The following is a 72,089-nucleotide window of genomic DNA, read 5'->3' on the forward strand; positions in this document are numbered from 1 at the left end:
AAATATGAATTATAGTGACCAAACGTACTTGACCTGCAATAGGGGAATGCAGCTTCTTTTCATTTTACATTCATTCTTTTTTTCAAACTAGACATATTAAGCAAGAATTTCATAGATTTCAATACATTTTTGCTATTAAAAATATTTTACTTAATGAAGAGCATAGTATATCTTTAATATAACTATAATTCTATGATTTGAAAGAATGTTGTCAAAAATGCTCATTAAATTAATTATTATTTCCTTTACTTTGTTTACCTTTATAATTTTAAACGTCCATTTTCACAATACCATTTATATGCCAATAAGATGTTCAGTTACATTGATACATATGCGTATCAGCTTCACTTGTGTATTTGTTTTATGTGGTCATTTCCTTGTTCAATGTTCTATTTTCAAAGATGCTAACAATTTTTTGTTTCCCTATTAGTTATATTGGAAATATACTCAATTGTCGGGATAATGTTAATTATTCTATAAACATCTTTTCAGTTAGACATTCCAGAATACATTAGAAAAATAGTCATTTTTTGAAATTATCTATAAGTATATCACAAATCATTATTATACAGTTGATGGTATTGGTTAATAACTTTTTTTAACCTTCCCTTTTTAATCCTATTTGGTTTGAGGATTCTTTGATAATGTGATAATTTTATGCTGATATGACAATCATTTTAATTTCGAAATTAACAAATAAGCCATACAAACACGAACATTGCAAAAGTTGTAGCACACTTTTTTTATTTTGTTGATTTAAAGAACGTCTTTGTAAAATTTATTGTATTATCTAAAGATATAATACTTATACATGCTTTGAATTTGTGTTATGTTGTACACTGTAATTGTATCTTACATGCCTTATAATAAATGTTACTATTAAACATGCATACATGTTTTTGTATGTGACTTAATCTTATGTAGTGAAACATGTGACAAGCTAGTTGTAATCTTAGCAATAAGCTGTTAATATATAGTAACATGTTAAATCACCATAGGTCTATATTGTCGGTCTTTAGTTTCGAAATTTTCGAAAGGCTGAGCGATTATGTCGAAATACAGTAATGTTTCATATCTTAAAAGACCTTAATTTTTTCGATCTGTTGTCGTCAACATGACCCAGAATAAATCATTATATGAATTTAAGTCCTTACATAAGCTCTGTATGGCTTTAGATAAAGTTATTAAATAAATAAATTGTAATAGCTGCACATAATATTTCCCGATACTAGTTGGGCACACGTTTCACGCATAGATATTCAATTTTGCCAGGGAAGGGAAACGATTCGTACACTTGCAGAGTTCTCTCCCTAAATACATTTCTGATTATTATGCACACTGATTTTGTTATCTAAATATTAGTATGAATGCTATCATATATTATTCTTATGTGATTGTCATTCCTCAGGCAGAGAACTTCTTAGTTCGAAATATATATGTATAAATTAGGGATGGCAACGAGTAACCGGTTAACCGAGTACTCGATCGAACGTCCGAATATCGGTTAACAAAATTGATATTCGATTACTCGGAAAAAATGTATAATTTCTATTTTATTTGCTATTTAGACAGTTTGGTGTATCCAATTAGTTCAGAAATTCAGAGATGTGCATATACCTTCATAAATACCTGTTAAATGCAATCACAACTTCCTTGCATAGGTGCGAAAATGATACTATAAATTTAATGAGGCGATCAACAGTTTGACACGCGCACATGTGTCGCTTACGTCATCCGGCCTCTTATGATATTTAGTAACCTTTAATTTTGTAACACAGCGCAGTTTGTACCCGAATCTTGTTTAAACGTAACATTTTTGAAAACAACAAAGGGCCGTATTGCTATTATGATATAATAATTAAAGTAGTATTTAGATCATTGGAAATCGTCCGAGTAACCGAGTACTCGATCGGAAAAATGACCGAGTACTCGAGTATTGATTTTGGTATTCGTTGCCATCCCTAGTATAAATGTATGTACTTCTAGGTTATGAAATCCTGTGTCTCACTTTGCACTGTAAATCGACTATGAATTTGTTGTTACTATTTTATTGTTGAATAAAAGTTATGTTATGTCCAGTTATATTATGTTATGTTATGTATAACTGAGATAAAAATGAAAACATTTCCTCAATGCCGTGTCCTAGAGCATTCCAGTCTCCCCTATTTTTTATTGTTTTTGATAAGAGTTAAGTATGTAAAAAGAATCCTTTAATCCGAGTGATTACCTATTATTATTTATTTTCAATAATTAAACGTTTTCTTTTACCGAAATAAACACTTTATATTTACTTTACGCCACTTTACGCTTCTTTACTCCACTTTACGCCCCTTTACGCCACTTTACGTATTTTAGGCACACCGCAACTTACGACAGTCTGGAGAATTCTGGAAATCCAAATTCTATATTTAGAATATTATTCGAAAAACTCGGCGGCTGATAAAATCGGTCATATAATATGAGTTTTCTGTTTGTATTTCAAAAAGGTTCTATTTTCAAATTGTTGCATGCTTCGCATATTTTGTACATGTATGAAAACGTTACATGATTTACGATCCAGGTGTGGAAAGGTAATGTTTGTTCGCAAACAGGACGTTTCGGCCCCAAACCAAATCGGCCCCAATAGAAAAATCGGCCCCTGGACGTTTCGGCCCTTTTCCGCGAGACGTTTCGGCCCTACTATATAGTACAGACAATTAATTAGATTAATTAACAACAATTGATTTAATTACAATTAAACAATTATAGCTATTTATTATGAGATATACATAAACATTGAAGTTAACATTAAATGCAACAAGTATCTAATCGTTGATGGTTTTGGTAAAGATTTAATCTTTTACGTAAAATATATAAGACGTATCGTAAATCTTTCAAGGTACTTGGAAATTGGCGTTCCACGTCATGAAAATTGTCATTCATGATTATTATAACTATGAAATTTTAATATACCGGTTTAAAACACAGTACTTATTTCTGGGGCCGATTTGGTAAAGGGCCGAAACGTCTGGGGCCGAAACGTCTTGGGTAATTTGGGGCCGATAGGTCTTGGGGCCGAAACGTCTCGAAATCGTTTGTTCTCAGTCATGTCAGTTCGGCCCAAAGTCGTTTCGAAACACTTGTCAAAAATGGTAATTTTCATCTTTAAAAAGACAGTTTGAGGTGCTTAATTAAACTTTGATGATTAAGCTTGCCTTACATACAGTATGCATTATGCCAAAAAAAAAACTTTATAGTCTTTTTTTCATCGCCTCAGTCTTGTTTAAAATCTGGTAGTTTTTAGTAAAATTTCCAAATTATTTGCTTATTCGTACTGTACTGTACTGTACATATATATTGATCTGTTTTTTTGTTAACTTCTTCCTTGCCATACTTAATTACCTAATGAAAATGGAATGTTGAAAAAATAAAGCACTGACGTCACTAACAAATTAAAGCCCAATTTTTCAAATGCCCTAGAGTTCTACTTATATCTTTTTGTTACTGCCAGTGTGTTTCTTGCGCTAAGTTAATAGGGCATGTTTTAGCGTTTTCTTGCCCCCACTATAAGGGGGGGGGGCTTAAGATTTACCCTTATTCGTCCGTCCATCCATCCGTCTGTCTGTTCTCATTTTGTGTTGGACGTAGCTCAAAGTCTAGTCTCAATATTTCAACTACAAGTCCGACCGATTTTATAATCTGATTTTTCATAGATGTCTGTCTTTCTCGAAGGGCGACCATCATCTATATAATGAAAAGCCCTAAAGCGCACAATTTGTTGGGCTACTCAAAATCTATTTGAGCTAGTCATGAAAGTGGTTTTGTTTAACAGTTAACTACACATGTACCGGTTTCGGCAAACTTTTCTTATATAATAAAACCGGTTGTGGTTTTGGCAAACTTAATTTATAGTGTTAAAAATATCTATTGTGTACTGTCAAGTCAATTATAGTAGATGTTAATTTGTGCTTTTTCGCGCATTTTCATCTTATATCTTTTAACTGTACTGGTCGGGGACCATCAACCAGACACTTTTTAAACATTTTTCCATACAGATCTCATAATTTTTAAGCTATAGATCTGAAAATTTGACACAGTATAGCTAGGTTTTTCTCCTAACTAACAAACTAGTTTATTTACTTCTGTTTATGTTGGCACTTATATCTGAGGCCCATCAAGGAGGGTATCAAAATAACCTAAATTGTCCACAGTACAGTACCATCAAGTGTCTGGACAGATTTGGATATGATGCTGATTTAATTCAGAAAAAAAGCTTAGGTGACAGCTAGACCGAATTTTCCAAATTTTCAACGTCAACGTTCTTGACATTTAAATATTACCATTTACGACAGTTGAAATAAATTTGATTACTTAAAAATAGAAGAATCATGAATTTATTGTTGGTATAAAAGCGACTGATATATTGACAACCACAGAACAAAGAAAAAACCTTAATCAGGCATTTTCTGGGCTGTCCAGGTTTGGTGGTTGTCTGGTTTTGGTGGTCCCCAACCCGTATGTAAAATATCTACAGTAGGCCTACAAATTGTACAATATATTTCATATTCATTAATGATATTTTCGTCATAATGTTGTTAAAACAGCATATTGATGGTAAGACACATTATATATCAATGAACCAAGTACAATGACTTATTACTATATAACATCGACGAAACCACTTTTGCACGTCTTCATATATTATAAGTTCGCCAAACTGATAGTTCGCCGAAACAACCATAATTCATCATGAATACGGAACCCTGAATTAGTTCAGAAGTATGGTCTCCCACACAGGGACTCGGCACAGTGTTGGGATAGTGTAAAAAATAATTATAGAAAAAAATATACCGTATATATACACCCCTGATGAAGGCATAATAAGCTGAAAGTACTTGGGTATTTATACTTAAGCATATGAACGTTTATTTTCTCCAAATATTGTTATTCTGTCTACGTTCTTGTATCCTTCTTGGGATCCAGTGTTTTTGAAAGGTATTTTGTAGATGTAAATATTTTCACAAACCTAATATTATATATACAGTATATTTTTTTCTAGAATTACTCTTCACACTATAGTCCCTTTGGTCTCCCCGGCCACACCAAAATACAAATACCGGTAGTCTTTATAGATCATTTTGAAATGTCCAAAGAATAGCAGTCTGCTGAATCAAGATGGATTATGGTCAGACTTCTAGTGTCACTTTCTACAAGATTGCTATTCCCATATACTATGTGACACCCCTCTCCTGTACATCATGCCATATGACCATCCCCTATGCTATACATTGTAGGTTATTCACAGCCTATAATTACTATTTTATTATAATTCTCAATCTTTCCTAGAACTGTAAAAGTTATAATAACAGCATACAGTAATAACCCTCAATTAAGACCACCATCGGGACTGGACCAAAGTGGTCTTAATTGTGGGGTGGTCTTAATTGTGGATATTCTTATCATTGCTTACACACGATATGATATGGCCTATTTTAGTCATTTTGTATGAACAAACAATATGTATCATAACCTGCAAATACAATATAAAAGTATATATTTTATAATTTTACATCTGATGGGAAGAAAACATATTTCTGAAGAAATTTAATATCAAATTTTCTTTGTTCTGATTTCAATAATAATTATTGTATGAGGTACATAATTCACATATCATATCAGACTTTATTTCTTCACAAAACAAATTTGCATAAAGCAACATTAAACTACTATGAAATTAACATTCTCACCTTTTTTCATTAAATATCCCATAAATAACAGCTTTTGACACCTTGTGTAAGCAAGTGTCATGCCTAAGAGCAATCAAGCAGATAATAACAACATAAAAACACATTTAAGATCTAGGAAGGTGTTGATTTTAATATCAGTGGTCTCAATAGTGAGGTCAAATAAAGAACAAAATAAGGAATTGGGACTGAATTTGGTGGTCTTAAATGTGGATAAGTGAGGTGGTCTTAATTCTGGATCATGTAACCATTGACATAAAGAACAGAAAATTCCCTTCTTTTAAAAACTGGTCTTAAAAGCGGGGTGGTCTTAAATCCGAGGTGGTCTTTAGTAGGGATTCTACTGTATATTAAATATTTGGGTCAAGAACTTAGAAGTAGGTATCTGGGCTGCATTACGAAGGCTACATTACACTTACAGCAAAAGCAGAATTAGTGTATACTTCAAAACAGATAATTATTTATTATTTTATCTCAAAATGTTTGGGAGACATATTGTTTTTACCTTCGCTGTCTGTCTGTTCGCATAAAGCTTATCTGGCCTTCACAGGTCAAACTACTGGTGGGATTTCAATCAAACTTTACAGGAATGATCAGTACCATCTGTAGTTGTGCACATCACCGGCACATTTCGCTTCACTGTACAAAATAGCTGCCAGAGCAAGAAATAGAAAAATCTTGTTCGGCCTTCACAGGTAAAACTAGTGGTGGGGTTTCAACCAAACTTTACAGGAGTGATCAGTATCATCCCTAGTTGTGCACATTACCAGCACGTTCCTCTTCGCTGCACAAAATGGCCGTCAGGGCAAGGAATAGGAAAGTCTTGTCAGGCCTTACAGGTCAAACTACTGGTGGTATTCAAATCAAACTTTACTGGAGTGATCAGTACCATCCCAAGTTGTGCACATCACTGGCACAATTAGCTTGGCTACACAAAATGGCCACCAGAGCTAAAAATAGAAAAATCTTGTCCGGCTTCACAGGTCAAACTACTGGTGGGATTTCAGGAGTGATCAGTATCATCCCTAGTTGTGCACATTACTGGCATGTTCTGCTTAGCTGCACAAAATGGCTACCAGAGCTGTAAATAGAAAAATCTTGTCAGGCCTTCACAGGTCAAGCTACTGGTAGGATTTCAATCAAACTTTACAGGCGTGATAATTATCATCCCTAGTTGCGCACATCACAAGCATGTTTCGCTTCGCTGCACAAAATTGCAGCCAGAGCTAAAAATACAAAAATCTTGTCTTGCCTTCACAGGCCAAACTACTGGTAGGATTTCAACCAAACTTTACAGGAGTGAACAGTACCATCCCAAGTTGTGCACATCTCTGGCATGTTTCGCCTTGCAGGGCGTCCATGGCTGAGTGGTAAAGGTGATTGACTTCAAACCACTTGCCTCTCACCACTGTTGGTTCAAATCCCAACAAGGACTTTGGATTCTTTCATGTGAGGAAGCTACCCAGTTAGCTTACGAAATGCGGTGGTTCTACTCAGGTGTCTGTTTGTGCTTGAAAAATGCACAGAAGGGCACCTGAGGTCCTCCTCCACCAATAAACCTATACTGTGTTGATGTGACATAAAACCCAAAGCAACACAAAAAACAAAGTTTCGCCTTGCTGCACAAAATGGATGCCAGAGCTAAAATTAGAAAATTCTTGTCTGGCCTTCACACTCTGGTCAAACTACTGGTGGGATTCAATCAAACTTTACAGATGTGATGAATATCATCCCTAGTTTTGCACATCACGGGGATGTTCCGCTTCACTGCACAGAATAGACGCCAGAGCTAAAAATAGAAAAATATTGTCTGGCCTTCACAGGTCAAACTACTGGTTGGATTTCAACCAAACTTTAGTGATCAGTACCATCCCAAGTTGTGCATATCGCTGGCAAATTTCGCTTCGCTGCTCAAAAATTGTCGCCAGAGCTGAAATTAGAAAAATCTTGTTCAGCTTTCACAGGTCAAACTACTGGTGGGATTTCAACTAAACTTTACAGGAGTGATTAGTACCATATCTTGTTGTGCACATTGCTTGCACCTTCCGCTGCTTTGCACAGAATAGCTGCCAGAGCTTAATATAGAAAAATCTTGTCCAGCCTTTACAGATCAAACTACTGGTGTGATTTCAACAAACTTTACAGGCTCGAGTGACCATACAAAGTTTTAGGGGACATATGTTTTAGTGCCAAAAGCCCTTCTAGTTTATATGGTGTTTAGACACTCAAATTGAATTTAAACAGAAACTTCATGCAAATTAAGAATAAGTACATGTAATTGCAGTGGTTTTTTTCACCAAAATATTTGGCGAAATTCTCCCCATTCCCCACTCAAAATAGTATGTTTTTTCCCCCCTCAAAGCTGAAATTTCCCCCAATAATATGGCAGCCCAAATCTGCCTGCAATGAATAACATTTTTTTGCAGCTAACTGCCAACAAATGCTTTATTTTATGCTGTAAGACTTACTGTTAAGCAAGGTTTTTCATATAGGTAAGGGGAGCTACTCCTGGTATCCCAACAAGTTTATCATGTGACACATCAATATTTTAGATCCGTATAAAAATCCCCCTCCTATCGCATTTTTCCCCCTCAAATGGGCACTGACCCCCTTCCCCCAAAAGTGAAAAAAAACACTGAATTGTAAAAATTAATTTTTTGTCTAAATTAATAAAGATTCCTTTGGTGCTATAAAGAATAAATAACAGTATGAATCTCAGGACGAGCAATCATGGTGTTCTTGGTTTTAAATCACAAACTAGCAGAACTAGCACTGTCAACTTAAAGTGTTTGTGGGTTTGTTGCTTTAATTCATATTAAAGAATTACATGTATTTCAATTATATCAGTGTTGAATACATTTTTTATATATTTTTTATCGTTATTCTATTTCAGAAAAATGAAAACATACCATATTACTGGTCTTGCTATTAGAGGGTATTTTGAAACTGGTAAATGGTGGAAACCAAAAAAGAATGAAGTTCTAAAGTGCATTTTTGTTGAGGGGAAAGTTGCTGTGATGAAAGGAAAAGTAAACTGTGGCTCTGTGCCCAAAGAAATACAGGAAGTGTCAAGGAAATTCATCATGGCTGGGGGCAATATAGAAGCTAAAGTTATAGATAAAAATCCAAGGTATAGAAATAAAGGGGAAGAAATACCGTGCATATATATTTGGTGGTCTGATCTGAACAGTAAACAAATAAAGGATGCAGTGAAGGCAGCAAGGGAAGGTATTTCTTTAAACAAAAACAAAATTTGAAACAAATTACTGTATTATTTGTTAAAAGAATGCAAAATTACAAATATTTTACAGCATGTATCCAACATTCTGTAATAGATCACTCACTAGAAAAGTTTAAATCATTGTAGATTCTTTAAACTATAATAAAATTTCTAAAATGCTTGGCAATGAATTGTAAAAATTTGACATGAACAATTTAGAACATACAGGTAGAAAAAAAGTAAATGATTAATTCTAAAAAGTGCATTGATGAATTGATCATGTCTGGTAGACAGTTCTGTCGTTCTTGGATGGAGTTTTAAATGACTCAACAGAAATGTATTGGACATAATGATGACATATTGATGCAAAAATCAGATCTCCAACATATAGTTCAATGTCACTGTTGAACTTAACATGTATTAATTGTATTTTACTATGTCTCGATGCATAGTCTAATGGTGAAGCTGTCTTTGATTCATATCAACAATATATAGATATTGGATAGCAGATATCAACAATACACCAATATACTAATAATTACCTATAATAAGTTGTCTGTCATTTACTTTCATACCTTTTTAAATAATTTCAGTGAAATACATGTTCTGTTCAGTGTTTTTTTTATAAATGCCATTTGCATGATTTTTTTTCTGACCCTTTTCTTGCCCTCATTCCTATAAAATATTTATGTTAGATATAGACACATGCTTCTTTGGGTGAATCTTCATAATTATGCCCCCGTGCTAAGAAGAGATACAGTAAAAATTGTTAGAATCAGTTGTTAGAAGTTTTTAAATATTGATCTTATTAACAAATTATTTTTATGCTCCCCGAAAAAAATTTGGGGGAGCATATATTCGCCGCCTTGTCCGTCCGTCCGTCTTTCCGCACTCACAGGAGAGTAATTATGTGGCTAGAGGGACAATAGGTAACTGTTCTTTCTCTTTGATGTCATTCATTCCGTAATGCTTTTATGTGGCTATTTTCTTTTGTGTGGCTAAAAAGAACAATAGAGAGAACAATAGAGTAGCCACATAATTACTGTCCTGTGAGAACGTCCGTCCGTCCATCCGCTTTTTTTGTCCGGGACATAACTTTGAAACAACAAGAGGCATCAACATGAAACTTTGTAGATAGATAGATCTCATTGAGTAGGTGTGCAGTGCACAAGAACTGTTACTCTGTCTTGCCTAATTTTGGAGTTATTGCCTTTGTTCATTTTGACATTTTGAACTTTGTCCAGGACATAACTCTAAAACTATAAACTATAATATGAAACTTTTTAGGTAGATAGATCTCATTTAGTAGGTGTGCAGTGCACAAGAACAGTAACTCTGCATTGCCTAATACTTTAATTCTTGCCCTTTGTTTATTTTTACTTTTTGACTTTTGTCCGGGACTTTACTCTAAAACTATTAGAGATATCAACATGAAACCTTGTAGGTTGATAGATCTCATTGGATAGAACTGCAATACTAAAGAACCTAAACACAGCCTTGTCCAATTTTGGAGTTATTGCCCTTTGTTCATTTTTATACTTTGAATTTTACCTGGGACATAACTCTGAAACTATAAGAGATATCATCATGAAACTTTATAGATAGATAGAAGTGCAGTGCAAAAAAAAACAACATAACTCTGCCTTGCCTAATTTTTTAGTTTTTGCCCTTTGTTCATTTTTTTTATACTTTCCTGTGTCCAAAACCTTCTCGGGGAGGATCACCCGGTTCAACCGGTTCTTGTTATGTTTTAGCTGTGGCCGAAGCAAGAAAAGAGCAGGGTGATAATGGAATTAAGTTTGAACAGCAAAAAATACCACCAAAAGAAAAGGTAAAAGTTGTTAGTGCTAGTTTCAACAATTTTCTGTATGTTTTATTAACATTTACATGTCTACAGGCATTTTCACAGTGTCACCACTGGTCAGATTATCAGACCGATTCCCTATGGCAAATATGCTTATTTTTTTCCCCTGATTTATGACCAAAAAATTCCCAATTGAACTGAAATGAACACATTTGATGATGTTCATTCCAGATTCTATCAGATGTTTCCTCACATATTGTTGTCAAATATTATCATTGTATTTGTTACATTCCAGTTGTTTGGTATTGTAAGAATAAACAATATCATAAATTCTAAATGCTATGTCAAAAGAGCCTGAAAGGAGGTTTTAAATGGTACCAAATATTTTCCCAATTAAAACAATGTGCATATCGTCAGCATTTTCCAGTTCAATGAGTTTTGTCCGAGTTATGGCCTTTTAATAATTTTTAATTTTAAAGTTTGTCAGGACTACTCCTCTAATACCGTTAATGCAATTGCAATTAATCTTTACAGGATTGATAAGTAGGTCAAGTTCTTGTGCACAATACACAAGTTTTTCGCTTAAATGATTTTCAGCTGAGTTATTGCCCTTGAATAAAAATGTGTTTTGCCCTGTTAATGATTTTTGGGTCTCATGCTACACAGTAGCTTCAACATTTGATTGGCTATCCTGAGGCAACACATGTCATCTTTGTCAATGAATGTTTAACTCTTTCAGCCTGGAACATCTAGCCAAAGCATGACGGATAATGGTACAAGTGGACCTGCAAAAAGCAGTAAGAAACAGAAGGAAAAGGTAAGGTTTCACAACCTTCTTTGACAAAGATGTTGATAAAGTTCTAAAAGTTCAAATATGAAGATGTAAATTGGGTATTTAAAGCTTTTTAGCTCACCTGTCACAATTTGACATGGTGAGCTTTTGTGATCGCTTTTGTCTTGCCGACTGTAAACTTTTACTTAAAACAACATCTCCTCATAAACCACTGAGCCAATTTCATCCAATGTTCACAGGAATGTTCCTTTGGTAGTCAACTTTAAAAATTGTTCAAAGAATTTAATTCCAAGCAGAATTCTGGTTGCCATGTCAACCAAAAGAAAAAACTTAAATATCTTCTCTTAGAAAACTGAAAGAGCTAGAGCTTAAATATTTGGCATGAAATATCATCCAGTCAGTGTCTACCAAGTTTGTTCAAATAAATGCCCTGGGGTCAAAATTGGTCTGCCCCAGGGGGTCATTGATTTTCTTAATATGTATGTATTAAAAACTCATGTTTTTACACATGCACTATTTTAGATACAAATATGAACTTTGTGATATAAGTTTAACATTAAATTTTAGATTTTATAGGATAAGATTGGTTTAAAATTACATTTAAATTTTCTAAATTAGATGTGAACGTTTGATTTTTGCAGCCTGGTACATCTAGCAAAAAGATGAGTGATAGTGATACAAGTGGACCTGCGAAAAGCGGCAAACAGAATGAAAAGGTAAAGTTTTATTACCTCCTTTTTAGCTCGACTATTCGCAGAATAATCGAGCTAATGCAGTCACCCATTTGACGGCGTCGCGTCCCTGTGGTTAAGTTTTTGTATGTAAGCTGGTATCTCCATAACTACTGAAGGGAATGGATTGAAACTTCACACACTTGTTCTCTGTGATTATCTAAGATGATTGGCACAAGTCCCATAACTCTGGTTTGCTTTTTTTCATAATTATGCCCCTTTTTCGACTTAGAAATTCTTGGTTAAGTTTTTGTATGTAAGCTGGTATCTCCATAACTACTGAAGGGAATTGATTGAAACTTCACACACTTGTTATCTGTGATTAAATAACATGATTGGCACAAGTCCCATAACTCTGATTTGCTTTTTTGCATAATTATGCCCCTTTTTCCACTTAGAAATTCTTGGTTAAGTTTTTGCGTGCAAGCTGGTATCTCCATAACTACTGAAGGGAATGGATTTGAACTTCACACACTTGTTCTCTGTGATTATCTAAGATGATTGGCACAAGTCCCATAACTGTGATTTGCTTTGTTGCATAATTATGCCCCTTTTTAGACATAAAAATTCTTGGTTAAATTTGTGCATGCCAGCTGGTATCTCCATAACTACTGAAGGGAATTGATTGAAACTTCACACACTTGGTCTCTGTGATTATCTAAGATGATTGGTACAAGTCCTATAACTCTGATTTGCTTTTTTGCATAATTATGCCCCTTTTTCGACTCATGAATTCTTGGTTAAGTTTTTGCATGTAAGCTGGTACCTCCATAACTACTGAAGGGAATGTATTGAAACTTGAAGAGTTTGTACCTTTTCGGACAATTTTATGTATTCATATAGGTAAGCATTATTATACTCAATGAAACACCCTTGTGACAAATTTTCGAATAGTCGAGCGTTACTGTCCTCCGACAGTTCTTGTTAATTCTTTAAAACTTTTTTATGCCCTAAGGTATATAGAAATTAAAATGTTCTACCTGTGGCTTCATTATTTACAAATAATCAAAGTACATGATATTGCTAAGATATATAACTGCGCCATTATTTCCCTTTTCATCACTTTGAAAATAGGACCGTGGTATGGTTATTATATTCCAGCAAGTTAGATAAATCTTAAATTTCTCTGAAGAACTTGACCAATGCCTCAAACACTTGGTGGGAACTGAGTTATTACCCTTGAATAAAAATGTGTTTTGCTCTGTTAATGATTTTTGGGTCTCCTGCTACACAGTAGCTGCAACATTCGATTGGCTATCATGAGGCGACACATGTCATCTTTGTCAATGAATGTTTAACTCTTTCAGCCTGGAACATCTAGCCAAAGCATGACTGATAATGGTACAAGTGGACCTACGAAAAGCAGTAAGAAACAGAAGGAAAAGGTAAGGTTTCACAACCTTCTTTGACAAAGATGTTGATAAAGTTCTAAAAGTTCAAATATGAAGATGTAAATTGGGTATTTAAAGCTTTTTAGCTCACCTGTCACAAATTGACATGGTGACCTTTTGTGATTGCTTTTCGTCCTGCGTCCGGCCGACTGTAAACTTTTACTTTAAACAACATCTCCTCATAAACCGCTTAGGCAATTCATCCAATGTTAACAGGAATGTTCCTTTGGTAGTAAACTTTAAAAATTGTTTAAAGAATTTAATTTCAAGCAGAGCTCTTGAAAAAACTTAAATATCTTCTTTTAGAAAACTGAAAGAGCTAGAGCTTGAATATTTTGCATGAAATATCATCCAGTCAGTGTCTACCAAGTTTGTTCAAATAAATGCCCTGGGGTCAAAATCGGTCCACCCCAGGGGGTCACTGATTTTCTTTATATGTATGTTTTAAAAACTAATGTTTTTACACATGCACTATTTCAGATACAAATATGAACTTTGTGATATAAGTTTTACATTTAGATTTTATAGGAAAATATTGGTTTAAAATTACATTTAGATTTTCTTAATGAGATGTGAACGTTTGATTCTTGCAGCCTGGTACATCTAGCCAAAAGGTGAGTGATAGTGATACAAGTGGACCTGCGAAAAGGGGCAAACAGAATGAAAAGGTAAAGTTTTATTACCTCCTTTATAATTCTTTAAAACTTTTTTATGCCCTAAGGTATATAGAAATTAAACTGTTCTACCTGTGGCTTCATTATTTACAAATGATCAAAGTACATGATATTGCTAAGATATATAACTGCGCAATTATTTTCCTTTTCATCACTTTGAAAATAGGACTGTGGTATGGTTATTATATTCCAGCAAGTTAGATAAATCTTAAATTTCTCTGAAGAACTTGACCAATGCCTTAAATACTTGGTGGAAACATATCTTGGGTGGTCATTTTTATACGCCCATTTGAAAAACGCCCCCTCCCCCCCCCCCCCCTTGCGGGAGGCGGTGTCTAATTTTTGTCTGGGCATATCTCCTTTATGAATGCAGTAATTGAAATGAACCTTCATAGAAATGTTCACTACTATAAGAAGCATACAGGGATTTCAATATAACTTGGTACAAATGTTCATTATTGTGAGGCAGAATGTTGCGTTCAAAATTTAGGTCCATATAGCCAAGGTCAAGGTTACACATAGGAGTCAAAGTTCAGATAAAAATATAAAATTGTGTATTAGGACCATTTAGTCATCATTTATTTAAGGATTGAAACACAAATGGTCATATCATGCCTACTGGTGTGGAACTTGTGCTTTAGGTTAATATGCAATGTCAAAGTCACTAAAGATGATAAAGGTCACTAAAGACGACAAAATATACAGATTTTGTCCAGAGCATATCTCCTACACATATGGTGAGATTCTAATGAAACTTCATAGAAATCTTCACCACTATAAGAAGTAGTGTCACATGCATGAACCTTGTTTCTAGATTAAAGGTTAAGGTCACACTTAGAGGTCATTGAAAAATGCTTGTTCATTGCCGAACTTCTACATTCATCTTGGGATTTTAATGTAACTTGGCACAAATGTTCACCATTGTGAGGCTATTGGAGCACATAATCCATGTCCCTGCCACCAAAGCCAAGGTCACATTGAGAGGTCAAAGTTTGTGTATGTGGACCATTTAGTCATCATTTATTGATGAATTGTAACACAAATGATAACAATCATGACTTTTAGTGTGACAGACACATGTAATTTAGGTTAATATTTTGCAAGGTCATGGTCACTAGAGATGATAAAATATCCAGATATTTTCCAGATATTGCCCAGATCACATCTCCTATATGCATTATCTATAATGCCCACATATTTGTCAAAAGCTTTTGTGACGTGGGTATTTTGCTACAATGTTGCCCTTGTTTCTGGTGGAGTTTAGGGCAGGGCACCTCCACATTGTATAGTGGACCACTGCATTGTACAGTGGACCACTACATTGCTCAGTGGACCTCTCTTCATTATGCAGTGGACCTCTTCACAAGTTATACAGCTATAGATGTTATACAGCTATAGATAATTGACTGCCCAAGGACATGACTTACTTTGTATCTTGTGTAAAACTCTAATGTGAGATCTGAGAAATTTTGGAAAGCTTAGGAAAATTACTGTAAAAAACTTTTTCAGATACATTCATGTATTATGTTTATGCACATTGTATTTTATAGTGGAATTCTTTAAAAGTTTTAAGAACGATTCTGCGTTGGTCAAAAATTGACAAAACCCATTTACCTTCTTCTGCATTTAACAATTCTGACTATTTCTTAATGAATCTCAGGTGAGCTATTTAGGGGCATTAAGGCCCTCTTGTATACATAAAATTTAACAGTTAAGCCAGCAATAATTATTAAAAAAAATACTATTTTCACACAACATTAGGTTGAAGGTTCACGTAAAAGACAGTCTAATGAATTTGGAAAAGATTCACCCAATGGAAAAGTTGCACGAATGGAAGATGTGACCCAACCCAAATCAAAATCAGACACCATGCTAAAGAACAAAAAAGATAAAGAATTGCCACAAGCAACAGTTTCTGATAGTAAGGTACATGTATATGAGATATATTAATTAATGCAATTATGTCACTGCAAGTGCAACAAATTTGAGTGTTCCACAAACAACCATGCTTGTAATACCTGTCTTTGGAAATTAGAGAAACATATTTCTGAAGTCTATTCCAAGCACTTGATCAGCTAAATTTGCTGAATATTGGCTGCAGTTACCAAACTGCTGGTAAGATTTTGACAAAAATTTCACAGGATTGATCAGTACTTACCTTAGTTGTCCATTTTGCCGGCACATTTTCTATCCGGCATAAAATGGCTGCCTTAGCTAAAATAAGAAAAACCGTCCATCTTTCACAATTTAAACTGCTGGTGAAATTTCAACTACAGAAGTGATCAGTACTAACCCTAGTTGTTCACATTGCCTATAAATTCTGCTTCACTAAAAAATGGCCTTATAACTTAATGACTATTACCTGTCACCATATGATTTTTAAGTCATTTTGTCTAATGTCAAGAACACACCTTGCTTTGGTTATAAAAAGAACTTGTATAAATTTGTTGCAGAAGTTAGTCATGAGTAACTTGATAACCTCTATTGATTTTGAGGTCTGTTAATTAAAGGGTATCAGTCATCAAGACCCTAAATTGTGGGTCTAAACTTCTCTATTTAAAGATAAGCCAAAATATTTCAAGAAAAATAAACTTGAGAAAAATGGATTCAGGTTTTAAGAAAAGTAAAAAGGTTTATGATTCAAATAATAATAAGTTACATGTTATATGCAATTAAAGACTGATTTTATAGTATTTTCACCATATTTCTACTGCAATACTAAAGTCTCATTAAGGCATGCTGTGTTAATAGTAAGACATGTTTCTTTCATGGTCAAGACCACAATTTTGATAATTTGTTCATTTTGTAAATCAACAAAAGCATGACAGATATGATACCTTTGGTAAATATTTAAATTTTTAATACACTGATACAGATGATTAGCTGTACACATAAAATCTCTTTACAGAGAGTAGTGCAAGATATGACAGATCAACTGCAGAAGGGAGAAGGTATCATAAATATTTATTTATTTTTATGTTCCCACATAAAAAGTGGGATCAAACTATGATGTGTTCAGTATAACTCATACATACATCACCTTTTTGTCCAAACAACAACTTGAAAAGGAATGAGACATGGTTTAATATACGCACTGAAAAAATTTGGGAGTATACTGTTATGCACCTGGATGTCTGCTAGCAAGTTTTGTGTCTGGTCTGTATCTTTTTAACCTGTTGAAGGAAATTGAAATAACTTGGTAGAAATGTTAACCATAATGAGACAATATGCAGAGCATAGGTTTGACCTTCCTCAGGACAAGGTCATGGTCACACTTAGTCATTTCTGTGTCGCCTCTACGGAGTAGTGGCAACATATAGGGATCACTTCTCCGTCGTCTGTCTGTCGGTCTGTCTGTCTGTCCGCCCTACCGAATAGGGATAGTCGGCCATCTAACTGTAAACAGAACAAAGGAGAACAATAGAGTTCATTCCGTGACGATAGAATAAGGGGCCATTGGCCCTCTATTAAACAATAGAAAATAACAAAAGAAATGAACTTGTCCGGACTACTCCTCATAAACTACTGGTGCAATTTCATCCAAACTTTACAGGAATGATCAGTACCAAGTCTAGTTGTGCATATTGTCAGCATTTTCCGATTCAATGATTTTTGTCAGAGTTATGGCCCTTTAATAATTTTTATTTTTAAAGTTTGTCCAGACTACTTCTCTTATACCACTAATGCAATTTCAATGAAACTTTACAGGATTGATCTCTAGCTCAAGTCCTTGCGCATATTGCACGGGTTTTCCGGTTGAATGATTTTTGGCCGAGTTATGGCCCTTTGATAAAAAGGTGTTTTTTTCTGTGTTGCCAGATACACAAAAGCTTGTCCGGAATACTCCTCATAAACTACTGGTGCAATTTCATCCAAACTTTACAGGAATGATCAGTACCAAGTGTAGTTGTGCATATTGTCAGCATTTTCCGGTTCAATGATTTTTGTCAGAGTTATGGACCTTTAATAATTTTTATTTTTAAAGTTTGTCTGGACTACTTCTCTTTTACCACTTATGCAATTTCAATGAAACTTGACAGGATTAATATGTAGCTCAAGTCCTTGCGCATATTGCACGGGTTTTCCGGTTGAATGATTTTTAGCCGGGTTATGGCACTTTGATAAAAAGGTGTTTTTGTGTCGCCTCTACGGAGTAGTGGCGACATATAGGGATCACTTCTCCGTCGTCTGTCTGTCCGTCTGTCTGTCCGTCCGTCCGTCACAAAACTTGTCCGGACTACTGCTCATAAACTACAGGTGCAATTTCATCCAAATTTTACAGGAATGATCAGTACCAAGTCTAGTTGTGCATATTGTCAGCATTTTCCGGTTCAGTGATTTTTGTCAGAGTTATGGCCCTTTAATAATTTTTATTTTTAAAGTTTGTCCGGACTACTTCTCTTATACCACTAATGCAATTTCAATGAAACTTTACAGGATTGATCTGTAGCTCAAGTCCTTGCGCATATTGCACGGGTTTTCCGGTTGAATGATTTTTGGCCGAGTTATGGCCCTTTGACAAAAAGGTCTTTTTTTCTGTGTGTTGCCAGATACGCAAAAGCTTGTCCGGACTACTCCTCATAAACTACTTGTGCAATTTTATCCAAACTTTACAGGAATGATCAGTACCAAGTCTAGTTGTGCACTGTCCGTCTGTCTGTCTGTCTGTCACAAAATTTGTCCCAACATGAAATTGGCCATCATGAGGCGACACATGTGATTACTGATCGCTCTTGTTTCTGTTAGTTGCCAGATACACAAAACTTGTCCGGACTACTCCTCATAAACTACTGGTGCAATTTTATCCAAACTTTACAGGAATGATCAGTACCAAATCTAGTTGTGCACTGTCCATCTGTCTGTGGGTCTGTCACAACATGAAATTGGCCATCATGAGGCGACACATGTGATCACTGATCGCTCTTGTTTTTATCATTTTCAAAATTTTGTGTCCACTCTTTAAGATATGAAACTTTTGGCTGAAATATTATAATACCCCCACCACAAAATGTGATTCGCTTTGTCCCGTTGGTCGGTCGGTCCGTCCTTCAGTCCGTCTCCATAATCGTGTCCGCTCTAATGGTAGGATTTTCTTCAAACTTGGCTCAAATATTCACCTCAACAAGGGGATTTGCAGAACTAATGTTGCCAATGTGTCAGCTCAAGGTCAAGGTTACAATTGAAGTTCAAATATCAATCAATCAAATATTAGACAGTATGTTGTGTCCGCTCTGTAAGTCCTACACTAATTGAAAGATTTTCTTCAATCTTGGCTCAAATGTTAACCTCAACAAGGTAATGTGCAGAACCCATGTTACCCTTTTGCCGGCTTAAGGTCAAGGTCACACTTGAAGGTCAAACATTGACTTTGAAAATATTCTTAAATTTTAACATGTATTTGAATATTTCTGAAAATAGAAATTGTATTTGCTTGAAACTTAAAATATATATGAAGTGTCACAATTAAGATATGCAGGTCAAGTTTCATAACTCTGTATTGCATTTTGACAAAGTTATGCCCCTTTTTAGCTCGACTATTCGAAGAATATGAGAGCTATTGTAGTCGCGTCGGCTTCAGCGTCCGTGTCGGCGTTGGTTAAATATTTTGGAAATTCAAATATCTCAATTGTTGCTTGATATATTCAATTGAAACTTACAATACTTATTTATAGTAACAATGTTCATCAGATTGACAAGTTGGATAACTCTGCCTACAATATTGACAGAATTATGCCCCTTTTTAATTTAGAAACTTTGGTTAAAGTTTTTTGTAAAGTCCAGTATCTCAATTATTGCTAGAGATATTCAATTGAAACTTACAATATTTATTATGCCCCCATTTTGAAGAAAAGGGGGTATATTGCTTTGCACTTGTCGGTCCGTCGGTCTGTCGGTCCGTCGGTCCGTAGACCAAATGGTTTCCGAGTGATAACTAAAGAACCCTTAGGCCTAGGAACTTCAAACTTGGTATGGTGATTGGTCATGACCAGTAGATGACCCCTATTGATTTTGGGGTCAAGGGGTCAAAGGTCAAGGTCACATTGACCTTGTAAGCAAAAACGGTTTCCGATCAATAACTAAAGAACCTTAAGGCCTAGGAACTTCAAACTTGGTATGGTGATTGGTCATGATCAGTAGATGACCCCTTTTGATTTTGGGGTCAAGGGGTCAAAGGTCAAGGTCACATTGACCTTGTAAGCAAAAACGGTTTCCGATCAATAACTAAAGAACCTTAAGGCCTAGGAACTTCAAACTTGGTATGGTGATTGGTCATGATCAGTAGATGACCCCTATTGATTTTGGGGTCAAGGGATCAAAGGTCAAGGTCACATTGTACTTGTAGGTAAAAACGGTTTCCGATCAATAACGAAAGAACCCTTAGGCCTAGGGACTTCAAACTTGATATGGTGATTGGTCATGATCAGTAGATGACCCCTATTGATTTTGGGGTCAAGGGGTCGAAGGTCAAGGTCACATTGACCTCTTAGGTAAAAACGGTTTCCGATCAATAACTATAGAACCCTTAGGCCTAGGAACTTCAAACTTGGTATGGTGATTGGTCATGACCAGCAGATGACCCCTATTGATTTTGGGGTTAAGGGGTCAAAGGGCAAGGTCACATTGACCTTGTAGGTAAAAATGCTTTCCGATCAATAACTTAAGAACCCTTAGGCCTAGGAACTTCAAACTTGGTATGGTGATTGGTCATGACCAGCAGATGACCTATTGATTTTGGGGTCAAGGGGTCAAAGGTCAAGGTCACATTGACCTTGTAGGTAAAAACGGTTTCCGATCAATTAACTAAAAACGCTTAGGCCTAGGAACTTCAAACTTTGTATGATGATTGGTCGTGACCAGCAGATGACCCCTATTGAGTTTTGGGTCAAGGGGTCAAAGGTCAAGGTCACATTGACCTTGTAAGTAAAAACGGTTTCTGATCAATAACTTAAGAACGCTTAGGCCTAGGAACTTCAAACTTGGTATGGTGATTTGTCATGACCAGCAGATTACCCCTATTGATTTTGGGATCAAGGGGTCAAAGGTCAAGGTCACATTGACCTTGTAGGTAAAAACGGTTTCTGATCAATTAACTAAAAACGCTTAGGCCTAGGAACTTCAAACTTTGTATGATGATTGGTCGTGACCAGCAGATGACCCCTATTGAGTTTTGGGTCAAGGGGTCAAAGGTCAAGGTCATGACCAGTAGATACTTGATAACCCTTATTAATTGTTTGATCACTGGGTCAGAAGTCATGCATAATAACCTTATCACATGACTAATTGGCTGCTGATAGGGGGCATACATGTTTTACAAACATATCTTGTTTAAAGTAACAATGTACATCAGATTGACAAGTTGGATAACTCTGCCTATAATATTTACAGAATTATGCCCCTTTATAACTTAGAAATTTTGGTTAAAGTTTTTTTGTAAAGTCAAATATCTCAATTATTGCTTGAGATATTCAATTGAAATTTACAATACTTTTTTATATTAACAATGTACATCAGTTTGCAAAATTGCATAACTCTGCCTGCAATATTTGCAGAAGTATTTGCCAATTTGAAACTTAGAATTTTTGGTTAAAGGTCTTCAAAGATATTTACTTGAAACTTTACACATGTACTTAGGGTCATAATTGGAGGGTCATAATTGTATGTCACTGACCAAGTTCCATAACTCTACTCGCATTTAGGCTGATTCATCTCCCATTTTCTACCTAGTCTCTTGGTTAATGTTTACATGCAAGTTTTACATATCTCAATAACTATTAAAGATATTTATTTAAAACTTCACATATGCATTTAGAATCATAATTGTAGGTCACTGACTAAGATCCATAATTCTTTCTTGCATTTAGGCTGATTTTTCTCCCCTTTTTCAACTTAGAAATTCATGGTAAGTTTTGCTTGTAAGCTGTTATCTCCATAACTACTGAAGAGTTTGTGCCTTTTTTGGGACATTTGTATGCATTCATAATAATAAAGCAGTGATTTACTTGATAAAACATCTTAATAACAAGCCTTTGTAGCTTTTCGGTCAATTTTATGTATTCGTAGGTAATTAGCATTATTATACTCCATAAAACACCCTTGTGACAATTTTTGAATAGTCGAGCCAATACTGTCCTCCGACAGTTCTTGTTAAGTCTTCAAATTTACATACAATCAAATATTAGACAATATGTCGTTTCCGCTCTATAAATCCTATACTAATGGAAGAATTTTCTTCAAACTTTACTCAAATGTTCACCTCAACAAGGTTATGTGCAGAACCTATGTTACCTTTGTGTCGGCTTAAGGTCAAGGTCTCACTTGAAGGTCAAAAATTGACTTACAAAATTTTCCGAAATTTTTATGTACTTGAATATTTCTAAAACTAGAACAGATAATCATTTGAAACTTCAAATATATACGAAGTGTCGCAAGTAAGATATGCAGGTCAAGTTTCATAACTAAAAAAAGTGGGGGGGGGGATAAGTCCATTTTTATGTCTTTAAATTTATTTACTATAATATTTCTTAAACCAGAACAGATGTTTACTTGAAACTTAAAATTTATATGAATGGGTACCAGCAAGCTCAGATGATTCCATTGATTAATGACACAAGTTATGCCCCTTTTAGGCTTAGAAAATGTTCTGATATATTAATTTAATACTTAAATGTTCCTGAAACTATAACAGATATTCACTTGAAACTATATAATATATGAAGGGTCACAAGTAAGCTGAGTTTGCAAAGTTTTTCCACTTTTAATTACATTTTGACATAATTATGCTATTTTCTTAACTTCACTGCTTTTGTTTGTTTTAGTACATCGGAAAAATGAAAGGTTATTTGTAACTGTTTCGAACATGATTTGACAATATATATTTATAATATTACCCGTTAAATTTGTCTTTTTTTTCACCAGAGATAATTTCTTTTTATGTGTATGTATTTGTGCCACTAAAGTTATTCCCTTAACCACCTTTCCAAGTCGTCTTCTGTCAAGGACATTGGTTGGGGTATGAATCGCATTCAGCGATAGTTCTAGTTTGTAATTGTTTTCTTTTTCAGGTGATATAAGCTATGAAAAAGGAGACATGAACGGTGACTTGCACAGCAAAAAATCATTTGGACAATTGATAGACGTACATGGACATGTCGAAACTGTACTAGATATAAGGACCAAGTTGGAGGCTTCAAAGTCTGTATGTAAAATAGTCCAGGGTAATTATACGGCCACAGGGTTCCGTGTTGGATCTAGATATATCATGACGGCTGCTCATGTAACAAAGACATTTCAGCAAGGTAGGTTTTATCTGAAAATTAGCTGTCATATGATATATGCGATGTCACTAATTTGATTAATGTCATGCAATTTCATGTATTGATAATGCCAAATAAGCATGTATTACTATATTATATGAATAACTATGTCAGTGCCTCCAGTTCTTTGATTTTTGTAGCATAATCATGGAAAATTGACATTGTTGTCACAATGGAGTTCTTAGGTCAAAATGAGATGATGGTGCAATTTTGCCTGTCCATGATCAAGTAGAAATACACCATAGCTTAAAATGTAAAAGCAGTGAACTTATAAGCAATATATGATGTCAATTTCAAACTCCAAAATAATGTCCATTTTAGCTATGCAAAATTCACAAATACGAGTCCAAAATATTTATGAATGACCTAATTTCAGTAGCAGGTTGTAAGTATGTCTCCAAAATTTTTTGGGAGACATATTGTTTTTTGCCTTAGCAGTCTGTCCATCCATCCGAATTAAGCTTCAACCAAACTTTACAGGATTGATCAGTACCATCCCTAGTTGTGCACATCACCGGCACATTCCGCTTCGCTGCACAAAATGGCCGCCATAGCTAAAAATAAAAAAAATCTTTTCCGGCCTTCACAGGTCAAGCTACTGGTGGGATTTCAACCAAACTTTTCAGTAGTGATCTGTACCATCCCTAGTTATGCACATTAACGTTCTGCTTCGCTGCACAAAATGGCCTCCAGAGCTAAGGATAGAAAAATCTTGTCCAGCCTTCACAGCTCAAACTACTGGGATTTCAACCAAACTTTACAGGAGTAATCAGTACCATCCTTAGTTGTGCACATCACAGGCACATTCCGCTTTGCTGCACAATGTGGCAGCAATAGCTAAAAATAGAAAATTTGAAAATTCTTGTCCGGCCTTCACAGTTGAAATAACGGGAGGGATTTCAGCCAAACTTTACAGGAGTGATAAGAACCATTCCTAGTTGTGCACATCACCAGCATGTTCCGCTTTGCTGCACAAAATGGCCGTCAGAGCTAAAAATAGAAAAATCTCCGGCCTTCACAGTTCAAACCACTGGTGGGATTTCAACCAAACTTTACAGGTGTGATCAGTACCATCCCTTGTTGTGCAGACTACTTGCATGTTCCGCTTCGCTGCACAAAATGGCTGTCAGAGCAATAAATAGAAAAATCATGCCCAGCTTTCACAGGTCAAGCTATTGGTGGGTTTTTAACCAATCTTTACAGTAGTGATCAGTACCATCCCTAGTTGTGCTCATTAACGGCACGTTCCGCTTCGTTGCACAAAATAGCTAAAAATAGAAAAATCTTTTCCGGCCTTCAAAAGTTAAACTACTGGTCGGATTTCAACCAAACATTTCAGGAGTGATCAGTACCATCCCTAGTTGTGCATATTACCGGCATGTTCTGTTTTGCTGCACAAAATGGCAGCCAAAGCTAAAATAGAAAAATCTTGTCCGACCTTCACAGGTCAAACTACCAGTGGGATTTCAACCAAACTTTACAGGAGTGATCAATACCATCCCTAGTTGTGCAGAATACTGGCATGTTCCGCTTCGCTGCACAAAATGGCCGTCAGAGCAATAAATAGAAAAATCTTGCCCAGCTTTCACAGGTCAAGCTACTGGTGGGATTTCAATGAAACTTCACATGAGTGATTATACATAGTTTTGGGAGACATATGTTTTTGTGACTAAAACCCTTCTTGTTTTCATGTATTTTAAACATGTGAATATTTGGTGTACTTTCAGGACTGAAGTTCGAAATACAAACTTATGCAGTTTTCAACTACATAAAAGATGGTATTTTGGAAGAGGAAAACAAATTCTTTTTTAAAGAAGTGGTATATACAGATCCAGAATTGGACATTTCTGTAATAGAACTGATAGAAAGCTCACACCCATTTCCACCTCCTTTTACAGCATTTGATCAGCCTTCCCTAGATAGTTGTTTCCATTTGATAGGTCATTCTCAAGGAAGTGTTATGTCAATAAATCCAGTGACAAAAATCATTAACATTAACAATCCAGGAGTAAGAGATCAGCTAGAACAACTGCAAAAATTAAGCTATGAATATACAGGAAAAAGCTATGACGATCTGCCACATAACACATTGTATAATCCACATCGGTTTTTATTTCAATGTAAGTTTACCCAAGGTGGAAGTGGGTCACCAGGGGTAGTTCTTATTGATGAAAAAGTGATTGTAACAACAGTTTTGTTGTACGGCTACCCAGACTGGTGCTATAATCAATCCATGGAAAGTTATAAAATGAACTGGCCACTGGACTACTGTATAGAACAAGGAGTAAATATGATGTCTGTACGTAAGAAAATGCTGCAAACAAATCTAGCCTTGTGTATCAATATATTTGGGCAGACCGTACAGCAGTAAAGGAGAATATTACTCCTTACATTAAAGCTGCATTTAATAAATTACATAAAAACAGAAGAAATATTGACATTTCATTAAAAAATTGGGTTTCATATGGACTCAAGATCTTATTATTTCCAGACAACCAAAATGAGTTTTATAATCATAAAAATCTGCAAGCTCATAGTGGCGAAATCAGAAGTTCAATTTCTGTTTACATGAGAAACTCCACCTTCGGATAATCCTTACATCAATATTAAATCAACAGACATGGCTACAAGTAGTAGTTCTAATTTAACAGTATATTTCCGCATTGTAATGGACGTTTTCATTCAAATTTGATCTTTTTTATAAGATAATTACTTTTTTTCTGAACGCCACCAGGCGTAATGCACCGTGATACTAAAACGGTTAAAATGTGTTTGCACAAGAAAATCTCATATTTGTTGTGTTCCGAATAGCAACTATAACACTGTGACATAGAGCATACACAAGCTGATTATAGTCTTCATTTGCATGTTAAAATTCATATACTAACTTTAGTGTTACCGTGGGTTTTTATGTTAAGAACAATATTTGATGAGATTTACAACAATACTATTAAAAAGGTAAATGAAACTGTAGAATGCTTGGTTTTTAGGCTGACAGCAAAATAATATGTTTGCATATTTATTAATTGCAGCTTTAATGTAATACTTTTAAGTATAGGTTAAAGTTTATTAGTACGTATTTACAAAATTAAATTGGTCAGGTGTGGCATGGCTGCACTACCAATTAAATTTTGTAAATACGACTAATAAATTTTAACCTGCTTAGTGTTTTAAATTATTTTATAAACAGTATGTTAACAAGACGAATTCACAGTTTGCCGATTTACCAAAGTAAAAGTGTTATGATTAATTTGAAATTCTGCAATCCTATTGGACAAAAAATAATTTCAAACACTAAGAGTTATAAAGCTAAATGTTATGCTGCAAAAATCATTGTTTGGATTTTTAACAAAGAATACTTCCAAAATGCTTGTATGAAGTAAATTTGGTGGTAAATTGACTTAAAGGGAATAACACATACATCAAAATATTTATCATATGTAGTGACAACCTTAATATTAAATTTCTACACTTTGAAAATTTACTAGTGTGGAGCCTGGACACATTAAAAAGCTCAAGTATAACATCTTAAGAATTGTATTAGATATGAACCATTATGAAATGCATGAATCTTTTATTAAAGTATTTCTTTGTTAATTGCTTAAAGCTGTTACTTTAGACTTGAAATAAATGTGAAATTTTACGTTTAGGATATAAGAATATTAACGAGATGCTTAAATGTTTACATAAGTATTGCAATAACAGTATTAATGTTTAAATGTGTTCAGAAGTAAATCCAGTGATATGAAGTTTGATCTCCCACTTCTCCAACCAAACTTAAATATTCTTTCGGATAAGACCTTAAAAAAACGATGTCATATTATTTTTTTATTGTCTAACAAAGATTGATTGCATAATTTAAAAGAAATAACGTTTATATTTTGCTTTGTTAACATTTTCATATGATTTGTGTTTCTGCAATTATAAATTAAGCAATGAAAATACCATGCATTTTGTTAACATTTGACTATGATATGATTTTGGAATGTGCCTTGCATTTGATATACATGTATTTGAATGATTATATTTTGTATAATGATGAATTTTGTACAAGTCAGAATAAAGTTTCTGTTCTGTTTTAGTGCCCCCACTATAGGGGGAGGGGGGCATTTAGATTTACCCTTGTCTGTCCGTCCATCCGTTCCCTTTTTGTGTCGCACATTATGACATAGCTCAAAAAGTAATTGACCTAGAGTCATGAAACCTTACAGGAATGTTGATAGCATGAGAAGTTGTGCACCTGGGTATTTTCATGTGGATATATTTAGTATTTTTAGAGTTATTGCCCTTGACTTAGTAAAATTTTCCAATTTTCAACTTGTGTGGCATGTCACTCAGAAAATATTTGACCTAGAGTCATGAAACCTTACAGGAATGTTGATCAGCTTGTGTAGTTGTGCTCCTGGGTATTTTTGTGTGGATATATTTAGTATTTTTAGAGTTATTGCCCTTGAATTAGTAAAAATTTCCAATTTTCAACTTGTGTCGCACATAACTAAAAAGGTATTTGACCTAGAGTCATGAAATCTTACAAGAATGTTGCTCAGCATGTGTAGTTGTGCACCTGGGTATTTTCGTGGGATAGTTATTGCCCTTGACTTAGTAAAAATTTTCAACTTGTGTCACATGTAACTGAAAAAATATTTGACCTAGAGTCATGAAACCTTACAGGAATGTTGATCAGCATGTGTAGTTGTGCTCTTGGGTTTTTTCATGTGGATATATTTAGTATTTTTAGAGTTATCACCCTTGAATTAGTTAAAATTTAGACTTGTGTCGCAAGTTACTAAAAAATTATTTGACCTATAGTCATGAAACCTTACAGGAATGTTGCTCAGCATGTGTAGTTGTGCACCTGGGTATTTTCGTGTGGATATTTTTAGTATTTTTAGAGTTATTGCCCTTGACTTAGTAAAAATTTACAATATTTAACTTGTGTTGCACGTAACTCAAAAAGTTTATGACCCATTGGCCTGAAAGTTTACAAGAATGTTGGTCAGCATGTGTACTTATACACCTTGGGGTTTTCTTGTTGCTTTATTCAGTATTTGTAGTATTTGCCCTTTACTTAATAAAAGATTTTTAGTTTTCAACTTGGGCACATGTACTATGTAGCCAAAAAAAATATTTGACCTAGAGACATAAGATTGACAAATCGGTGGAGTGTGGGAGCACCCGTGTCCTATGGACATATTTCTAGTTTTTTATGGGATGAAATAATTTTTTAATTACGGTGCTACAATTTCTATAGTGAGTCGCCTGAATGATTTCCATTGGGGACTATAATAAATTAAAGTTGTGTATTTACATGTACAAGTATGTGAAATTTTACAGATAAACATTTATAACCTTATTTTTATTGCTATATGTTTTTATTATGATTTTGTTGTGAATTTTGAAGACATTTATGTTCAGTTTGTTTAAATATATCAACATTTTATGTTTAGTTCTTTTATGTTTAAAATGCACCATCCTGGTGGGGTTTTTTGAACTCCTGTTTATCAACCAGAAAATAGTGTTAAATAGGATGTTCATACTAATTCATTTAAGAAATATTTCATGAGAATATTCAAATTATACATTTTTATTATATTTTTTTTTATCAATATTTTGTAATACTTTTGGAAAACATGTCCATTGTAGACCAATCCACTTTATTTGCATTTTACATAATTATGACCTTTCATTGCCTAAGTAAATGTCTTGAAATTCATATTTACTTAAACAGGTAAATATTAACACAAATTGTAAGCTAAGTTTCTCAATTATTAATTACATTTTGACATAGTTATGCCCCTTCTTAATATTTTGTAGGCTTTTTGTCTCAACTTGTTTTTGTAAAAAGTTTTATAATCAAATTTTGATGTCTTTCAAATTGTCATCTTTATAAGGTTAAATGTATATACTAAGTATAATTGTGTTCAAATTGTGTTCAAGGACCAGTTTATATATGCATGTATAGAAAATTAAAACCTCTTATCAGATTTGCAGTGATATTGCAGCAATTTGAAAATGAATCAATAAAATTGTATACTAAGTATCTTGGTTTGCTTTATTATATAATATTATTTAACCTTGAGATATTTTATATAACATTTATTACGAGAGCATATTTCTACTAAGTAGTGGCATAAGATTTGATCCTTGGAATGCTTTTCAAAATAATTATGTATACAACCTGCATGCAGAGATATTACTATTTTATGGCATATTGTTACTAGTATTCTTTGTTGGGGTCGCAGGTGAAGGTTTTCCAATGTCTATGGACTTTCTTCGTACATCCATCTTTCTGGCATAATATATACATGTATATATATATCCCAAATATAATTGAGATAAAAAAAAAAAGATCAATCATCTATGAAGCAGACTTAAAGTACACTTCTATGGTTTTATAAAAAATATTGCCATATAAATAAGTGCTACATATATATGTGTATAAACGGGGGGGGGGACTTTTTGGCCAGAATTGGTAAATGATTAATTTAAACTACTTATTACAAAGAAATTTTAAATGCACGTGTTTGAACTATACATGTATATGCAATCAAACATTAATTATAACATTATATATATTTGAAAATTAAAAAAAAAAAAATAGATGTTATGTTGTATGGATGATAACAAGATTCAAACTATTCTACTAGTTATTCTGACTATTTAATACATGTTGTTAAGACCAGAGTTCAGGGCTCAAAATACAGTCGGTTACAGTGATCTCCCCTGATTACATTGCAAATAGGGTAAGGGTTCAAAGGGGGATGACTGTTTCTCTAAAAATAGTGTCGGTAAGAATACACATTTAATAGAAGTTGAATATCTTTCTTTATTAAATAGCAATGACAAAAAGTTATAATTGTTTTTACAAGATATGCGTCTTCGTGCTTAAGTAGATGTTATTGCATGAAGAAAGATGCATTGGCCTTTTATTATTGCATAAAAACTGCGCACTACATGCTTTAAAGATCCTGTAACACAATTTTTTTATGATTTTAAATCATAAATATGATGCTCAAATTTAGATTTATCAATATTTTAGGTTTCAAAAAGCATTATTTATAAAGATATCACCGAATTTAACATTTCATGTAAATAAAGGGAGGTAATAAAATATTTATTTTCTATAAAGTTTAAGTCAAATTTTACAATAAGAAATGAATGCACATATTTTAATGATTACATATAATATGCACAAATATTTGCAGTACATATTTTACATATTCTTCGATGTTTGAAAATTGTTTTATTTTGCATAATTATGTACATACAGTATATATATAATTTCACTTAGTGTGATTATGATTACTTGTGCTGGGTCTCTGTGGCCGAGTGGTTAAGGTCGCTGACTTAAGATCACAGGTCCCTCACCGCTGTAGGTTCGATCCTCACTCGGGTCAAAATCTTTCATGTGAGGAAGCCATACTGCTGGCTTACGGAAGGTCGGTGGTTCTACCCAGGTGCCCGCTCGTGCCTAAATTAAGGCCCGGAGGGGCACCTGGGGTCTTCCTCCACCAATAAAGATGGAAAAAAATCTCGGCGGGACGCTCTAGGATGGCCCGACTTGTGTGTACGGTCGCCCATGTGGGCTTTCCGGCGGCGACCTTAAATAAACGCATTAAAAAAAATTATGATCACTAAGATCAAAACATACAGGATATTCAACAGATAGATTATGTACGTTGTCCATGCACCGTTGTTGAACTGTTTTAATATGCGTGAATCCGGGCCCAGTATGGAAACAGCTTAATTCGATGGCGGCCCGGTAGCTTTATTATCAAAACATAAATCGTCAAATGACGTTTCACTGGCACATGGCAAGTATCGAACAAGCAGTGGATTTTTTGTATACAAATGACGATGGACGTATAGACCTTTTTACAATACCATACCGATGTTGCATTTCGCGCATGCGCATTCTGCGTAGGGCAAAAGCGCAGTAAAATTGAGAACAGTGTATGATACTTTTATGCTTTAATAGTCGTGATTCTATGTTATGTCATCCAGAAAACAGTAATTTTGGAATGACTTAAAGCGGTAAGTACTTAAAACGTTAATTGATATTTATAACAGATATAATAAATATGCGGGACTAATAATCCAATGGTCAAAAGGCGCACACAAAAGTCGTGTGTTTAAGGTATCATTAGATTATTTAAATTTAAACAGCAGCGTGTTAAAGATTAAATTTCATTACCCCTGTATTGCATAATATTACACAATGTGTATTGTACACTTCCTTTTGGATTGGCCAGGCGGTAAGTGTCAAACAGATTGACACGCGGCACTGTTGTTTGTTTCCAGCTATAATATCATTCAACCGGGACGTTTCAGTACCATGACATAGTTAATCACGTACAGGTATGAAAATCGTAATTTAAGTAACATTTTTATATATACCGATCTCATCAATGTTTATTGATTTTGAGAAGTGGCAATTAGTGTGACTTGCATTAAAAATATTAACAGGTGTTACGAGGAACCGGATAAAATGTGTGTTATTTCACTTTCCTTTTAGATTTTGAAAAAAAATTAACTATTTAAAATATATTTATGTGACATAAAAATTATCTGCTTTGCATCATAGTCAAATAAAGGATAAAATCAGGTAAACTGATCTCTGAAAATGCATTATCACCGTGTCTGTTCTGACTTTTTTCAGAATAATAATTAACCTCGATTTCATGTGTTATAAAATTTATTTTATCTTTTTTATGAACTATTTGAACAACAATTTAGTTGACTCCAATTTGATCAATAGATATAATTCCACATTTTCTTAAAAAAAATCTCAATGTCAGGTCCCTGACCGTAAGGGGGAATTCTTAAACAATTTGCTTTTCCATGCCTTTGTATCGCAATCTTGGCCACAAAGCTGTAAAGGAATCTTTTCTATTTTTGTTAAAAGCTAATTTACATAATTTTTTACTTTAAACTAATTCGGAATTTTCTATGAACTTCTTCTATATTTCTATGTTATGCATTTTTTGCCCTACGCAGATTGCGCATGCGCGGGAAAATACTACTTCCGATCGATTTTTCATAGCAACGGACCGCGTCGTAAAAAGGTATATACGTTGTTTTTATGTTATATTTATGTTTATGCAAGAATAGTGCTAATGCACCTTTTTACGTGATTAACATCTGCAAAAGCCCATTTACCCTCTATTGATATAATTTTTTCGGATTTCTTTGTTTTGCACGTGTTCAATAACAGTCTGTATTGGCACTTCGGTAAGTAGGAAATGAGTGCGGATACGAGATTTTTCGTAATATTCCTCGAACTATTTTTCAATAAGTTTCAATTCATCTAAGTTAGCGGCATATGCAATTCAATCGTAGTTATTGCCTGTTCAAGTGCTTATGTTTACCACAGATTTATATTAATAATAACCGTGTGTTTACTTAGATTTTCATCCTCTTTTATTGCAGTTCCAGAAGAAATCGGTAAAGGTCCTTATGAAATGAGTTTATGCATATCTGTATTGAAAGATGGAAGTGTTCCCGATAGATCTGTAAGAGTCCATATTGTCGGCAATTATGCCCACATGTAAAACCTCTTTAGTTAAAAGGCTCGTAAAAGCAAAGACAAAAGGTACAAAAAGTACAGATGGGATTGATATACTAAGGCTGCGTTCAGCGGATTTACTTCTACAAACAAGAGAGCCTGAAATATAATCTGAGTCGGGAGATAAAAGCGCAACGTTCAGTGTGGAAAGTATGTTTGATGGTGGGGACACGTCAATCAACTATGATCTATGCGATTTCGGCGGACAGTACGTCTTTTATGCGACACATGCACTCTCTCACAGTAACAGGGCAATTTATGTTTTAGTAATAGACTTGACAAAGAAATTCGATACAATCGTACGAGATACAAGTCACCCTAACGAAACGGGTAACAGAAACGTAGAATATTTTATAAAATTTTGGATGAATTCTATTCATTCGTTCGCTGGATCATAAGAGGGATTTGAGCCACCAGTAATTCTAGTCGGCACACATATTGATAAAGTTCGAGGATTCAGAAGAAGATCTAAACTCAGACGCGCTGAAATATACTTTGAAGATGTGAGGCGTCTATTTGATGGAACGCAAATTTTAAATCATTTTCACAAAAAAGACTTTGCTGTTAATAATCGCAAACGACATGATATTGTCATAGATGTACTACGAGAAGAGATAATGGACATTGGACGTCCAAAGACAAGAACCGTTGAAATACCAACACGATGGGTAGATTTAGATCATAAATTGAAATATGTTACACAAAAAGTGATAACAATTGGAAAAATACAAACATTAGTATCGGAGAATGCTTTTCAAACGATGTCTGTAGGGGAACTAAAACTTTTCCTGCAATACCAGCATGCTAAAGGGACCCTTTTTTATTTTGATAGAGATCCAATTGCAGAGTACGTCGTGTTAGATCCGCAATATCTGATTGATGCATTTAAATGTATCATTACTTCTGAAAGATTCTGCCGAAAGAAACCTACAATCAGACCTCTTTGGAAAAAACTAATTTCTACAGGAAGGCTTGGCATGGAATTGATTGTCAACGTTTGGGGAGGAAATGAAGGATTCATTGATGACAAAGACATTCTTTTAGAATACCTGAAGAGTCATCATATAATTTCAGAAGCAAAACAATATAATGAAGATATTGATAAAGCTCGCGGTCTTGGTTGGTTTGTCGTGCCAAGTCTTCTGAAGGTTCATCGTACACAGTCCGAGTTGAATGATTATTTAACGGACAAAGTACCTGTACACGTCAGATTTGTGCTTGGTTTTGAATTCTCGTCTGTTGTGCAGTTGTTGTTCCACCGGCTTGTAGCTGCAGCGCTTGGGCGATGGTCTATCGCTAATTTTTTAAAGGGGGATCTTATGATGTACGAAAACCTCATTATCTTCAGATTAAACATTAACCACCTTGGCATAATAGAAATAAACGACAACTTGATAGAACTTACGGCATTCAACTTGTGCCCGGACAGGAAGATAGAAGCACATATAGTTGATAGTTTTAGAAGATTCGTAGAAAATGTTATTTCGCGAGAATTTGTTGCTTTGCAGGTCAGTGACGAACAGAAACGGACAATGTATACATCTTACTACAGGTGTAAGCATGCATGCCACTCACTGAATGGAAGCAAGCATCTCCAGAATATATCTCATCTGACCAAGAATACAATATACCCATGTCCGGACTCACTGGCCCATGAGATAGATACGTCAACTGCTAGATCCGAGTGGTTTCAAGAAGATAAAATATCAGGTTGTAACTCAAACAAGGTGTTAACAGATAAAGAGCTGAGTCGAATTGCACAAGCAATAGGGATGAACTGGCAATTCCTGGGGTTAGAACTGGGACTGACAAGTGTTCAAATAGACCATATAACCGAAGACAATGCACACAGTGTTGCGATGCGCATTTATAAGATGTTATTGCAGTGGAAAAGTTGCGATACAATCAACGCTACTATGAATAACTTTGTAAAGGTTTTGCAAACATGTTCTAACGTGAATGTGGAATGGGATGAAATCAGAAATATCGTGGATGATTTGAATATGGAGATAGAATGACATTAGTATGAAGTTAGAGTAACATTAACATATAATTTATATCTCCGGAAGTAAAAACTTTGTGTATTTTCTTCAGATGCAATACTCAGTATTGACTCATTTAAGAATTATAACATAATCGATGGCGGATCATTCATAGAAGTATTACTTACCAGTATATCTAATTAATGCTCACAGTAATTGTTACACATATACAGTTATTTATTGATGTATGGGTGTAACATTGCCCTCTTTGTTGTACATGTATATAAGTATATTTTTTCTTACAATGGCCTTGTAAATTACTGAAAGCTAAAGAAACTTTTTTTGATAATCTACAGAGATCGTAAGTTAATTTAGATATGAACCATAAATTGGTGTCACATATGTAAATGATTTAAGAGTTTCTTTTGATTTAGATATGAATCATAAAATGGTGTCACATATGTAAGTGATTTAAGAATTTCTTTTACAATTTTTGCAAAGCAACTGCCTTCGGGAGGTAAAGAGTTTGACTTATGAGTAGGTGCTCTAGAGAGGTTAAAGAAGCTTCAATGAAGTCAAAAAAGCATAAAACCTAAAACGTTGAAATTCTTACATAGATCAAGTTAAGATCTTAGAATGGGAAAATCTGCATCTGAATATTCATGAATTTTGTGCAATTCTTAGCCCGATTTCAGTTAAAAGCGTTGCAAGACTTTTCATTTTTGGGTCTTTTTGCTAAAGATATATGTTTATTCTGATAAAACGGGGTTAGGGACTAATCTGAAAAATTACATACAAGTTATTGGTCCTGATCTACATCAAATAGTAAAAAATATATCTTGGAAAATTATTTCCAGTCTCTTCTTATCAAAACCTCGGTGATTTCCCTTTAAATTCAGTGTTAAATCATAGTTTTGGAAAATTTGATTCTGTTGTTAAAAAAGTTATTGTTCAAGAAGGGGTTCGCTTCACTTTTTTGTATATATCAACTATGTTTGACCAGCTTCTTACGAATATAAATTGTATGTCAAAAAGTAATAAATAAATAAAATAATCAATTATTCTCCTGAAAATGATTCGTTTTAATTAAATACTTCTGTAAAAGCAAGTAATTCTGATGAATCATCAAGGTAAATGAATCCATAAATGAAATAATAAGCCTTTGAAAATACGACAACAAAAACTACAATTCAAATAGCTTAGATATTTGGCATGTAGCATTTCTCACAAAACTGCAATCCCTAGAGCTTAGTTATTTTGCCTTGTTGACCTCTTTAAAATTGATATATAAATCATGACCCTGGAGTTAATAGTTGCACAAATCCCGGGGGTATAAATCATGACCCTGGGGGTTAATAGTTGCCCAATCCCGGGGTCACAATAAAGGAAAACTTCTTTAAGTCTTATCGTATGAAACTAAAATACCCAGGCATGTAGCATTTTCTTATAGGCCTTCACAAAACTGTCCTTGGATTGATGAGTGATCCGCCGCAGATGTCACATAAAGTTATGTAGACTTATATAGAAAAAAAAACATTTAAGTCTTATATGTGTGAAACTACAATGACCAAGAGCTAAGATATTTAGCATTGCCTTGCTTTCTTTACGTACTGTGCTTAGAGGAGGGTACTCGTGCATTAAAAAATTGCAAGAGAGGGTACATGCCATTTAAAAGATCAATAGCAAAGAGGTAGCCCGTGCCGCTGCAAAACCGAAAGTAATAGGGTGTTTTTATGATTTCACAACTATTTTTGACTAATAACTGCCATTGTTCCGAAGATGATACATAAATGAACATATGTTATATGTATGATGCATATATAATCAATCCAATAGTTTCATTTAAGCCTGAAAAATATGTCGAGGCAGTGAGTGATGCAAGAAATGTCGACTTTATGTCGACTTTATGTAGCTTATTGTTGCGGTTGCAATAATTGAAAAATGGACACACTACAAAAAAAGCACATAGATAAAACATTCTTTTGCACATGACATATCTCCTTTCATCAGCTGGAGGAACATTAGCTGGATTGATAATCCATCGAACTTGGTTTGTTTTCAGCAAAGAATAGCCTATGCATGTGCAAAAAGGGTACCGTTTGAGTATATTTCGCAAAGATGGTATACCAATATGGATATACACTGTGCTTGAGGAGCTCGGGCAAAACTGATTACTAATCATGCCCCGGGTGTAAATATTGGCCCGCTACGTTGTTGCCTGATTTAATTACACTTATACAGGAAAATAAATTTAATTCTTCTTGAGTGAAAACTTAACCCAGTGCTTAGATATTCGGCGTGTAGTATCAGTTTGTAGATTTCTAAAAGTTGCGTTAATCATGACCTTCAGGTCAAAATTGGCATTGACTCGGGAGTCACTTGCTTTATGCAGACAAAGGTATAGGAAAAAAATATTTCATCTATTTTTTGGAAAACCCAACCCCTGGCCCCCTATATTGAGCATATACCATTTTCTAGTTTGATCTCTGTAAAATTCTAAAAAAATGCCTCTTTGGGTAAAAATGCCCAAACCCTTTGGGGATCTATTGTATCATTTTTTGAATCAGTTTTATTACAAAAATTTTCCCAAAAATTCTTTTGGGTCTTTTTCCCAAATTTTAAAGGTAATTTTTTTATTACTTTATCAAATTTACATTCAGGCGTATATTGCCCTCTTGTTTCGTTTTGTCGCGCTCTTTCTTTTTCGTTTTGTCGTATAGTCATGTGTGCGCCCTTCAACCGCGACAGCACAAAATAAAGAAAAAAATCAGAGCGCTGATACTGATACGATATTTTTCATGCGACGAAACGATTAAAAAAATCATTTTGTTAACCCATATTCTTAGATTTGGCGTTTTTAATCTACAGCCGCATGTGCGTCCCACCACTGCAACATAAAATTAAGAAAAACACAACAATACTTTTATTCTAGATTTGATGAGCAACTCTATAGGAGGTTTAAAAAATTGAAAGCATATTGGTTTCGCAAAAGAAAAATAAATAAATGTAAATTTTAAATGAGCCGTGTCACGACAAAACCAACATAATGGGTTTGCGACCAGCATGGATCCAGACCAGCCTGCGCATCCGCGCAGTCTGATCAGGATCCATGCTGTTCGCTTACTAACCCTCTTACAAGTGGAGAAACTGATAGCGAACAGCATGGATCCTGATCAGACTGCGCGGATGCGCAGGCTGGTCTGGATCCATGCTGGTCGCAAAAGCACTATGTTGGTTTTGTCATGACACGGCTCAAATGTACTTTCGCGCATACCCCCAACGACTGCTTTATCATTGTTTGTATTTTGATTTTAATCGTTCTTAAAAATTATATGATTAAAATTGCCTGACTACAGAACTAACATCGGAACATGTGCATATTTAATATACTCGTAAATTAACGATTTTCTTTTGAAAATATGTCATCGAGCTGCATGTTGGTGACCGATATGTAACCTTTCTATCAAAGAGCTAAAATAACTTTTTAAGTGATTTTTAAATTTATTTAAAAATATAATACCAGCGTTGCGATGGATTCCCATGAAAAAAAAAAGCCCTAGCCCAAAAAATTTGTAAGGGCATTTTTTCAAAAAAAGCTTTTCCGCACATAAAATGTTATTTAAACCAGAAATGATTTTTTAATTTTTCCCCTTTTGCTTTAAAGGGCATTTTCAAAATTAAATACTCGATATTTTTTGGCATGCTAACACTAAGTATTTGCTGCTGCTATCACAGAACATGCTCGGAACATCTGTCCAGATATTTAACCCGCTTTTCGCGTGGTCCTTCAGTCGAGGTATAAAAAGGCGGGAAAACCCGCAGCGTCGCAACATTGCCAAAGATAATGACGTTGAAACAGTGTATAAAATTCGGTGTAAAATTGTTGCTTTATTGTGCCGTATGCGCCAGTGCTTTGCAAATAAGCTCTACGTGGATAGCAGACGATAATTTTAAGGATTTGGTAACTGACAGGTGCATTTCGGATACTTTCTATGGCATCTCGTTAATAAACTGTGCAAACAGATGTTTTAGTAACGACCGTTGTTTATCGTTCTTTTACATTAAACACTCTTCAAGTTGTAACCACCATACTACAAAATTTGGAAACGATTCAGCGTCGAATGCAACGTTGTTCATGAAGCACATTGGTTCAACCTATTTCTACAGTAGCGAAAAAATGGCACAGAACATAAGTACGGCATGTGCAGCATCAAAGTGCGCTGAGTTTACGTTCCTGCCGTCTGTGAATGCGTATTTCAAACTCGCATCAATAAGTACGAACGACAGACACAATGCATCGGAACAGTGTATCGACAGCGGTGGCAGTTTAGCTTCGCCAAAAGATGAAAGAACAATCGAGGCCATTGAACGGATGATTCATGTGGACATGGGCGGGATAGCACTTTCTAAAGGATTCTGGTTATCTGCAGTATACAACCAAGATGTGGGTAACTTCGTTTGGTCTGATGACAATTCGACGGTGTTATCCAACCTGTGGCATCCTGGAAAACCGGAATATTTCAAGCGGACTGGAATAAATACGGAATGTGTCGTTCTGGTGCCGCTATATAAGTTTAAACTGGCGGATTACCACTGTAATAGCAGCGGGGACTCAATTATTCCGCTATGTGAATGCCATTAAGACTGTATTCTGATATTCAATTTTACATTTGTTGGCTCTACAAACACCATTTATAAAGAAGAAGAAATTCAGTAACCCCGCTCTTTAATCTTAAGTAAAATCACGATTCCATGCCAACAATTTAACTTAAAATAAAGAAATATTTGATTGGACGATTTAAGTACACTGTATAAGGATGTTTGAGTGCTGCATAATTTGTTGAATCTCCCGTGTCAAAGATTTAAGTTATAATAAGTTTCCTTTTGCACGTTCAATAATTCGACATCTTTCAGTGGTTGAATTACCAAAACTTGTGTCAAAGATTATAGCTTTAGAGATTCCATTATTTCGAGTGTAAGTTAATCATTCTTTGATACTATGCCAAGATTTTAACTTGAAGATTACCATAATTAAAGACTTTAATAATTATTTACTTTGTAATTAATTCGAAACTGTGCAGTATGGTGGCTGATATTGTGTCATGTTTATTTTTGCTCTGCGGGGCGTCTGTCGAAAATACGACAGTATGACCACTTTGTCGTACTTTCGCTCTACAGGACCTCTACGGAGCCTGATGGTCAGCTCAATATGAATCAGCTTTTCATAATTTTTATTCATTCTAGATAGTATAAGACGTATATCTTTTAAATATTGGAATATTTAACCATTCTTTTTTTTATAATTTATTTTTATTTGCCTCACGCCAACTTTGCATTTTGCGCATATTTTTCATATCTTGACTAATTCGTCGGGTAAAACTGTTTAAATCACTTAAAACTTTAAAAACAATCGTCGACTTGACCCTAATTCGAACCCCGAACCACTTATCACTGGACAATGGAGCTTCCAATATACTCGTTAGTAAAAGGTAGAAGCAAACCAAATGCTTCAAAATTAAAAAAAAAAAGAAATCAATTAAGGTTTGCAAACCTTAAAAATATATGTACAAATATAGATAAAATAATAATGATAGTAATAAACGGGAACAAATACTGTTTTGTTTTGTTGCACTGATGTTTATGAATTCAAGAGGACTGAGAAGAAATGGTTTAAACGAGTTTGAAAATCAGATTATCTCCCTTAGATAGGTCGACCGCCGAAATTTTACCAAAATTGTGTTCAATAAGACTAGCAGTACAGTTAATGAACGTTGTACTGTCTTGAAAATGAAAACTGGAGTTCAATATATAAAAAAGAGAACACAAACCAAAAAAATAAAAACATCACACCCCTTCCCCCCGCCCCCGCCAAAAAAAACAAAAAAAACAAAAAAAAAACAAAAAAAAAACAATAAATAACGCATACACACAGTTCAAGCGTTCCATATGTTTTAAACATATATATCTCCTAATAAAATTGTTTCACGATATATTTGTACACTCAGAATAATATTTCGCCCAGGAAACAGTTGAACGATTCTGAACTATTATGGAAGAACGATCGTGGTATATTTGCATATTTTGCTTAAGTAGGATAACCTATTCATTGGAAAGGAATAAAATGCTTTTGATTAAATAGGCATTATAGATCTAGATATTCAGATTTATATAAAACAAATACATTGTACAAACCAACGTAGGACGATTTTTAGTCGTTCGCGTTTTCTTGTTATTCGTAAATATTTTATACTACATTTTATACCATCTTTGAAATGTATCATATAGACTGCGGTAAATTAATAATTTATGAATTATATAAAAATGCCTTTCTTTTATAATAAAAAAGATTGATTTATTTGTCATAAAATTATTGGCATGTTCAATGGCTAAATGTAACCAAATCTAAGCCTATATTTCTAGAAACGGGGTTCGCCAAGGTTATATAGGAAACGGTCATTTGTACGTGAACATATAGTCTGAAAAGTCCTATGGATTTACAGGGCGAATTTTTATTGTGATTATAATTAAATTTATAAATGTGGCAATTGTGTGTATAAAGATGACATATAAACGTCACAAATGTCCAACGTCACGAATGTCCAATAAAACCTCTCCGCCTCCCCGAAACATAAGACTCACAATTTAATTATGAGCTCCCAAGGTTCATGAAATTCCTTCAGTTAGTAAACAGTAAATAAATAGCTACGAAATATATAAATCTACAATTTTAAAAAAGTACATTTTAATCTATATTTCCAAAATTATCCCGCCAAAAATACGGTTTGTCACTTCTGGAAATTGTCAGACTGCAATTGTAGTTGAATTTAGAATGACATGACAGGTATCAACAACAGTATATGTTTGCTTTGTTTATTTATGTTTGCTTTGTTTATTTATTTTATTTTATTTTTTCCCCGCCAATTTTAATACAGGTTTTTGGTCATATCTTGGTTGTTGTCAATCCTCCTAGCCGGTTTTACTAGATAACCAACCAGTACTAACGGACTCCTCCGCAAGTGACCGACGACCGGCATGCTTTCACAATCAGTTGAATGGCAAGTTTCATACTCTTAGATAAATGAATAAATAAAAGCAATTTCGGGCGCATAGGAATATTGATGAATTACTGTAAATAAATCTCGTTGTTATATAAGATAACAAAACAATCTATAAAAGTTGAACAATAAAAGTAAAAGCTAATAAAGTTTATGTCAATACGATTTGCTAATTTACCTGTTGAACAATCAATAACAAGTACTTTAATATTGTAAACGTGTTAATTATGATAAATATGTACAAATGCGACGGTTGATATAATGCTAATATCCGGTATTGAACTTTAAACGTACTTTCATCACGCCGCTTAATATTATGCTAATAAAGCAACATATGCCACCAGATTCATGATAAATTTCATGAAAATTTTGAAAGTATATTTAAAAGTGCCATTATTGGAAAGTGAACAAAGAAAGGTATACAATAACACATTGCAAACGACACTTTCAATCCATGTCCATTTAAAATAATTTTCAAAATATGCAAAAATAGCCCTTGCTGCGTTAGTCACGCAGTAGGAATGTGCTGATAAATACTGTAAAATCAGTCATTCATTGCATATAGTATGTAATCATTACTGGCATTGTGAATAGTTTTGCTTTTTCTTGACTCGTTAGTACATCTTTTCTCAAAGTTGATTTTCTTGAAAAATTTTGGCTCATCTGGAGGCATGCAGCTTTAAACATTTTTTCTGGTTGGTATAACAAAGTTTAATTGCCTGGATTCGATTTTTGTTGTACTGGATAATGAAAACGTCAGGAAATTTCAATTGTGACGCACAAGGGCATTGGTTTGGGTACAGTATCTCGAAACTACGGTGGTACATAGGTGACATGTGTGTGTGTTTTTTTTTATTTATCTCGTGCGCACGAGATACTACGTCGTAGCCACGAGTAACTAAGCCATGTGCACGAGATAATTAACTCGACGTGCTTGCGCGTTTGTGCAAGAATATTTTGCAATAATTAATTGGTAGACTTTTGATTATATTTTTACACCTTTCTTTGAAACATAATTTAAAGTAGAAAAAAAACACAACCTTGCATCTTATAATTACTTTAGTAATTAAACTATCCCACGATATTTTATGAATTACCATTTCCCTTCTTATTGGCAGAGTAATTTTGCATTACCCGAAATGCGTATGCAGTCGAACAAGTTTTATCTGATTGTTTCTCATGAATAGCAAATCCTACTTACACAAAATATGCAAATGTCAAACATTTACATTACATCCGTCCTTCTCCCAAATGTATAATAACTTTCGCAAAACAATCTTGTAAATAATTGCCTGTGTACAAGTAACATACCTTTATTCACATAGGACCTATCTTATCTTCGTCTTCCATTTTGGCTATTTGCAATATCACCATTATTAGTTTGAGAAACACATTCAGTCCTCATTCATTTGAACATTATACAGGAAAGCGCTATTTATACCATATAAAATGACTTCTTTCCTAATAACAAATAAAATGTGTACCTCAAATAAACAGCTTCACAATTATTAAATTGTACACTATTATTTTCATATCTAGTCTGATATTAGTAATAACTTCTGATATATAAAGTATAATATGTAATAACATACTTTTCAAATGATTATAACATTGTAGTTTATCTGAGACTTATTGACATTATGTAATGGTAAGATATTAATAAGAAAAAAATCAAAGTACAGAAGTACAGATGGGCTGACCATATGTCACTATGTTTTACATACCGCACAAATATCTAGTAAAAATGCATTACAGACATTTCGTAAACTGGCAGTCTTGTAATGCCATAATTTGCACATATTCTATACTCAGTCTTTTAAAAAATAACTCTAAGTTTGTTGAATCCTATTTATAATGTGTGGTCTTAATATTAATGTATCCTGGCTAATGTAATTATACCTATTTAGAATTCAGTTTGTTAGAGAAACACAAAACATTTCAATGATCATCTTTACTATTTAGATAACAATAACCATGTTTTAAGATGCATTTTTTTCTGGAAATATAATTTACCATTATGCATTTGAATATTGTATTTAAATTAAGATCGAATCTAAATAATGTCACAAGGCCTACAACATATTTTACGAAGTGTGCCTATTCCATTTTTTTTTCGAATGTTTGCATACAGAAAACTGAGCTTTTTTAAAAAATGCATGTACAGTCTAAACTGACAAAATTAAAAGAAATTACAAGGGATGTTTTACGCAAGCGTAAAATGGCTGCACCAAAGCTATGCACTCCACACCTTGAGAAGGGCCGAATAAAATGTAAATCGTGCTTCTTATTCAAAATCATATAAGACTCGGCTGCCACATGACATAATTAAGTCATTTAAATGAACATGCTCATGCCAACTTTACAAAATTTTCATTGCCTTCAATATCTAAAAGGTAGTACAGACTGTAGATAACCATGTGGTAGCATTGTATTAAAATATTCTAATGAAGTGAATGAAACAAAAATTGACAGGTATACATTTTACGTATTTCATCATTAAATTCTATGCCTATACAGATAGTATAATCTTTCAATACGTCACTGAAGGCTTATTTAAATTATCGATTCCACGTGACCGAAACAGGAAACTGACATTATTTACATATATCCGATTTTATAAGCTCATATTTACATAAACATGAATTTTAATTAACTTTAATTGCAGTCAATGACAAATCATGATTAGGCGGATCTTCCATGTGACGTCGTTCGCCGTGTTCAAAACTTTTTCAAAAATATCATTCGTGCAAGTTTATGTGATAAGGAATAAAATGATTTAACAATAAGTCGCCGTTTTCATCTCGAGATATAGTTTTATTAAAAATCTGAAACGTATACGTACAAAGAAAGCATTCTCCAACAACATTCGGGCATATTAAACACAACACTCGTGATATGTTGAGTGAAGTAAAATATATATGCCCTCTAAGATCATTGATTTTAACAATTTTATCCCGTCCATAGGTCCTTAATTATTTTAGTTAAAGTCATTGAATAAAAATTATTACGCCATGTTTCGCCGTTATGATGAGTAAATTGATATAAAAGTCAAAGCTGAAATGTATTTGCAAAATACTTTTGGATATGACAAGAATAGTTCCAGTTTTTTACCCTTTTTATTTGCTTATATGGTTTGCCTCCCCTGGTCGTAATAGTAAAGGCCTTTTTTCTTCCAAGATGATCATCTGTTGATTTATTTTCAAATTATATATATTTTCAAAAATTGCCCTCAAAAATGGCGACTATGTTTGTCAAATGAGTTAGAAATGTTAAAAACTGTGAACATAAGCTGGCAAGGGCGATCTAAGTATGTGAAATGAACTAAATTCATTGTATCTGATGGGATTCGAACCCTTTTGAAGTTAAAGGAAAACGCCCACTCAGCCACAGATTTCTTTTTCCAGGACAGTTTGTTATCACGATGAGATGACTTTGTCTGAAACTTGTCAGTTTGTTTCCGTACAGTATTGTTTTAGTCAAATCAATATACGTGTAATTATGAATATTTGATTTGGAATAACACCCGTTTGTATCAAATTCACCATGTTTAGTAAAGTAAAGGAATAAACTTAACAAACAGAAAGCTAGAAGTTTGATTTATATATACATAAAGGTAGATAATCAATGAAGAGACCTCGGGTGTAATTTTCTGTATAATTACATGTATTGGCGTCTTGCTGAGGCCATGGTAAAATTTGCACATTACATCACATACACAAGCATGTCAATGTATGTGCGAGGCTCTTGTATTTCTAAAGGTCATTGTTTAAAGCAGCAAGCATCCAGATTCATGCTAATTTTCATGAAAATTTTGAAAATGTATTTAAAAGTTAAATATTGTGAAGTGAACAAAGAAAGTTATTTACACATTGCAAACGGCACTTACAATACACATAAATAACCAAAAAAAAAATATTTATTCACACTTTTATACTTAATTTTTCAATTATATATGTACTAATAATTGATTCACGTATGCATGTATTGTTAGTGAAAGTTTATTGGGGGTATAAAGATATAAATCTCTAAATTATGTCGATTTGCAAACGACAATAGTAATATAAATATCACGAAATCGAATACTTGAAAATGGACAATGCAGAATTTTCCCCGAAAAGGGATTTCATATGATTGTTGTCTGAAAGCCTTTTTACGAGACCAAATAGTACATCATCTATGTAAATATAACTTGTATTGTATTTCGCTCATATTCTTTTGTGTTCTATTGTCTCTCTAATCAAAATTCAAATATCGTCAACCAGGCAATATGTTTAGTAATAAAAGAGTTGTTTACAGCATTACCGCAATTATTAGTTCTATTGATGGGGCCCGCTGAAAAGCAATATTTGCATACAGAAGACTTCGAACTTACGCTGGAGCTACTCTATTGGAAAAATCGGACGCATTCTTTTAGAATATATTCTGAATAAAACGCCGACTGTTATACGATGCATCTGAATAGAAGTCTTCGATTATTGGATCATTTTCTTTCTCACCGGTATAAAAGAGCAGCAGTAAATGAAATCAGACCATCGATATTGTTGAGCTAGTTGACGAAATTTCACCACAACAGGTAAGTTGCTAATTTGTTTATTGGCTACTTTTGGTTTTATCTCTTTTTCCGTTTTATTATTTTATGGAAGTCTTGAACAAAAAAGTGTTGTTTTTTTTACTTATAAGCGTGTTACAATTTTGTTATTTGAATTTTAGTAAGTACTAAACAGAGAGTATTATTACTTAGTTATTAACAACAGTGAAATATCATCGTGTTTTAAATTCCTTCATTGATTCCTAACGTTGTTTTTTTTCTTAAGGTTTATCCAGAAGCTTCATTAAAAGAGATCAAATAGCTTTTATTCTGTGCTTTTTGTTCTGATTAATAATTGATGACCTTTCTAAACAGATAAGCACTTTCAAGAGAGAAATATATGTGTTCTACTATGCTATATGCGAGATAGAATTAAGTCAATATACAAATGAACAAATCTGTGTTATTTAAGAACTATATTAATAATGTTAAAACTATTTATCGTTCTAATTATTATAAATATCCATGACATTTTGATAAAAATAACAATCGTTATTATAATGTCTTCTTTCCTCATTTTACAGATGGCGATTGTTGAGAGCTGTGGAACCTAACAGTTGCTATTTTGTTACTCTAAGCAGGACATTCTAATATTGGCAAGAACTTGGTGAAACATTCAAGATGGAGTTTAGGTGTAAAGGCTGGTTGTGCTCCATACCTATTATGTTGGCAGAGCTAATATTCTTCGTATACAAGACCGGAGAGTCTATGCTAGACGCCACCATCAGACCGTACATTATCCGTGTCGTCTGTCATTCAAGATTCCCGACGAACGACTCATTGTGTCGGAATTTAGATGCATTTCCGGTCCTTGAGGATGAGATCCAATCAGAAGCGGGCAATTATCTCATTTATTATCGGATGTTGGTCAACTTTCCCGCCATATTTTTGGGACTCTTTTGTGGCGCGTGGAGTGACAAATATGGACGAAAGATTCCGATGATGTTGCCAAGTCTGGCAGCGTATTTTTCAGTTTTGATGTACATGTTGAGTTTTAGCGTCGCCTGATCATGCTATAGTATTTGTACTTTTGGGGGCCCTCGTGCAAGGTTCGTTTGGAAAAAGTTCGGTGATCACAATGGCTGTTAACAGTTATGCATCTGACATCACTGATAAAGACGACAGAACACGGAAGCTCGGTAAACTTTTAGCCATGAACTTTTTTGGATTATTTGCAGGTGCCCTTTTGGCGGGAATCTTTCAAGACACCTCTGATATTCCCGCCACATTCTGCACCGTCGTATTTTTACATGCAGTGGTAGTTTTGATTACAATAATATGCATGCCAGAAACTGTACCACTACAAGTTGAAAGGTCTGATGCTGAAATATCCAAAGGTAAAGGTCGAAAAACCTTCATCTGCGACAATATTAGAGAATCATTAAGTGTGCTTGGCAGGAAACGGACAAATCATGGCCGAAAGCTTATTTTGATTCTCTTCATGATTTCTCTGTTGAATCAAACTTGTAAGGTCGGAGAAACGGACATTACCTTGTTGTTTGTAACCCACAGTCCATTGAGCTGGCCGAAGTCATTGTATGGGTACTTGTTGTCGGTAGATTACGCTGTGATGGGCGTGTGTCTAATAGTTGTCTTACCAATTCTTTCAAATATATTGAATATGCCAGACGGTGCAATAGTTATAGTAGGTTTGCTGTGTAAAATAATCCGTCTTTTCTGGGCGGGATTTATCCAAGAGTCTTGGATGGTTTATGTGTCGGTCATTATAGGATCTTTTGCGGGAATGATAACTTCAGCAATTCGATCCCTGATGAGCAAATCTGTCGAGGAAAACGAAATGGGAAAAGTGTTTTCGCTCCTTGCTAGCGCCGAGACCGCATCCAAGCTTCTTGGCACTGTGATATTTGTGAGTCTATACGGTGCGACGGCATTTTTCTTCCCCGGATTCGCGTACATAATAGAGGCAATTTTATACATGATTATGCTAATGATAATGGTTTTATATTATAAGGACTTAAAGAAGATTGGGACCTACGATTTGATTTCTGCTTTTACTGATTCTAATGTCTATCGAAGTGAAAAGCAAGGATTATTACCTTGTAAGCAGCTGGAAGTTGTAGATGAATTAGAAGAAGATCCTTCTGTACCAACACCGCTTCCGGCGTACACACCGTAAACAACTGTAGGTCAAAATTATTATAAATTTGTCACAAGATACTGTATGAATTGATAAAACTAAATGTTATTTGTTCAGCATTAAAATGTTTGGCATTAGAAAACGTGTTTTTGAATTTATCATTCTGTGACCCTTTGTTGTCAATTCTTTTACTTCTGCGGACTAAAAATTTGTCGATTACTTTTGGTTCCTTCATGTTTAAAAATCTATCCAGAAGTCCTAAGCTTACGGACGCTTGATGTTTCTACTTTGTTTAAAGTGCCTATTTAACAAACTTTAAAAGAGATCTGCATGAGATCATCCTCTACTAATTAAGCTGGAAAGCCGTTCCGATAGGACTTAAATAAGTATGAATCCATAATCTATTGACCTGTTAAACATGATAAAAATTGTTATGACCATTCTTAGATATTTGTCTAAAATAGGGATTTTTTTAATACAGAACATGAGAGCGTAATGAACATCACAACTTTGAGAGGGTTAAAACGTAAAGTTACAACCATGTGGTAAAATTGTATACAATTCTAGCATGCTTCACAAAATACCTTATCTAACAGATAAGACACTCAAGTGCATTATTATTAATGTAAAAAAGGAATGCTTACACGTTAAATGACGTGTAAATTTAGGTCAATAAACAAAATGACGTCGGGATATTACCCCTACAGAATATGTTTATCAATTCTCTGTTAGAATGGAAATATATATTAATTTTTTCGTGCATTATAGTAGAATAATGCACCTTTTTTCATTCAAATGCATTGCAATTAATCCATCATCGTGATTTTATTTCTACGCATTTGAACTCGAACCGTGCATTATTCTACAGCAATGTACTCAGAATTGATATCTATTTCCTAAACGTTACCAGGAATGAAGATCTCAGAATAATTTTAAGATTCAGTTAAGAGTTGACAATGTTTGCCTTATTTATTGTTTTCCGACTTCTCCTGAAAACAAAGTTAAAAGCCAATTTGATGATAAAAATAAAAATCTCTATTTGCATTTTAAGATCTCTTCAAACACTTTATTTCAGCATTAACCATTTTGGTCCGCTCAAAGGTAATTCCTTGTCATAATACACAGGCCCATCTCTTCGTCTGTACAAACACTTCAAATGAGGAGTCAGATATAGCCGTACCCCTACAAAGCTGATAATGTTTTGTATCATAACATTTTTTTTTCAAAAGAAATGAGAAATGATAAGAAAAGTGAGTCAATTCTAGATGGTAGGGTGTGACAAAGAAAATAGACACTTTCTGTATTGGAGGATGTTTGTTTGTTTGGTTTTTCGTTGTTGTTTTGTTGTTGGTGGTGTTTTTTTTTTGTATTTTTTACTATTTTTACCGTATCAATTGTGGATTTCGTTAATGAATGTGAATTTAAATAAAAAAACGGAAACAAGCAAGTGATTATAGCCCTAAGAAAACATTTTTACTTGAGTTTATAAGTTTTTCCCATAATTAAGAACAAATTTTATAAGTGCTTTCAGCACTTTGATTTATTTGCTCTAGATATATATTGCTTTACTCTAATAATGGATATTTCTGTCCCGGGATTACAAAATAAATATCTATTCATTGCGGTGATTTATAGCAGTTACTATTCTAGAGCGCAATCAATTGAAATAATTCTCCGGCTGTTGAAATACTCGTTTCTCTGACAATATCCATTGATTGTCTGTTGGAAGATGAAAGCAAAATTTTCTGATTCCAACGAAAAAATACATAATCTCTGAAAATACAAACTCCCATCATATCTTAACCTTTAAAGTTAAAGTACCATTCAGCATCGTTCAGTATATAACTATGCCTTAGCATGCGAAAATGAAATGTGTTTTCTCATATTTTTTTTATTTTGAACACGAAAAAGCGAAAATACGACAGCTGGAATGAGAATATACGACAGATTTTATGAGTCGTATTTTCGCCCTCCTGTCGAATTTTCGCTTTTTTGCCTCGAAAATCCGAAAAGGCGAAAACACGAATAGACGTCGTCCCTTCGTGTTTTCGCAAAAAAAAAGACATTTTGAGACGAATAAGCGAAAATATGGCGTAAATCAGCCACCATATGAGTCTGAATTTTTCGAGATTTTTAGTGTCATTGTCTAGTACACTCCTGTATATTAACAGTTTGTATTGTATAGCTAATATCGCTAATATTTATTCTGAAGTTTAAAATCAATAGAGGGTTAATGAACCTCTTTTCGTGCATTAACATCAATGAACTTTAAAGCCTGAGCCCGAATAAAAATATACGTCTGATTTAGTAATATAAAGAAACCAGTTTGTCATGCTTTTTCACTCGCTACATCAACAGTCATTGCAGTCTTTCTAATAATGAGGTTATCACGAGAAGAGAAGTTATACCATATATGATTTCTTTGAAAATTTCGAGTATTTTTACTTCTCATTCTATGTATCTTTTTTTTAATTTGGCAAAACATAAACGTTTCAAAAACCTTTTATATGCATTAAATATTGGAGATATATTTCACACTTTGATTTCCAATATTAACCTTGGGGCATTTTTGCCAAAGTATGCATTTAATTTCTATACTCGAATTTTTCTACTCGAAATTTTCCAAGAAATCATATATGACCTTTTTAATATTTCATAGCGGACTTAAAAGGATGTAAACTGATACCCGGCTTGGTTTGCGTTACTATTGTTGTGTATAAAGCATATCTTTAAATACCTTTAATAAAATGGCGGACAACCCGTAAGACAAGCAGAATCCTGTGATGCATGTTTGGGTCACACGGTCACTTTCCTTTAAATATTCCTCGGTGAATGTATGTGGTCGTATTGTCGAAAATCTCTAATAAAATGATAACTTTTTTAAAGGTTTTTGATACGGAACCGTCTGATGAAAACCTTATGTTCTTTAAAAACCTGTTGAAATCGAAATTAGGAGTATTGAAAGTGTACTTACGACTTTCCTGCTTCTGTTTAGGAGCTTTAAACGCCTAATAGGACCAGTACTCTTTAAATAGAGCTTTAAAAGCCTAATAAGGGCTTTGATTCTTTTAATTAGGTGAAATAAACAAACCTTATTACAATTTGTTACTTCAAGTTAACTACTCATACGTAGAAGAAATAAAACTAATAACAACATTGTAACTTTTGATAACATTTTTAAAAGCCTAATTAGGAAAGTAGAAACAATGTTAAGAGTTGAGAAAGAAAATCTTAATAAGAAAGAGCTTCAAAAGAATAATATAAAATAAAAACCTAATTTGAACTTTGTAACTTCTGATTAGGTTTTTTATACAAATAAGCATTTTATTTCTCCTAATAAGTTTTGAAAAATTAGGACATCCATTAAAACGTCACATCAAGACAATACGGTCATATAGCGATTTCCAAAACACCTCTGGTGCCCCTCCGTGCACGAACGGGAACTTGAATAAAACCACCGGATTTCCGTAATCCAGCCCTAAGTCCTTGCCCACAGTGGTGAGGAGCAAGTAAATGCACACAAGTTTACTTATAAATTTGCAAAATTGCGCAAAGCAATATACTTAGACATTATATGCACCTTACACGAAGCGTACTTGCATATTATCCTAAGTCAATCGGTTTTTACATTTTAAAAGCAAACAAAAAGGACATTTAAAGTGTATTCGCCTATCATGGAAAGTACGAATATCATTTTGATAGCATTAAGTAAGAAAATGATAACAAACCAAAAGAGTTATATGTCGATGTTGATAATAAAATGTTCTACATTAATATATTAGTAATTCATAATATTAATCTCAAAATAAAATCATGTGGAACTAATTTAAAAAATATTTTAAGCAAAGAAATATTTTGTAAGAATATCCAAATGATACGTTACAATTGTTTTTTTTATCAATATTTCAAATATTTCTTGAAAATGTTCCCATTGTAGACCAATCAACTTTAAAAAAAGCATTCTTCATCTTCAGTCTGCAGATGTATAGGGACATGCCTTTATGTCCAAAAAAATTACTAAATATGTACAGACATTTGTCCAATGTTTTTTTGTAATTTAATACCAATAGCTAACTTAACTTTATCATGAATATACATCTTGCGACATTAAACGGTAGTGTTGCGACATTAAGCGGCAAGGGAAAATATTTAATGTTACCATTGCGACAATTAATGGCAAATGATTTTGCGATATTTAGCGGCGGTTGCGACATTCAGCGGAATTGGTGAAATTTAGCGCCGTTGCAACTCATAACGGCGCCACATCACCTATTCTGCCCTGCCTGGAATAATGCTTTAAAGTCAACGGATGACACAAAGAGAAACAGGACGCTCAAGCAGTTACTTCTAAGTAAAACATTGTCTTTAAGAAAACGGAGCATTTCGGTTGGCTAAGAAGCAAGTCCGATACAATACGCTATAATTTTAATTTTCTTACCTTACAAAAACTGTTGATAAAAAATATACGAGAAATTATTTTGCATTATTGTAAGATGACATGATATTTATTGATGCCAGAAAATGAGCGTTAATTTGGGTAGATTGTCGTGCTCTTTATTTGATATTGATGTCGTCTGCGGAGGTTATTTAGGTAAAACCATTGAATACAGATTTCTGACCAGTATATTTCTGTAAAAAGCCATAGTAATGATACTAAGAATAGATCTGAATGATCGAACAGACATGTTAATAATTGCTCCAACTGACATCTCTTATAAGTTTTGATAAGGGTTCTCACGCCCACGGTTCGATTTTGTTTTCGACAGTATTTTTTTTATAAACTGTCATCTCCATTGATACCAGAAAACAAAACACTTGTTAATGACTTGAATCTTTAGTTAGTATGGTACTATTAAACAATCCGAATTGACAAAAACACTTCCGCCAATCACGTAATTCTTACTTGTTTATTAGAAGTATTCGATCTGGTCGCAGACGACAATACAGACGACAAGTTCTAATCTTGTTTTATAAGTATTCTATTATTCTATTAGTCTTTTTAGACAGATCTTATATAAAAGGGTAATGAATGAATATGTCTGTGTCTGAAAATCAAGTCCTAACTTAGACTTACGTACATGTGTCCTACTGCACTAGAAGATTAATTGATTGAAACGTAATAAAATAATTTCTCGTTATCTTCACAGATCATTTACCTTAAAATTTGAATGATATAATTCCAATGCCTCAAGCTATTTTAACAAAAGGTGAAATGCCACATGTAACGAATACATTTATCTTCTCAACTAAATGGGGAAAAACCCTCTCTCTTTAACTAAACTGTATGATCAGGGAATTGTATATATAAATAATACACACACATTTTATAAACTTCGTCATTTTCCGTATTTTGGTGTTTGTATTGAAAGTGTTGACATTATAGTGATTTTGTTGTTCTTGTTCCTTATTAAATTAACGCTCTCTTCATTTCTGCAATTATATTGGCGCTCACTTCATTTCTGCAATTATATTGGCGCTCACTTCATTTCTGCAATTATATTGGCGCTCACTTCATTTCTGCAATTATATTGGCGCTCATTTCATTTCTGCAAGACAAGAAAATGGTACAACAATAATGTCTGGCAAACACTACCACAAGCAACAACTGCTCGACAGAAAACAACATTTTTCTAGAAAAACAGAACTTATATGTTTGGCAACCACCAGTGCCAATATTATTTCCGGCGTAACGAAGTAAATTGGCCGCCGAAGATTAGTGGTACCCGGTCATTCTTCTATAGAAATGGTGACCTCTTTTATTTAATAGAATACTAATTCCTCATTAGGAAACTGTTTAGTATTGACCCTAAACAAAATAGTTAACAAACCGAACCTACTGTAGTGGCAATAGAAGAAATACATTCTCTTCGGCTTCTTTGAGATCTGACCTTGACCTTTCCCTTAACATAGTTCCTGTGTTTGAAGCCAAGGTATATAAATTCTCTGGTATAAAGTCTGTGTACGCGCCAAAATTGATGACCGAATGTCTCTATCATTACTGCATACCTTTTCACATCCCGCCCATTCCTAACCATTGTTACATTGGGCGTAAGTCCTAAGGTCATGAAGTATTGGTTTATACTGAGAATTTCACTGATAGGTATAGATAGAATTCTCTATACTTTTTTTTCCTTGTAAACATACACGTGTAGTCTACAGCCGGGCAAGGCAAAGCGCATCTCGTTCCCGGTCTTTGACTTCCCCGTATGAATTTCGTTTATGGTTTTCTACAACAAGATTGTTACACTCATCATAAAAAAGAACATAAACAATGTAAGAAAACATATTTAGTCGTAACCAACTTTGTGAAACCATATCACTTCTTTTGTTTCTATTTATGACCTAGTAGACCTTCAATTGACAGACAAGTAAATAAAAATATCATCCGTTCTAATGTAATCTCATACGTAGAATCACAAAGCTAATTCATTTGCATTATTGTTTGCTCTTTTTAGAAAGGTTATGGTATTTCAATGTGACAATGCGGGAAGACACTTGATTAATGATTGCTACGGACATCAGTATGATAAGTAAAGCATCTTATTAATATTAATCAAATGGTACTTGAATGGTTTATTTAATAAGCCAGGGAAAGAAAATTCGAAAAAACAATTTTAATTGAATTATAAGTTTGTTTTTATTTAAACATTTTGCGTAGCGTTTACAATAGCTATTTCGACAATATAGACCTATTTGATTAAATGCCATTGCTTATTTAAACGTGTACTATATTCTATATTTCGTCAATAGTTTGGCCTTTCGTGTAGCCTTCTTTGAGCGTTTCTAGCTGTTCTGCATTCAAGTGTATCAAACACCAAATATGACGATGAGTTCTAAACCTTCTTTTAAACACCAAATAAACAAACAATCTCGCCTGGTAATGGTGTAAATCATGTGAGGAAACTAACCAGCTGGCTTACGGAAGTTCGTTGTTTCTACTCTGGTACCCTTTTGTTACTGAAAACAATTCCTTCCCTTCGCATGAAATATTACGCAGTCAAGGCGTATATTTTGAACTCGGTAACTAATTTATTCTAAGAACGGTTACAGTATGTCGATAAGCCCTTGATATACTAATTTCCTATGTTCTGTTGTTAAGATAGGGTATTTGCAATAATGCATCAACCAAATGCTTTTAATTGCTCCTAAAGCTTTAACAACTTGACCTCATTGGCATCTATAAAATCTTTATTCTGATAATTGCCGAAATATGCCGAATCATTTTGTGCGCCATACGTTATCATTTCCGGAAAATGCCACATTTTAATATTTACATCGTTTATTTTAACCAGAACTGGCATGCATACATAGATTATGACATATTACAACTTCATAAAGTCAGTTACGGAAAGAGTTTCTAAAAAAGCTTTTCAAGCTTCCTACTCAATCCGTACAATTTATTATTTGTCAATTATCATGTAAATGTAATGTTTATAAATAAAATATTGTTTAAACTAAAGAGAGAGAAAAAAACGCTGAATGTAAGTAGAACAAGAATAGATTCCTTCAAATACGCTCCTGGATTTGGATTACATTTCAATAAATCTAATCGTGTTTTAGTGTTTATAAAATAACAAGCAAGTATTGTGATTCTGAGGTTGAAGATGAATTGCAGCTTATTTTCTAATCAGTGTAAGAGACCGTTATGCTACTGACATTGACATTAAGGAGACTTTAAGAAATTTTCAAATGGCAGCAAGACTGCTTTTCTACGCCTGATAATGACAGATATATAAATTGGGAAATTAAATCGTTCGCTTGTAATGACGTCATCGATTAACAAAACACTTGAGATGAAACTTACAATTTGGGTCTACTTTCTTTTCCGATTTTAATTCTTTTTGGATCATTAAAAATTATTTAGTATGAACTTGCATACAGTTTCAAGGGTGATATTCATTTCTTTGCAGATGGAAGTTTTATTATATTAAGTATCTAATTAAAGGCAACTTGTCAACATTTCACATGTTCTTATCGAAGATCATCATATATGTGAAAATATATATCAAAAGCACAGGGGTTTTATGCAAAAGGAAACATTTTTCCTTTATGTCCGCGGCAAAAGGTAGACTTTTGCGAACATTTTTGCTTAACCACGAATCAAATACATTTAGTGGAATTTTTCAAATATCTTTTCAGCATTTTTATTACAAACTGGACAATATGCCTGTATCTTAGCTACCATTAAAATACAATTTGTGAACATTATTTCGTTAACATCACAAAATTATATGTATTTGTGTTAATACATATCATGAAACAGAAGATGTTTTTGTAAGTATTCATCATTTCGGTCGTTCAACTTTCAGGAACATTATGCCATAACTCATTTATGGCGCAATTAGCCCATCTGTTTCAGTGAAAAATGACCATAGAAATTAATAGATCTATAATATTTTAGCTTCAACATTCTGAAAATCAAAGTATTGTTCAAAACAGTTTTGGATTATAACATACCTTTTAACAATGATGGGATACTACGTCATCGCGCATCTACTAAATGCTCCCACTCAGATCATTTTTCCCAGAAAATCTGTCGACTCGAAGGTAAAATACAATTTTATTATAAGAAAACGTAAGAGTATCAAAAAATCATGTAGCGCACCAAAGAATGGCTATAGTACTTCAGATACCTTGTTTCCCCTTATTTTAGGGGGGGGGGAATGGGGAAAAAATTATCCGAGTGATAGCATTCAGCAGATGTGCGATGGCGTAGTATCCTACCATTGTTTCAAAAGCTTTGTCTTTCTTTTCTGGTCAAATCTTGAAAATGAATGAAAATTTGAAAAAGTCTTTGCACAGGAAAGATAATTGCGATAGATCGCCTTTGACCAGAATATTATCATTAATTTATTATTATTATTATTATTATTATTATTATTATTATTATTATTATTATTATTATTATTATTAATGCAATAGGACAATGTGTCACCATTATTATAAACAGAAGATGTATCAGAAAGACTTTTATTTCAAATATAAACATAAATTAAATGTATTCATTCACTCAAAATTGCAGAACTTAATGTTGTCTAATAGGGTTTACGTATTTCGCTCTAATGATATATTCATAGCAGTGTGAGATGTTTCTATTTTTGAATTGAATGTATTTATATCACGTATACACGCGAATCTACAAAGATCAAAGAAATGTTCTTTCTTGGACAAAATGTGTCCATTAAGCGATGATAACATGTAAATGTCAAGTTATTATGTTAAAAGAATCATATGGAGCACAGCAAGTAATCACCCGATTAAGATAGTATTAATCGCCATAGATATAAATAAAAACTTGTTTATTTCCAATCTCATAGTTGCACTTTTAAATCTCAAGAAATCTATTCAAGTTCATGAAACATTACAGGCCCATAATGCCCCATAAATGCATTCATTTTCATTTGCCAAACACTTTTTATTTTGTGTAGTAATTTTACAATACCCGATAAAGTGATCATAAGCTTTGAAATAATTTGCTTTTGGGTTTTTGCAACTTGCGTATTTTATTTTTAAGTTACAATACCACTTTGCAACCTTCATGACAAATCAGTTCACAATCAGCGCTGCTTACATCCACTGATTACCATCTCCACTATTAAACAATAGTCTGTCCCTTCTAAAAAGAAAAAAAAATCATTTCTGAAGCAAAATTTGTAACAAATATACGCGTGCCCAAGACCTGTCAAAAGTATTTAATTCAGAGTTACGGGGTATACCTATAGAACAGTACCGGGAAACATTTGATAAATGGCGCAGACAACTGCATCTGTGTCTAGAGAGAGAGGAGAGTTCATTGAGGGACTGTGAAAACTGATTACGGCAATAAACATCGGAGATAATCAGGTATTTTCATTTTAACCGCACATCCCTCTTATCACCTATGAACCATGAGAAGATAATTTCTAAGTTTGTTTTGGGAACAAATAAGTTATAAAACTGGACTACATGATAAAAGAGTAATTGGTATATTATTATTAGAATATAGAGACACAAATTGTGTTTTAAGAACTTATAATAAAGCTAGACCAGAGAAGTATATATTCGCTTGGCAAGAAAGACAGATACATATTAAATCAAGTTTAAAGACAGCTGTACAGAAGTAAAGGCATGATAAAGTTGATGATGATACTGAAACTGTCACTCATTTTGCTGATGCAATCTTAGTAAGAGATTTCTATGACCAGGTAGTACAAAAATGCACCCAGACTTGTAATACGCCCATACCATCAAATTAAGGGTTAAAACCTAAAATTGCCACAATAAAATATCAGTAGGATAACTGGCAAGTTGAAGTTATGTTCTTGCTTCAAAGCTGGCAGGTTAGAAAAACACACGATGACATGCGCGGTGCATCTGCTATATTAAGGAATTTTGTATCAATTATAGAGATTTTGTGTAGATGTAAAAAATAAATTGAAAAAAGGGAACATGGTTTTCCTGCAGCCATGGTTTAAATGGGCAAGCCAGTATATATTAACATGGGCAAGGGCTTTGAAGTATGTGATCATGAAGTTTTTTAGTGATTCCTTGTGTATGTTTTTACGTTAATATCCCAAGTCAATAAAAGACACTTTTTATGATGGGCAGTTGTTTGTTCTGTATTTGAACCATCATCGCCTTATAGGTATACTGCTAAAATAAAACCCATTGTGATCATATATCGTGACGGAAGGCAAGATCATAGGGTAACATATGGCACAGTATTGTTCCTTGCTGGGGGTTATGGCAAGGTTCTTGCTTGCTTGCGGAAATCCCCTATAAGAGATGTGAATTTTCCAACATATAAAATCAAGTCCATTCTTCATAATTTAGTGTTTCTGTCAGCGTTGTGTGACCCAGTTTAGATGAGGAAATGGAAAACACTTTATCCTTAGTTTCTTTGACTGGTCATGTTCTGGTTCTTGATGAAAAAATCCTAGATTTGAATGTTTATGACTCTGATGAACCAGTCAAAAAGGGTTGCTTGGGAATGTTATTTCAAGACTTAACTGGAAAGGGAATATTTTGCATAGCAGCCATGCGGCTAGTTATCATGAAATAACAGATTTGGCCAGAGTTAAACTGGTAAGATTAAACACATTGGCCCCTTTAAGACAAAAAAGAAAAGCCTGAAAGCCAAAATGTTAAAAGCAATGTAAAGGCTTAGGCAATATATGTTTTTGACAAAAATGTGGTCATTTTCAAAGTCTCAAGGTTTCCAAATGAGTTATTTGAAAACCTGTCTCATCTCCAATCCCTGGATACTGAGAATGGTACAGATGCACAAGGAAATTATTTCTCAAAATTTCCGTCCTGCTTTGAAAGGATAATAGCAATGTAGATTTTCTGGAATGCTTTTCCTCTTCTTCACAATATGTCGAAAATGTTGAAATGGTTGTTCTGTGTTCATTGTGTGAGAAACGAAACCAAAGAGTGCTTTACTGAAGAAAAAAACATGTTGTTAGGGGCCCTGCACGCTGACGATTCACACAATCTTAATTTAATTTGAAATATTCATGTTGGGCGTCATTTTAAGAAAGTGTATTTTTAAGGAAAAATCTAAACATACTAGCATTGAATATATATTTACTATATAGCTGGTTTTGATTTCATTGTGGTGCTGTTATTGTGGTGACCAGGATGATGGCGCAGAAAATCATTACCATATATGTTATGACTGTAAAAGAATATTTGCCGAGGAGAAAACGGAAATAATAATAAAAAAGAATTAGGATATTGCTTTTATTTTTTATAATTTAACATACATGTAAATATAATCTTTGCACATGATAATTGCTTTTAAAACAACAAATTCTGATAATTATATTGTCGTTCTTTGTGGCTGAATGGTTGTAATGAAAGGTTGAGACACCAGAATTGCAGCCACCGCTTTTCCATACGTGATTGTTGGAGGCGACTGAAAGGTCCGAATCACTGGAATCTATGTATCTCTTAGCCTAGGCAGATAAGGTGTTTTTGACCCTTGGTGCTGCTCCAGGGGTTTGAAAAGATCGCCATTCCTATTTCGGCGCTATATGACCTAATTTGTGTTGGTGCGCTGTAAAACCAAACCAAACAAACTAATATATTGCCCTTCTTATGAAATGGTCCACATCCAGAACGAAAGGATTAAAAATTTAAAACAGATCACAAATACTCACCGTATTTTTTCCCAAAAATTTGGATGAGAATCTAGAGATTTATTTTCTATTGTCCTAAGTACAGGACAACGAATACCGTCGTAAAAATAATCTACGCCATATGCCTTGTAAGAATCTTACTTTCTCCCGTTCTTTATTTCTGATTTACGACAAATCGTGAACTAGATCGATACGGCGGCATTTAGATATAATTATAGGTTCTTTTCATTTAATAGAAAGGAAACTCTGTAAACAAAATTACATCATATGATGTAATATGAAAGTCATTAAAAACGGAAATGCTTTACAATTGTTTGACAATTTCTGTTCTAGGATTACATGTTTAGACGTACAGTGCTTGTTTGATAGAAGACGTATTTTTGTCTTTAAATATTATACTTGACAACGTCATCAATCCCTTTTAAAAGGTAGCGTCCATTGTGTAAAGACTTTTCTTTAAAATTAAATGATACAGCATTGTGTCATTCCGTAGAGGTTTTAGATATTTATTTGGTGTACATTATTTACTCTTCTCTTCTCGTATCAATTTAAATGAAATAAAAGTCACGCAACACTAATATTTGCAGTTTAAAAGGAATAATTATTATGCCAGACAGCTTGAAGATAAATTTATACATGGCTATAAATCCTTAATACTTAAATGAAAATACACATGATCTTGTCAATGTTTTCTATGTGTGGCACTGTTAGATAAGCTAGATATACAAGTTCTTGCAACTGATGTTTATCACCGTTTCGTGCACTTTACAAGTACCTTAATTAACCACTAAGTCAACGACCCGCCATTTTCATTAATTAAGCCGGGTTTTGCTCAAGTTTAAAAATATTTCAATCACATACCTGTTTTGGCACCCGCCTTGTAAGTGTAGATAAGACACATTTCAAAAAATTATGTTATTTTCTCGGCGATAAGCATTTGAAATAGTGGCGGAAAACTGAGGAAACATATAAAGCATGAAGCCGGCCACTAAGTATTTACAAACCATGTGTATGACTTTTCTTAAATCATTCACATGACTTCTTTAAAAGCACATGTACTAGTTAGCACTTCGTTAGAAATACAAAGTATATGTAATATTTGTGCATATTATACTATTCGTTGAGTGAGTTATTTACTTAGAAAGTACTTGAAAACTAGACTAGATCCAACAATGATTTTTATCTGAAACCATCATGCAAAAGCTGGATTCATTGAATAAATTTTATGAGATGTGAAATAAAAAGAAACACGTTATGGTTATAGCACATGGAAAACAAAATTTCACATGTTAAATATGATTTGAAATATTTACAATTTTCTTATATTGTAGTTTTACAGTGAAATATTAACATTGAAGGTCATTTAGCGTATATTTAGCGTAATCATTTCTTTGACCTGAAATAAAAACTCTCATACAATAATTGAAAAATGATACTTTTCTTATTTGTTTTTACGTGGTTAAACCTATGTTCACATCAACGACCTGTAAACTAATCTTATTGATAGCTTAGCAATCAATCCTTAAAAAAGCAATAATCAAACTTTGTCATTAAAACTCTGCTATTAGATTAGGGAATGTCACTTTTAAACGAAAGTGTAAAATATTAACTGCTATTGCATTTCTTCTATCTTGTGTCACACATGGGTATCTTTTGCTAACAAAGTCAGTTTCTATTAATAATGTATTTAATTAACAAGCACATTTCTGTACTTAACATTGTAAATGTTTTGGAAAAGGAAACGTCAAGATTAAATAACGCAAATAAGCGTTTTTACTTTTATTCCAGTTGATCGTTTTCATACTTAAACTCTGGTGCGTTCAGTGATCTAGGGAAAATTCACTCAATAATTGTTAGTTAGGTTAGATTGTTTTATGATCAATTTCATTTAATTATCTATATAAACAAATGTATAATATTTTATCAAATGGGCTATCACAACATGATCATGATACCGGGACTGTTTAGTTCCAGGAAACGGAGTATGAATGTAATTTTCAAGACGGAATTACTTGATAAGATTAAAAACCGAAGAAGATTTGCATGCTTTTACGTAACGTTTCTAAAAATGATTTCACTCAATTTTATAACTATTCAATCATTCCATTAGCTTTTTAAGCAATCCTTTATTAGAACAATATCTCCTGCCGTTTATTTCTAATTATCTTCAAATCTTTTTCCTAATCGATACCGCGGTACTTTGATCTTATCATAAGTTCTTTCCATTTAACGGAAATAAAATTTAGAAAACAAGTTAATATCACGTGAAAAGAACATTTCTTTCAAGCTTTCAATAAGCTTAAGAGATTTAGAAAATCAGTTCATTTACAAAATGATGTTCGTATAAACTAAAAAGGACAGATAAAGGAAGTTTTCTGTAACTAAAAATTGTTTCTAAAAAACTACGGCGGCCTACAGATGGAAAAAATGAATTTTAGATATCTGAGGCTTTTCCGATGATCTTTATCATTATAGTTCAATTAACCATGTAACCGAACCGACCTTATGAGAAACATAGTATATAGGTTGGTATGGTGACAAAAATACAGCTCGTTAACAAGTTCACTAAAACTTACGTTCAATATAATCACAATGTCCTGCTTTTGAACCTAAAGTTATACTTTTCTTGATTGTAAAACTGTTTAACGCTTTTAAATTTGTGAGATTCGTATTGAGAGATTTCAATCTATCCATCAAAATAACATAAATCATTCCAGTAATATGGGTAATAAATTAAATGAATTGTTATTAAGTCACTTTGTCAAGTTTACTTTGCATGATCAAGAAACGAAAATGATGATTAAAATCTCTTCTGTTTCCCACAAATGTCGTCTGCAAATTTTAAATCTATACAAATGCAATTATCATTTTTATACATGTATTTGTTAGGATCCATATTATAAAATGAAAAACTTATCATGTGGAAGTTCTCCCGATATTGGTGAAAACAGAAGTAATGAGGGAAAATAGCATACGTGGTTTTGTCAGTCAATGAAAACTACGCAACGGTTGTTGATAAATAATAATTCAAGAGCTAAAAGATTAGGTACACTTTTATTCAAACTTAATTGCTTTATTTGGGATTAAAAATCTTTATTTATTTATTTTTTTATTTATTTATTTATTTTTTTTATTTTTTTTTTTTGATAATTTTACAATTATTTGATTCTATTATACCTTGATAATGTAAGAGAAAACTTTTGTATTTTTGACTTTGACACAGGATCTGTATAAATCTCTACATATTCCAACTAAAACACGGTACAAAAGCAAAATATTTTACCCCATATCACTGCAAATAAATTGATATAAATCGCTATTCAATTATTCCAGTGAATCATCTAAAGGGACCTAATCATCCGATGTTTAACATGCATACTTCCATTAATTTCGTCTTCAATATCGATGCTTTTACTACAATAACTATCTATTTCATACTGCGCTATTTTGCTGTCCGATGGACTATTCTTATAAACAAAAAAACAACCTTCTACGTTATAAATGAAAACTTTTGAACATGTTGCTATTAAATAGTTTGATTAAAGCTAGAGATCGAAATTAATAGTCGATATCAAAAGATTTATTTCTATAGTTTTTTATAAAGACATGTTTTGACTCTTTTTCTTAAAAGAATTAATTACAAAAATATCAAAATCATCTTATGTACTCAAATCACGCTAAAATGACATTTGTAAAAGTCTCAACATGAATTTCTGTATAAATTCTTCATATTTTGGGTTTGAAGTGTAAATATATCTAAATATGTTGAACGAAACATAGAGGCCGACAGAATCACCGAGTAGTTTTAAAACTAGTCATTTGACTTGAACAAACCCTTGAAGCTACAATAATAGATATTGTGGATATAGTATGACTGAAACAAACCTAAGTCATTCATTTGACATGTTCTTTAACGTTAGGAAATCACCTTTTTATTCTTTATAAGGAGAAAAGTTTTGTTCCTGTGACAGCCTACGGATATTTACAGATTAATGAATGAAAAATTCAAAACTAAGAAATGAAAAGTTTACCAATGTCTCCCTGTAACACATTTTACTCCGTCTTATAATATTACAATGATAAAAAACCTCGAGTCGCGAACAAATGCATAGTGTTTGAGGACACTAGTCTGTCCGATCATGTTTTTCATTTTTTGTTTTGTTTGGGGTTTTTTTGGAGGGGGGGGGGGTGCAATTTCATAAAAGGTGAAGACAGTCTTAAATATTCATTGATAACTCATAACTGTAAATGTATACCTATTAGACCATTTTTCACACATAAGCAAGTATACATATTAAAAGTCTTTCAATCACTATCACTGTGCTTGTTGAATAAATTGTTTTAATGTCCGTTAGTACTTTGATTTTAAGCAAACTGTTAGAGTGTTGATTTTTATAAGGATTTATTTATACCAATCATATGGTAGTTATGTAAATTAAAACACGAGTATGTGGTGTTTATGTAAATTAAAACACGAGTATGTGGTATTTATGTAAAATGCTTCTTGCGTTGCCAAATAACTAGGCTTCACTCTTTATAAATTTCCAAAATAAAAATCGCGACTTCCCTCAACAGATAATTAGTAAATCGAGTTCATAACTGGTTATACTTTTTCAGTTGTAAATAAATGCAATTTACCTCCTTTTGAAAAAAACACACACAAAAAAAAAATAGAACTTAAAAGAAGTTTAAACCTTGTTTCTTTGGCTATTCGTTAATCATTTCCCAAAATGTAAACTACTTTTATTAAATGCATAAGATATTCTGTTGGCAGAAGAAAGAAATGACAGAAAGAATTCAAAACAAGGCATTGCAATAGAAACCTCATCGTCTGAAAGCTTTATAACATTCTTGGTTCCTGTTGTTGCAACAGATACTCATACAATATGTCTCAATGTGTTATTACTAAGCAGCCTCAGACAAATGGCATCAGAGAATGTAAAAATTAGAATATGAAACCAGTTTCATGTTTAACAATTACAATTTCTTTTCCATCAGTTTAACATTAATGACCTTTAATGTAGACATCACATCAGAATATTTATCGAGAAGTTTATACATTTAGTTGCACATACAGTATTTCAAATAAAACTTAAAAGCCAGGAATCATTAAAATATTGAAAAGTACTACTTCTATGAAAAGTACTTTGGATGGTATTTCTCTTTTACCCACATTTTTCTACGGGCATTTTGTATCGGTGCAGGCAGTTGGTGACATTCCTATAAGCATCGTACTTTTGGTCAATTTGTGTTTAGACTGTGTTTCACGAACGTTAATCGTTCCTGTTGAGTTGATCTTTATAATCTTATATTTAACAATTGATCACTCGTTGAGCAAGTTTAATAATACAGAACCTTCAACATGCTCAATTTTGCTTCTTTTTGGGGTTCCATGTTGATGTTTGTACAGAAAAACTACACATAATATGATGAAAATGGTAGCGGGGTCAAGCTGGTGTTCCCTGCAATTGTAGCGTTTGTGTAACCACTAGATCAATGTGTTGCTAATAATGGGTTTATTTCGCTTCATAATACAAAACATTTCGAGAGGTATTCAAATATGAATGCAACTAGGCCAATATCTCGCTTTTAACCACATAATGCACGAACTAGGTACATGTATCGCATAGATAGCTGTGTAAGCTCTAATTTCATACGATGCATGGGTAAATCAGTTCAGTCTAGTTTTGACAATAGCTCGATTTACGCTATGTGCTCGTGTATACTAAAGCTAAAATGGCTGGGAAAATGTTTCCTTTCACTGGCCAAATATAGTCCTATATCAAGTACCGCTGTATTCTTGGTATACAGGCGAAATACATATTTAATGAAATATGTCGTGTTTATGGGAACAATGAACTTTCTTTTTCATCTGTCACACGATGGTGTAAGAAATTTAAAAGTGGTGTGGATTCAGTAAAAGATGCACCTCATGCATGACATCGTCTGAAAACTGCAACTTCGCCAAAAATGGCTGAACAAGTTAAGGATTTGATTGCATCACCAATGCAAATTTTACAACTAGGTATATAGGTTAATACATTGGTATCTGCTCATACAATTTTCAGACGGGATTTAAAAATGAGAAGGATAAGTGCCCCATCTTCTTACAAAAGAACAAAAACTTGCTTGGGTTCTTTAAGGACCTCCAAAGATTGTTGAAACAGTTCCCTAAATACAACAATCGATCTTTCGCAAATATCATCACTATCGATGAGACGTGGATTAACTTTATAAGCCCAAGTGAAAGACACATTACAAAGTATGGACAACCAAAGGAAGTCAAAGACCTTGCATAACAAACACAAAATATGGACAACCAAAGGAAGTCAAAGACCTTGCATATTAAACGCACCATGAGCGTCAAAAAGGTCATGTATGTGATTTTCTTTACGAATTAAGGTCCTGCTAATTTAATTGCCGTACCAAAGGGTAAGTTTGTAAATTCCAAGTTTTACAAAGGCAATGTCCATCATAAAGTAAACAAATATTTCATAAACCGTCGAACAGCAACTGGTCTCTGTGGTTGGCAATGCTTCGTCACACAAAGCGGCAATTGTACGAGAAAACTGAAACAGGAAAAGGTTGTCGAGCTTCTTCACTCTAATTCGCCAGATCTTGCCCCTTGTGACTTTATCCTATTTCCGAGGCTCAAAAAACACCTTGATGGAAGAAAAAACCAAACGCAAAATCTCGGTTCGGCTATTTTCCTGTGTCTGAACAGTATACTTCGAAAACAATATAAAAACGCATTTAAAAATTGGATTAAGACTAAAACTTTGTATATCACTTGTTGGTGAGTATTGTGAAGGATTGAGATAATTATTTTGGCACTGTTTGTTATGCAATTCTGAAAAATGACCTAGTTGCATTCATATTTCACCCCTCGTATATTGGATTGAACACCTGTGGAGAATTTGTTTTGCTGTTCAGGGTGCATGCAAAGTTATTTTGAAACTTGAGGTGGCTAACTGTAAAACTTGTTTTACGTATGTATATGGAACGTTCTTTGTCTAAATCGATTTGTCTTTATGATACTTTAAAAATGATTCACAAACATATGACACATCTACCAATTTTCTAAAATTCAATTTTTAGATTTGTAGGAATAGATGTTTACCATTCAAATTCACAACCATATAATATATCTACTTATTTTTGAAATATAACTTGTAAATTTGTAATAACAAATGTTAATCATTTAAATCGTTGCCAATTTAGAACTGCGGCACTTATTTCGTAAAATAGATACTTTATTTCAAGATTTTCAATATGTAATTATTCTTTGAGAATGCTCTTTTATTAAATGAGAACTATTTGATACGGTTTTCGTTGCAATACTTATGATTCCAACTCTCTTGCAATTGCTTGTGCAAAAGCAGTGAATCTTTGTCCCGAGAACAGTGATTTCAATTAAGATTTCTCCTAGCGTCTCATACTTAGTGTCAAATCTTAAAGCGTAATATAGATTCTTATTGTCAGAGAGTGTGGTTTTGTCCGAGTGATCAATGACAGGATTTTAAGAAATGTCAAAAGTTATAGACGAAATGCTATAGCAATGTCGTTTATGGTTTAAAAATTGGTCGTTTGTTTAACTGTTAGTTATAGACGTTATAATTCATAAACGTTATTTTTCATTTTCAATTACATGATATTTGTAACCACGAAATATGTAATTCATTTAACTATTTCTTATTGCTTTTGATATTGACATCAATATTTAGATTTTGTAGCTGGCGCAATAATGATATATTTTACGTTTTCTGAACATGTTTTATTCAATTTGTTCATTTTCGCTGTTCTATATATTTTCGCCTTTTATTTTCTAGTTTCTGTGATGAAATGAACATATTTTGAATTTATTGTTTTTATATCAAGCGTTTACAGCCGCTAGCATTCGTAAAGATTAAGCAATTAAAATAAATAAACTAGCTTTAAAAAGGAGAACATTTTAATAAATCCTCTGATTTATTATTGCGAGTATCATTTTTTTTTTCATTGTCGTTTCGATCATGAATCTTAATGAATTTATGTGTTGTTTTTTTTTACTTAAACTTTCAAAGCAAAATAACATTCTTTAAATTATATGGCGATTATCTGGATTTCAGAGAACATTCTTTTACTTTTTAACTTTTGTATAAAAGAATACTCATGAATACTGCCCCCGAGGCAGGGCCAATTTTGACCCAAGGCATATAATTTGAACAGATCGGTTAAGATTCACTACTGAATGTTTCATGCCAAATATGTAAACTCTAGCCTTTGTCATTTCAGAGGATAGAATTTATTACGATTTTACTATAACATACAAGAAAATTCTATGACCTCCCGGGCGGCGACAACTATAACACTGGAGGCATAATGTTAACAACTTTGATGCAGATCCATTTAACACTGTTTATTGCCAAATATCTTAACACTGGTCTTTGTCATTTAAGATGAAACGATTTTTAGGTTTTTACGATCTACATAAAAGGAAAAACTATGACCCCGTGGCAGGGCTAATTTTGACACTAGAGGCAAAGTTTGACCAACTTTGGTAGTGGACTTATAGATTACATCTAATAGCAAATAATAAACTTCTGGGCTTTGTACTTTTGGAACATAAAATTTTATAAATTTGCATGTTAGAATATTATACCGGCCTTGTGACCTACTTATGAAACATATCAGAACGATTTTAACAGCTTTGCTAGGGGGTGCCTTAAGACCATTCCCGTGAATTTCGGTTAATTTGCAGTCATACGTTTCAGAGGAAATATTGATAAACCCATTACTTCATGAGCATTTTGAGAAAAAATGGCTGTTTTCATTGAAAAGTCTCCCGTTACAAGTTCAAATTGCTATAAAACTATAAAAACGACTTCAATACTAATCCAACTTGGCAGATATGTTGACTGGACCATTGCCTTTGCAACAACATGCTCAGGCTTAAATTTCCTGTTACCATGGCAACTAGGGGACATCTCAAAATTACCAAACTGCGTTGATTTTTTTCCATCAAAATTGATTTCAAAGGTCTGCAACTTCTCAATGGATTGAGAAAGAGTCATATGCTTTTCAGCCTTGGTTACACATTACCTTATGATCGATCTGGGGTCATTTTTAGCCTCTCATAAGTCCAAAATTTTCTTGGCGATCAGGGGGACTGCCACCCCCTTCAAACCCCCAAAACAGAAGGGGGCGCATCCCCCTTCTGGCAACCCCCTGCTGTATCTTTTGGTTGGGGACCGCGCCGAAAAAGTGGTCACTTTTTTACACAACATTTCTTAAACAAAAACAAAGGTTTGGGGCCTAAATAAGGCATTTTTTCACCATTTGAGACAACAAAAAAGGGGGGTGAAAAAGGCGTTAAAAGGCGTGTATATTGCGTAATGGGTTCAAGAAATTGTTAACGACTCGAGACGCACGAAGACGGACGGCAGACGGAAAGGGATCACAAAATAACAATCATAATGATTTAATACAGAAATCAAAATAATTAAAAAAGATTCTTGATCAATCGGAATTTCGTAATAAATTAATAAACTTGAAGTCTAACATACGGAAATATTTTTCTTATTGAAAATTTCGGTTGAAAAAGAATAAAGTTTTTCTTGTCTAGCAAATTCCCTGCTTAAACACAATTCTTGTGTCATTTCTGTACTATTCTAAATTGTGTTAGTTATGTTCATCTCAACTGGCAGTAAACAAATCTTATTTATAACTTAGCAATCAATCTTTAAAAAGCAATACTTTTTTAATCTTTACCTAACTTTTCCATTAAGGCTTTGCTATTTGATTGGGCAATTACTTTTCGGAATGCTACTTTAAAACCAAAATGTAAAATATTGATTACGTTTACGTACTTATATCGTGTGTAGTACATATATATCAACTGCTAACAAAATTGATTTCTTTTAAAATTGTCTTTAATTGACAGTTACATCACTATTCTTATTATTATAAATGCTTTGGAGAAGGAAACGGCAAGAATAAATAACACACATAGTAGAAAATGCGTTTATACTTTATTTTCCTCTGATGAGTTTTGGTGTTTTCAATGATTTAGAGAAAAATGCACGCATATTTTTTAAAACAGAATACCACAAAAAGGAGAAAAGAGCGTTTATACTTTCTTTTATGGTCAATTTCAATTAATTTGTTGAAACACATGTATATCAAATAAACGACAATGGCACCAGTATAGACCTTTTTACAATACGATTTTCAATACGATTTTCCATAGCAACGAATGTTGCATTTCGCGCATGCGCATTCTGCGTAGAGCAAAACGCAATAACAATGTCTACAGTATATCATACTTTAAGGCTTTAATAGATGCTATTCCATGTTATGTCACCCAAAAAACATTAATTTTAGGATGACTTAAGGCGGTAAGTACTGAAAACGTGAATTTATTTTTTAACAGATCTACGAAAATGAGGGCACACACATGTCATTTGTTTAAGGTATCATTAGACGACTTTTTCATCAGTAATTTAAATTGAAAGAGCAGGGTGTTAAAGATAAAACTTTATTACATAATATTACCACAGATATACATACACTATTCAACTCCATGATATTACACAATTTGTAGTGTACACTTCCTTTGAATAACTGGATCGGTCAAGCGGCAAGTGTCAAACAGATTGGCACGCAACGGTTGTTCATTCAACCGGGACTTTTAAATACCATGATATATTTAATCAGTTACGCTTATTAAATTGGTAATTTATGTAACTTTTAAATATACCGATCAATGTTTATGGATTTTGAGAAGGGAAAAATTGTGTGACGTGCATTATTAAAAATATCATGTATTACGAACAAGCGGATAAAATGTGTGTTATATCTCTTCCAAACAACCCATCTTAACTTCTCAAGATTTTGAGGAAAAAAAATTATTTAAAATCTATTTATGTGACTTAATTTTTTTCTGTTTGCATCACAGGCAAATCGGATAAAGGATATATATAATCAGGTAGATTGAACATATTGAAAAATGCATTATCACCTGTTCTGATATTTTTTCAGAATTATAATTAAT

General features: G+C 33.6%; 3 protein-coding genes across 6 annotated transcripts; all 3 read left to right on the top strand.

Moving 5' to 3' along the window:
- Positions 1-2,402: 2,402 nt before the first annotated feature.
- On the top strand, positions 2,403-28,225 carry LOC132732992 (uncharacterized). 4 transcript variants are annotated; one of them, XM_060719559.1, is made up of 10 exons: positions 2,403-2,486; positions 8,617-8,951; positions 10,698-10,774; positions 11,487-11,564; positions 12,182-12,256; positions 13,579-13,656; positions 16,098-16,262; positions 17,245-17,287; positions 23,399-23,632; positions 25,378-28,225. In XM_060719559.1, exons 2-10 carry the CDS (start codon positions 8,621-8,623, stop codon positions 26,019-26,021), a joined length of 1,725 nt encoding a protein of 574 aa, XP_060575542.1. In that variant the 5' UTR covers positions 2,403-2,486; positions 8,617-8,620; the 3' UTR covers positions 26,022-28,225. The 4 variants fall into 4 exon arrangements, with proteins under 4 accessions (XP_060575542.1, XP_060575536.1, XP_060575550.1 ...); XM_060719553.1 differs by having other exon boundaries at positions 2,407-2,570; XM_060719567.1 differs by lacking the exon at positions 13,579-13,656 and having other exon boundaries at positions 2,407-2,570.
- Positions 28,226-33,626: 5,401 nt separating this feature from the next.
- Positions 33,627-36,318, top strand: LOC132733016 (uncharacterized). The gene has a single exon (XM_060719584.1). It carries the CDS (start codon positions 33,833-33,835, stop codon positions 35,231-35,233), a length of 1,401 nt encoding a protein of 466 aa, XP_060575567.1. The 5' UTR covers positions 33,627-33,832; the 3' UTR covers positions 35,234-36,318.
- Positions 36,319-46,592: 10,274 nt separating this feature from the next.
- Positions 46,593-48,977, top strand: LOC132732985 (tetracycline resistance protein, class G-like). The gene is given in 3 exon segments (XM_060719543.1): positions 46,593-46,825; positions 47,365-47,833; positions 47,835-48,977. Coding segments are annotated over 2 exon segments (1,515 nt in total). The 5' UTR covers positions 46,593-46,825; positions 47,365-47,461.
- Positions 48,978-72,089: the final 23,112 nt, after the last annotated feature.

This window comes from Ruditapes philippinarum, unplaced genomic scaffold, assembly GCF_026571515.1.
Source record: "Ruditapes philippinarum isolate M1 unplaced genomic scaffold, ASM2657151v2 ctg6193_1_1_1_1, whole genome shotgun sequence".
In the NCBI taxonomy this organism is placed as follows: domain Eukaryota; kingdom Metazoa; phylum Mollusca; class Bivalvia; order Venerida; family Veneridae; genus Ruditapes; species Ruditapes philippinarum.

Bases quoted from the DNA above. Each gene is read 5' to 3' on its own strand.
- LOC132732992 (XM_060719553.1), top strand. From the start codon at position 2,545: ATGATTTACGATCCAGGTGTGGAAAG. The intron at 10,775-11,486 runs GTAAAAGTTGTT...TAACTCTTTCAG, and splicing joins AAATACCACCAAAAGAAAAG to CCTGGAACATCTAGCCAAAG. The intron at 16,263-17,244 runs GTACATGTATAT...ATCTCTTTACAG, and splicing joins CAACAGTTTCTGATAGTAAG to AGAGTAGTGCAAGATATGAC.
- LOC132733016 (XM_060719584.1), top strand. From the start codon at position 33,833: ATGGACATTGGACGTCCAAAGACAAGAACCGTTGAAATACCAACACGA.